General features: G+C 31.1%; 3 protein-coding genes across 5 annotated transcripts; 1 reads left to right on the top strand and 2 right to left on the bottom strand.

Moving 5' to 3' along the window:
* Window positions 1-8,523: 8,523 nt before the first annotated feature.
* LOC129223356 (cytochrome c oxidase subunit 4 isoform 2, mitochondrial-like) lies at window positions 8,524-29,901 on the bottom strand. Of its 2 annotated transcripts, none has more exons than XM_054857930.1 (4): window positions 29,763-29,901; window positions 17,600-17,887; window positions 17,031-17,162; window positions 8,524-8,829 (listed from the first exon to the last, which is right to left on the bottom strand). In XM_054857930.1, the coding sequence occupies exons 2-4, from the start codon at window positions 17,874-17,876 to the stop codon at window positions 8,693-8,695; spliced, it is 546 nt and encodes a 181-aa protein (XP_054713905.1). In that variant the 5' UTR covers window positions 17,877-17,887; window positions 29,763-29,901; the 3' UTR covers window positions 8,524-8,692. The 2 variants fall into 2 exon arrangements, with proteins under 2 accessions (XP_054713905.1, XP_054713906.1); XM_054857931.1 differs by lacking the exon at window positions 29,763-29,901 and adding an exon at window positions 29,354-29,536.
* A 110-nt stretch (window positions 29,902-30,011) lies between these two features.
* Window positions 30,012-54,120, top strand: LOC129223355 (regulation of nuclear pre-mRNA domain-containing protein 1B-like). 2 transcript variants are annotated; one of them, XM_054857929.1, is made up of 9 exons: window positions 30,012-30,164; window positions 30,472-30,635; window positions 33,801-33,897; window positions 37,606-37,802; window positions 39,217-39,302; window positions 43,723-43,849; window positions 45,140-45,315; window positions 46,886-47,048; window positions 53,410-54,120. In XM_054857929.1, the coding sequence occupies exons 2-8, from the start codon at window positions 30,485-30,487 to the stop codon at window positions 47,027-47,029; spliced, it is 978 nt and encodes a 325-aa protein (XP_054713904.1). In that variant the 5' UTR covers window positions 30,012-30,164; window positions 30,472-30,484; the 3' UTR covers window positions 47,030-47,048; window positions 53,410-54,120. The 2 variants fall into 2 exon arrangements, with proteins under 2 accessions (XP_054713904.1, XP_054713903.1); XM_054857928.1 differs by having other exon boundaries at window positions 30,013-30,164; window positions 33,765-33,897; window positions 53,410-54,119.
* A 6,054-nt stretch (window positions 54,121-60,174) lies between these two features.
* LOC129222883 (methylated-DNA--protein-cysteine methyltransferase-like) lies at window positions 60,175-64,909 on the bottom strand. The gene is made up of 2 exons (XM_054857448.1): window positions 64,783-64,909; window positions 60,175-60,589 (listed from the first exon to the last, which is right to left on the bottom strand). Exons 1-2 carry the CDS (start codon window positions 64,823-64,825, stop codon window positions 60,330-60,332), a joined length of 303 nt encoding a protein of 100 aa, XP_054713423.1. The 5' UTR covers window positions 64,826-64,909; the 3' UTR covers window positions 60,175-60,329.
* Between the last annotated feature and the right edge of the window lie 865 nt (window positions 64,910-65,774).

The following is a 65,774-nucleotide window of genomic DNA, read 5'->3' as shown; positions in this document are numbered from 1 at the left end:
AAAAGGGGAAAACGTTCGAAAAATGTTTCAGTTGAATCTGCCCCAAGCATATTTTCCAAACATTCAATTATTCTTTTTTAAGTAAAAACTGAAAGTTATCGAATTTCTTTCCGTCCCGACCTCCGTCTCGGAAATTTGTCCAAGACGGAAATCCGTCCTGAGACGGAAGGTCTTGCACCCATGCTCGTGCTCCAGTTATCGAGATATCAAGTTTAAAAATCTGTCGAAATTTTAAGAACTGCGCCAAATTTAAAGACTTATGCCTGTATGCCTGTAAGAGGATATCCACTTGTAAAGCACATGAAAGATGAATTCCATTACTCACTGCATTTGGTGATTTTGCTTAAAATTTTGGCTGACTTCTATTTCAATAGTGGAGACACAAGAGAAAATAATGAATCTCTAGAAACATGTTTTACTATACTCTTTTAATTGATGTTTTTTTTTTGTTTGCTTTTTTCATTATTACACTATTGTATGGAGTCCTACCTAGTGCAATGTTTGTGGTTCTTTTTCAGTAGAACTGCAAAATTATCTGAATCAAGGACCTGACCCCATTCGGATACTTTATTTTTTTCTGTAACAATTACCTTAAAATAAAAATAGCTTTTAATTGATTAAATGAACAGGCAGCACTTTTACATGTTAGCCATACTTACAAGAGCGGTACAGCGGGCATGTACCGAACTTTAAATGAAAGTCATTGCTTGCTGAATATCCCGGTCAAAGTAAACTTAAACTAGCTCCTGAAATTCTGAAAGTGATTCCGATAATTGGAGTTCTACACCACCTGAATTTTACTAATGCTTTGGTTTTATTTAAATACTGGCAGTACCGGCACTGTGATGACTGCGCGAAGAACTTAAAGGTCCCTTAAATAAATGAATAACTCTGCCCCAATCTGAAATAAAATGATCATTTTCTTTAACTAAAGTGTATACACAGATTTAAAAAATAACCTAATTAAGTCAATTTACAATTTAAAATAATTCACCATGAAATAATGCTAAAATTAGGATTTGAGCTATCAACACATTTTTTTTAACAGTTTATGCTTTGTTTATTTTTATTTTTAAAGCTAAATCAATTGTTTAGTCAGATATTCAAGCTTTTTGACTTTCTGAATTTTTCTTCTTCCAAAACAAATATTGTCAATTTTATTCTCTGTGTCACAAATTATCATTTGATGCATTGACACTAAAATTTCAATATAAAGTGTGCTGCCAAATTTATGTGGACACTCAAAAAATTCCACGATTTCCCATTGTACGCACATTTTGCGCGAGAATGTAATGAATTTTATTTCATTCCGTTGCCATTTTCATATGGGTTAACAAATAACATTTTAATAATTGTTTCAGTACGTAATGTTTTGGGTGTTATACAAATCCTGAAATAACTTTGTTCTTTAGAGGAAATTATTGGATGTTGCTGTATTTGTTACTGAACAGTTTGTTTTTATTTTAATGACAACCTCATTCTAAAAGTAATATTTTAGAAAGAATTTTCTTTTTCTAATGGTCTACAGCACACAGATTTTCAATCGATTTTATTTTAGGAAGGACAAAGATTTTGTATAATATTTTCCTTATTCAAGCTGGAGTCCATATTTTTATTACTTTTTTTATAGCCAAAGTTCTTAAATCTTCAGGAAATGAAAGTTATTTCTTCAGTTATATGATTATTTTAGAAAATGCTTTTTTCTGAATCTTATATAGTCTTTTTTTTTTTTTTTTTGATTTATTGTTTGCATTCATGTATTAGCATATCAAAGTAATTTTTTTCATTCTTTTGCAAATAGTAAATTGATAACCATTGTAAGACTGCCTGTGCTTGAAAAATAAATAAATAACTGGACCCATTCAGAAGAAATGAAGGAGTGTTGTCAAGACAACAGTGTTGCCATGACTCTTATCCAATAGTAAGAGACCTCCGTTGGTGCTCCTTCAGATTCAAAAACAAGCAAACAGTCCCATGCATGAGGAGAAAGATCAAATAAGCAAGGTTGTTAAATTGGATTTTTTTTTTTTTTTTTTTTGAGCCAAACTCAAGAAAGTTGGCTTTTTTTTTGGAATCGGCTTTCTTGAAAACAAATCATCTGGTTTCTTGACTTTTTTTTGGATTTCAAAGAGTTTTAAACAACCTTTTGATCAGAGGTGAAGTTTCTTAGACTAGGATTTGCTATAAGTTCCTAATTACTTTGTTAAAAAATGTATTTGGTCTTAGTCGTGCTTCAGCTTTGTGATGACCTATGTTTTTGTCTTCACGATGGCAAGAGGCGATGGCTTTCGGTCGCTAGAGTACTTATTGTTCCAAGATGGCCGACAGCTGTTTTCTATCACAGAATACTAATCTTTGATCTTAATATGCAGATGTTAACATAGGGTTTCCCACCCCCCAAAAGTGGTGGTGCACCTTCCGAATGAGAATTAAGTCCGCTAAAAATTTCAATTTCGGAGTCAGGCACTTCGGATAGGCACCCCCACCCCCTCTCGTTGTCACTCTTGCTTTAGCTATTATTATTAGAAATACATACCTAGAATATACCCTTTTAAAAACAACTCATTAAACATACTTTTTGATTCTGTAATTGAATATTTTGCTACTCATGAATGAAGAATGGAATTCATTAATAAATGAACTGTTAAGTGAAATGCAGTTATTTGTTTCTAAAATTTTTAAACATGGTGGTATTTTAGTAGCATTTTACAACGCTGCATATTTTTGAACCAGTTTCAGTAATTTGTTTTCTTAACGTGTTGCTTTATGCATTTCTAATGTATTTTTGTAATTAACCAGTACAGTGAAACTTCTATGAGCGACCAACTCTATATAGTGACCACCTCCATTAACAAGCACTTTTCTGAGGCACCAAATTTCCCCTGTATATAACTAATGTTAAAATACCTCTGAGAAAGACCATTGAAACCTCTCACAACGACCAGCAAATCGTAAACCTCAGCATTAAGAAAATGTTGGAATTTTTGTTAGAGAAAACTCAAAAAGAGAAACAACAAAAGAAAAGCACTAGAACATAGAGATCGTACACAGCATAGGCAAATTTATTCATATATTTTAAAGCTACAGTCGAACCTCCATATATCAAACTTCCACATATCGAAATTTTCTATATATCGAAATCCCAGCAAATTTCCATGTTCATTACATAGAAAAATTGTTTCTATATATCGAAAAAATTTCTATATATCGAAATATTTTCGAAACATTCGTAGATTTTTTTTTCCACTTTAGACTGTTTGTCTCATGAAAAATGAAGGTTAGATGAGAAAATTACGTTTACTAAAGGTTGCTACGGAACTCATAAAAAACCTGGGTTTGAGGGCTATGTAGTTAGTCGTTGTTCCGTTCTGAAGTTCTTAAATTCCCTCAAGTTTATTTCAAATCTTAGCTGTAACCAGTAACACTGTAAAATCAGTGTAATCAGTTTCAAATTATCCCTTTTGTTTGTTGATTATCATTTCTAGTCTACTTATCTTTAGTAAAAATCATTCAAGTTAAGTAGATTGACTTTTTACTTTTCTCTCGATCACATTGTTAAAACGAAATTCCCCTAATGTTGCGATCAAGTTGAACTGCCGAAGAATATGAAGATGAATGGTTGGCGTAAAAATGTAATTTCTGTTAATTTTTTAATCATTAACTTTAATTTAATACGATACTCGTATAAATTATAAAATGGGTTTCATACACGAAAATTAGCTTTAATTTTAATGTTTTAGGATACCTTTATGATAAAATAAGATCATTTCCATATATCGAAATTTCTATATATCGAATTTTTTTCCGGCAATTTGCTACTTCGATATATGGAGATCCGACTGTATTAGTTTTTAAATAGAAAAATCTTGTAAAAAGTATATTTTACATTTAAAATTTAAAAAAGAAGTTATATTTAAATACATTCTTATCATAATGTTTTTGATTAATATACTGCAGAAAGAAAGTAAATAACAACTATGGTGCTATATTTGCATGTTCGCAAAATAACTTTAAGAGCGACCAACCTCCATTAACAACCTCTTTTATCAAAAACGGAGAGTGGTTGCTCCAAAGAAGTTTCACTCTATTATGTATTACATATTTGTGTTTGCTGCATAAAAAAAAATTCTGTTCAACAATACAGTTACCAGAATTAACATGCTTTACTCAGAAAACACATAGACACTACAAACAAATATTATAAAGCATAAGTAATAATATGGAGACAATTGGACAGTATAGCTGCCCCACATGCCTGTTATGTTATGTTATGAATAAAGTATCTTGTAGAATGCCTAATGTTCCTGCACCATGATTCACTGTTATTATACTTTGATTACAATGATTGCTTTTATTTCATTGTTTTTTAACGATATCATACCTGCCAACAACTACTGCAAAAAAATTCAGTGGATAATTCAGACACAAAGCAATATCATTTTTCATTGGTTTTTAGGTAAAAGTTGTTAGGTTAATATCCATCAAAGTACAATTAAATGCAAGTTCCTTACATTACATGCACCATCTAGAGAAATGCTCAAAATGAATGAACTTTTCGGAAAAACCAGTAGATTTGGCAAGTATGCAATATTTTTTATTTCATATGATGTAAAACTTCAAAAATTAAACTACTGTAAAATTTCAAATCCAAGTGCTTTCTTTTGTAAATTCTTAATCACCTTTCTAACAATTTGTGAGATGATGATAATTTTTGTTTCAGCTGTATAGTTTTTAAAGTATTAGCACTTAATTGATTTTCCATATTTATGAACAATTACCATTATATATTCAGCAAATTACCAACCATTAGCCAGGGCTAAAGCAGAAATACATGAAATTCACCGCCAGCTCAGTCACTTTCCTATGCCGGGCTGATGAGTGCTAATAAGCACAAAACAGCAGTCCTCAGCTGGAAATGACTGAGCTGGCATGTATTTCATGAATTACAATTATAGTTTTTTTCTGTCGACTGTCAGGGTTGTGTGGTTTTATACCCAGTGGTTTTTTCAATAAAATGTTTTTTTTTTTTTGAAAAACTGAATCGTTTTCCCCCAAATGTTTCCATGAATGCAAAGCTCTAGAGATAAAATTATATATTAATAAATTTGCAATTTTTTTTTTTAATGGTAATGCACATTTGCTAAATAAATTTTGTATTGATTTAAGAAAGAAGAATTTCTTTCTTAAATCAATGCAACTTTTCTTTTTGGGTACATGGCAGACCTACTATGTTTTTCTAAAATTAGATAGGGAAAAAATCCTAATCTTTGTCTATTCATTTATTTTTCTTCCATTTCTCTTTTATATTTCAAAGTAGCCCGAAAAGCATATTTCAGCCAAAATTTAATGTTACTACTTAATTTGCTTAATTACTTAAGAATTATAAAGATAAATCATGAATCATTGAGGCAATCTGTAGTGTATATAAATCTAAACTCTGTAGAATATTTAAATGAGAAGAAAAAAAAAATTGCACACTTTTTGACATCCACAATAGATGACAAGCAAGAAGAAAGAAAGATGTAAAAAATTTTGAAAGCAGAAAGTATTTAAGTAACTCTGCTCTCATAACAAACTTGAATGTTTTTTCACCGTTTAGAAACATTTTAAATCCCAATATAATAAAAGGATGATGTATGAATAGTAGAATAAATTAAAATTAATTTTTAATAGTAAAATGTCTTCATTATTGAAGTGTGCTAAAAGTCTAGTTTCATTATTTGAATTTGTACTGAAAAACAATACAGAATAAAGTAGGACTGGAAATTTTTTTTTCAGAACTTTTTTTATTTGAGGGTTTTAGTTAAAATTATTTTGTTTTAAAGAAATTGAATTCTTAAATGCATTAAACCAGGAGAAATATTGTCTGCAATGAAAAACATAAAGAGTTTCTTAAAGTCTATGTGTCCTATTTGAATGTCCTTTCAATGATACATTTACATAAATTATTACATGACATGTAACTTTTTTTTAATCTTTAAACAAAATATGTGTTAATCTTTGATTTTTACATTCTTCTGTATCTATGGAAGAAAATATTGATTTCGAGCAAATTTTTGAAAAGTGTCTGTGTGTGTGTGTCCGTGTGCCTTCCATGTGTGTGACCGTTTTTTTGTGGCGGCTGTACAGCAAAAACTACTACATGAAATCGAACGAAATTCGGCAAACACGTGCCCCTATCATGGGCGCCCATATGCAAAATTGAAAAGGGGGGGGGGGCTCAAATATTTTCATTATGGTTTAGCTGGATATTTTCTACGAGGAAACCGATTTCAGGGCAGATTAGAGTCATTAAAATTTGAAATTTTTAATAACTTATTCATTAATGGCTGGAAAAACAATGTTTTTACATTTTCGTAAAGAAAACGTTATAATTTCAAAAGGGGAGTTGGCTTGAGCCCCCCCTTGCCCCCTGTATGGGTGCCCTTGGCCCCTATGTGAACTTCTGCCCATTAGTTTCTGGCGCAAATTCCTCTAGGTGAAGGGGGTGGGGGGTGGGGAGTGGAGCAATAGAATGCCTTTTGAGTTATGCGTGCCTTCTATTCCCTAGGAAGTAACAGGCAGAATCAAAAAAACCCCTAACATGTACAGGTGCTGATTCAATTTTAGTGTCAGTAGCTCAAACGGGGGATGAGTTATCGAACGTTTTTTGTCATCACTTGTGTGTGACTGATATATTTCAAGAAATAATGAACGGAATCGAACAAAAATGTACCGACAAGTTAGCCTTAGAGAGTACAAGAGCTGATTCGAATTTTGGCATCAATAGCTGAAAACCTATTTTGGAGCTCTAAAGCGTAATTGTTATAAAATTCCTATCCCTGCAAAAGAAAATTGGTTATCGTCCATATTCTTATGCACTAAAATCGAGTTCTGCATTCCCCTGGCACCTGGCATTGGTGGATAACTAGAAATGGGCGCCATCTATTGAGAAGAAAGTGAAACTTTTTGATGAGTGACTGAAAAAACTGCAAAAACAGGAGAAAATGGTAAAAATGGGAAATCGGAAGATGGATGTGAAAAACAGGAGTTGTCAGACAGTCGAGTTGGCAAGTATGAGAAAATGTTTTATAAGTGGATGCAATTGGGGTGCGTTCATAAATTGTAACAAAACTCACTAGCTTAACGAACGATAACTCTTCGGTTTTCTGTTACCTGCGTTCACTTTTTGAAGGATCAGTTAAAAATTAAGATGTCGGACAGGTTAGCAGACGACGCAGATCATTGCTTTTTCGGAGGATGTGTTTTTTGAAGTTAGTGATTAAAAAAAAATGACTAGAAGATTATTCTTTTGAATAAAATAAAAAAACAAATTCCAAGATTCCTTTCAATTAAATTCTATCTTAATTATGATAATTTTTTAGATTCAATCATTGTTTCTTAGCGCAAAACAACAAATAGTACATTTTCTTAAAACAAATAAAAAATATGTTCACACATTCTGTTTTCAGCCCCACTGTGCAAATACTGTTAATTTCTAAAAAATCTGAATAAAATGTATAGAAAACACTCTCTTGTTTACTCTTAAATTGGTGTATTTCCTGGTATATGCGGAAAATAAGCAACGCCGATGCTTTTTGGATAGAAAACAGTTCACTATAAATCTACTAACTTTTATGAGATCAGATATGACCTGACTTAAACAAGGTATTTTGAATTATTTCTTGATGATTTACAGGAAAATGCAAAATGTGTTTTTAATTTAAAATATCCAACACATCCCCCCCCCCCCCCCGTTAAGAAATAGTAGGCAAAGGTGTGTTTAAATTATTTGACTAAAAGTAAAGTACAATGCATTTGTAAAGGCTATTAAAATTCAAAATGTATTATTATTATTATTATTATGTTTATTGTCAGTTGTCTAGAACAAATAAATAATTAAAGTGTGAAGTATTTATTTCGATTTTTTTAATTGAAATTTTCTCAATCCTGCAAAAACCCTGATGTTTTTTCCAAACAAGATTTCATATGCTCAACAATAAACTCATTATGAGCTGCACATATATCACATTTGAAACATAAACGTTGCATGCACTGGGAGCCGCTATGTTTTCTGAGCAAACCACCATTTTCCTTCGTGAATTTCGTTAAGAATTTCGTTTCACGAAACTAAGAGTTACACTTTCTGAATGACCAGTTAGCTAATGCGTTCGACGTTATGAACGCACCCTTGGATTTTAAAACATAAAAAAATAGAACTGACATAAAAAAGTAAGCTATGAAAGACATAAGTTTTACATCCAGTCAGTAAAATTTAGTACTTATGAATATTCTAGGACTCAAAATTCATGACCAATTGCCAGTTTCCATGAATTTAGAACATTTTTTTTTGCTGAAAATCATGATTTTTCATGACTAGAATTATTTTATTGCATGGATACCATGTGCAATGCATGTAAATTCATAACAAATAAATAAAATGAGCTAACACAATTAACTGTATTATACTTGAACATCAATTTATATACTACCATTGTTCTGTCTTTTATGAGTGTTTTGTTTTTGGATGTTTAAAAAGATTAATAGTAATAATCTTCCGACTTTTATTTCAAAAATTTTTGTAAATACATTTACAGAACATGAACAATTTGAACCCAGAAAAAATGTTTACTGAAGCATTCATGTTACATATACATTTCTCATTATTTAAATCTATTAAGATACATGAATAATATTAATAAATGTGTGAAACCTAATTTTTCCATCGATTGTTTTCATAGTCATAGGTAGATGTAAGTCCATCAATAGGATCAACACGAAGTTGAATCATTGTTTCCAACATCTTAGCTTGATGCTCTGGAGTCATAGAATAAGGAGGAGGTGGGTATACTGAAAGGAAATCACCATGTGAATGGTATCATCAAAAAATAAATTAATAATATGCCAGTGGTTAAGGAGTGAAAAAAGGTCGAATACGGAAGTAATAGGTGGAAAATCAACATCAATTCAAAGGAAATCAACATAAATTATTACAAATTCAAAGTTTTAAAGAAATGAGCATTAAAAACAATAACTTAGTATTTACAAAAATACATATTGTATTATTGCAACAAGAATTTAAAGTACAAATGGCAATCAAATGGACTTCAAAAAAGTTATTTTTCTATTAACAAAACAGAGTAAAATAGCAAATATTAAAACAAAAAGCTAAAAGTTAATATAAGCAGCAACTTTGAGTAGTTTTCTTTATATAGCTAATAAGCTTTAAATACTATCAGCCTCGCTTAAGAGACGTTGTCTGTAAGGATCAGGCAGGTTGTGATTGTTGACATTTTTAATTTTCTTTAGTTTTGCATATGTTGTTCCTTATCGTGAATGTAATGTAAATCCAAAATATGAGTTTTGTATGACTTACTGTTTTTGAGAAATTAAATTTTTAAATTTAGGGGGCGTGGCACATTTTTGTGTGTTTTTCAAATTTGCAGATTTTTAAAGTTCTTGTTGCTTCAAGCACCCTTATAATGATATGGATTTTCAAATTCCATACTATTATGTGGTCATGTTAGATACTATTACAGTTGTCAAATCGGTGTCACTATGAGGGCGACGCCCACAAAATCTGTTTAAAAATGACCGAAAATGAAATTTTTTACTATATTCAAGGCCAATTTTCTCAAAGCGCCTTCATGATGACACCAACATTTTTACATCAATTTGTAGCTACACTTGCATATTTCAAAAATATGTAATAAAATTGGTGTCACTATAAGAGCGCCAAAAGATATTGGAACTTTTAATTGATAAATTTCACAAAAACGCAAATGATTAATCTAACTACCACTCTCACCCTCATAGCAGAGATCTGAAACTAATTAAGTTTGATAACCAACATGTTTGTCTAACATTTCAACTAAAAAAATTTCAAATTCGAATGGATGGCTAAAATAATGCGTTTCTAATATTTTTTGTGAAAAAGCTCTTTAAAAAGTTAGAAACACAGTAAATCGATATAGGTACGATAAAAAAAAAAATGATCACATCAAACATCAGCTAAAACATCAGCTATCCAACGATCTAACGCACTCCTATTACTTTCGGAAATATAATCGTTTGAAATTAGTATGTTATGGCGTTATTTAAAGAGACTTTCAAATTCGAATGCCTTTTCGCACCGTTTGTTTTAAACTTTATTGTAAAATTACAGTAATGATGGCTAAAATAATGCGTTTCTAATATTTTTTGTGAAAAAGCTCTTTAAAAAGCATTAGAAACACAGTAAATCGATATAGGTACAGATGGACATATTGTGTAATGTGCATTATAGGCTAAAATAGTCATAGTAATGTTCATATTTTTTCAATCATATTAATTTTTATCTGTTATTTATATTAAAAATGCAACTATTTATTTTTACCCAAACTAAATAAACATAATGTATTGCATAGTTATGAACATAATGCATTACATAGCGAATATTCAGAATCTGAAACAAAATTTGAGGATGACGTAGACAAAGAAGACATAAAAAATCAAATTAACCAACTTCAGAAAGACGGTCATCTCTTATTGAAATCTGGTAATTTTGTAGCACTAAAGCTTGGGAAAACACGGTATCCCGGAGAAAAAGTGGTAGTTGACCATTTGCTAATCTAACTACAACTAGCCCCCTCATAGCACAGATCTGAAACTAATTAAGTTTGATGACCAACATGTTTTTCTAACATTTGGCCTGATAAAATTGATGTCACTCCTATTACTTTTGGAAATATAATCATTCCAAGTTAGTAAGTTGTGGCAGTTTTGTTCCATTTATTTATTTATTTTTTAAATTTATTTTATTTGTTTATCATTTTTTTCTTTTAATTTTTTCACATCCAGATAGTTTTTGTTTTTTTACAAAGAAGCATAACTTTTAACATAAACAGCTATGGGCAGTAAGAGCGTCTTTATCTTGAACGGAAAATGCTCCTTTTGATATAGGTACAGGTCTATTGTGCATAATATAGCTAGATTAACATACCAATACTCGCCCTGTTTTCCGGAAAAACAAATTTATTTATTCCAACCCTTCTTACCATGCATTTGACCTTTATGTGCAAATGGTCAACTTCTACTATTTCTCCGGGATACCCTGTTTTCCCATCCTTTAGTGCTACAAAATTACCAGATTTCAATAAGAGAGGACCGTCTTTCTGAAACTGGTTGATTTGATGCTTTCCATTTTCTTTGTTTTAATCTACGTCATCCTCAAATAATGTTTCAGATTCTGAATGCTTGCTATATTAGTGTTCCCGCTAGGCTATTCTTGAAGGGAGCAGCGCCCTGCCCTTTTTCATATCAGCAGAATGCGCCCTGCCCTTTTCAAAAATAAAGAATTGCTTTCTGTGTTTTTAAAAAGATATCACAAGTTTCTTATCGAACCCCATTATATCCAGCAATTTCATTTGCCCAGCGATCAGTCACAAAAAGGTCCTAGTATTGTCATTGTCCCCAAAATTTCACACTAAAAACAGTCCCACAAATAAAAGGGGAAGAAAACACCTAGGCAAAGAGAGTAAATGAGATTCTCAGAATTCAGACAGGCTTATCAATTGGGCACAAAAGCAAGTTCTTCTTTCTTCCCAGGGAACTTAAAAGGGTGTTAGAAGGGGTTCGGTCATCTGCGAAGGGGAGAGGGAAAGATTGTTTTATTCAAGCCCCATCTTTGATCTTCTGAGAATCAACAATGAGAGTAAACATTTCATAGTATTTTCTGCTGTAGGATCAGGGGATGTTTGTTCCAGGAGAAGTAGAAGGGGTACTTGAAAAAAGAACGCAAACGACACTTGCCTTCTGCTAAAAGGAAATTTAAAGAGTTGGAAGAAAAGAATATAGATGCCAGCAGATAAAATACGAAGATTAGTGATGGTTCAGGCTTTTTTTCTTCTGCAAAATAGAACAGGGTTGGTATGCTCTTGATGAAACTTGAAAAGGGCTTAGGAAAAAACTTCATTTTTAAGTGATTGAAAAAGTTATGAAAGCTTATCTAGTGCTTGAATTCCTTTGGCATTCATTGAATTGTGCATGTATTTGTGTTTTTTTTTTTTCTTTTTGAACGTTTTATCAGTGCAATTTTTGATTTTGTTAAAATGTGTCAGTATACTTAACACGTGCATCGCAGAAAATCGTCCACCGCGCTTGAGATGTCAATCCTATTGCATCTTGAAAATATTTTAATATTTTTGACAGTCGGAAATTATTTTGACACATGCTGATTTATATTAGAGTATTTTGTTTTATTTTTAAAAAATACTTTGTTTTTGAAACCATGGCAACATTGAATTCGCATTTGGTGGAAACTCGCTTCTCATCTTTCAGATTTCAATCCTTTTGCATCTTGTAAATATTGTAATATATTTGACAATTGGAAGTTGTTTTGACATAGGCAACTCAAGATTAGCTTATTTTATGTTTTATTTCAATAAATCACAACAGTATTTTTGGGATGTTCCGCGAAAAATTAATTCCAGTGTTTGAAATTTCAATCTATTGCATCTTGTAAGTATTTCAATTTTTTTAACAATTGGAATGTATATTTTAACATGTGCGACTTTAATTAGCATATATGTACTGTTTTTCATTTTAAATACTAAAAAAATAATTGTTTTTGTTTTTAGTCTTGTCTATTAATTATTGCAAATAGGATTTTAATCATTATTTCCTCATTGGTTATCACTGATTTTTTTGCAAAAAATACTAAACTTATGAGTTCATGGTATTTTAATTCAATGTTTGGATTGAAATGCAATAGTTTTTAAACAGTTTAATTTACACTCATCATGGTCTTGATGTCTACTAAAATATTTCATGATGTAACACAGATTTTTCTTTTTTTTTTTTATCTGGGAAGGAGGGATTTGTAATTAAATACTGTTCTTCATACATTGCAATTCAAAGGATTTTAAAATGCCTAGAGTTTTTACTGTTACAGAATAAGTAGTCAAATTTATAACCCAAAATAATGTTGAAAAACACCCAAAAGCCAAATTTCAGCATTAGCTAAATGCTCCTTAGGGAGTGGGGAAAATGTGCTTAGTTCGTCAAGCGAAGCCTTTTCTAAAGACAATTGACTGGAAAATACCACTATATTTAATACTGAAGTCAGTGGTGGCCATTGAACGGGGGGGGGGGGGGGGTACTCATGGTGCAGACTACACTGTTTGAATTTTTACAAGATGTTTTAAACTGTTATTTCTCCTTTTTTTTGGGGGGGGGGGAGGCGCTAAGTACTTTTTGAGTGGGCGCGTCATTGCTCTTTGGTGGTGGGGGGGTGGGGGGAGGGTGCATTGAATAGTGCCCTTTTTATGATAACAATGCCCCTTTCAAAGACCAGCACCCTGCCATTTTTTCCTCTAGAATGAACACTAGCTATATAATATATTATGTTCATAACTATATAAGACTATATAGTAAGACGGAACAACGTTAGAAGAAGCACAAATTTGCAAATAACAGCCGACACGTGTTTCGGCGTTACAGGGAACGCCTTTTTCAATGCAAAAAATAATGAGCTTATGGATGAAAAGACATCCGATAAAAGACATCCTTTTGTCGGATGTCTTTTCATCCATAAGCTCATTATTTCTTTGCACTGAAAAAGGCGTTCCCTGTAACGCCGAAACACATGTCTGCTGTTATTTGCAAATTTGTGCTTCTTCTAACGTTGTTCTGTCTTACTTTATTGTTCAGCACAAAGGTATTTATTTATCTTATATAAGACTATGTTTATTTAATTTAAGTAAAAATAAATAGTTGCATTCTTAATGTAAATATTTGAAAAAATATGTATATTAGTATTAGTATTTTAGCCAGACAAAAAATTAGTACTATATTTGAAAAAATATGTATATTAGTATTAGTATTTTAGCCTATAATGCCCATTACACAATACGTCATCTGTACCTATATTGATTTAACTGTGTTTGTAATGCTTTTTATAAAGTTTTAAAAAAAAAAAAAAACATTAAAAACACAACATTTTATTTTAGTCGTCACTACTGTAATTTTACAATAAAGTTGAAAACAAACGGTGCGAAAAGCCATTCGAATTTGAAAAATCTTTTTTTAAATAACCCCATAACATACTAATTTTGAACGATTATATTTCTGAAAGTAATCGGAGTGACACCGATTTTTTTAGTTGAAATGTTAGACAAACAAGTTGGTTATCAAACTTAGTTTCAGATCTCTGCTATGAGGTGGTAGTTAGGTTTTCTGCAAACATTTGCGTTTTTGTGAAATTTATAAAATAAAAGTTCTAATATCTTCTGGCGCTCGTATAGTGACACCAATTTTATAACATATTTTTGAAGTATGCAAGTGTAGCTACAAATTGATGTAAAAATATTGGTGTCATCATGAAGACGCTTTGAGAAAATTGGCCTTGAATATAGTAAAAAATGTCATTTTCGGTCATTTTTAAACGGACTTTATGGGCGTTGTCCTCGTAGTGACACAGATTTGACAGCTGTAATATTATCTAACATGACCACATAATAGTATGGAATTTAAAAATCCATGTCATTATAAGGGCGCTTGAAGCAACAAGAACTTTAAAAATCTGCAAATTTGAAAAACACGCAAAAATGTGCCACGTCTCCTAAATTTAAAAATTAAATTTCCCAAAAACGGTAAGTCATACAAAGCTCATATTTTGGATTTACATTACATTCACGATAAAGAACAACATATGCAAAAATAAAGAAAACTAAAAATGTCAACAATCACAAATGCCCTAAACTGCCTGATTCTTACAGACAGTGGCTCTTAATCGGGTAATGGATAAACAAATACAGTAAAACCTGTAAAGTTGACCACCTTTGTAAGTTGATCACCTGTCTATGTTGACCGCTTTTGTCAGGAACGGAATTAGTCCTATCTCGTATAATGAAGGAAAACCTCTGTAACTTGACCACCTTTCTATCTTGACCACCTGTCTATCTTGATCACTAATGTACCCCAAATTTGGTTTGGAGTATTGTAAAAAACCCTTTGTAAGTTGACCACTTGGGTTGTTTTTTAAAACTTAATTTAGCAAATTATTTTATTATTATTTTTTTATAGCTTTCCAAGAATATTTTTGATGCCAGACCAGCATTTTACCAACTAAATAAAACAGCAGCATAACTAAAGCTCCTTGTAAGTTTAACCCACATTGGAAAAATACTAAGAACCCTTTTATTCTCCAAACTTGTTTTTCTTTTGTTGTTCTATTTGAGATTACCTTTTGTACTCTCTGTTCAATGAAAACATGTGTCAGTAGAAAAGTACAAAGTATTTTTTTCCAGTCGCAATATTTTGTGGCAGCACTGGAATTGTGCTAGAGTAAACGTTGCTTGCATTGCAGTATTTCTGGTGCAAGGGATTAAGAACTAGGACATTTTCATTTTCAACTGCCTTTTAGAACTATTAGAGTTCAGCTTTATGCTGTTTGTGTTATAGTTTTACATAAAATGGCTTCAAAAAGAAAGTTAGTTGAACTTGAGATTGATAAAAAGTATGAAGTATTAAAATTAATTGAAAAGGGATAAATCCAGAGAAAATTAGCTGACACATATGGAATTTCCAAAACTACAAACTTCAATAGGGAGTTATTTTGTTGAAAAGTAGATCATCATGGTTATAAATGTATTAAATGTATATGAGAAAAAAAATAATAAGCGAAAAGTTTATTATTTTTGATTAGCAATAAATTTTTAGGAACTATTAATACCAAATAACTGTTTATAAACAATGATTTATTTTTATTTATTTATTTATTATTTTTTTTTTTTGATCAATTAACTGAAATTTTAAATTTACATGACACATTGTACGTCATTCTGAGAAAATAACCTCTAAAAATATTTGAATAGCATTTGAAATTATTTTTTCCAAGTAATGTTAAACAATGAAAGTGAGTTGAGCGGAAAGAGTAAGTGTCAATTAGTCAAAAAAAAAAAAAAAAGAATACATGGTGCAAGAAATGACAAAAAAAAAAAAAAAAAAAAATCATTACCCCCCCCCCCCCCCTTTATAAGTTGACCACCAAAGTACTGCATTGCAAGTGGTCAACTTACACAGGTTTCACTGTACCCTGTTTATATGAATAAAAACCTCCCAGAACCGAATCAATGTTAAAGATCCCCCCCTAGATATTCGAATATTGATCAGCTTTAGAAAAAAAAAAAAAAAAAAAATAGAAATAAATTAAGTGAGAAAAATTATTGATGTAAAAATGCAAAGTAATAGTTTTTTTCGGCAACAAGCAAGTAAAATCACATGCATATTCCTTCAAAACATTTCCACTATTCTATCAAATTTCTTCCGTCTTTGCCATTACAAAAGAAAAAACAATAGATAGTGCAGTCAAGAAATAAATTAAATAACACACAGAAATATGCACATTTTAGACAATAAATTAATGAAAATGAAATGTTAATGTAAAACATAGTAAACGAGGAGGGGAAAAAGAGTCAAAAAATGCGTTCCCAAAAGACCTTGAACAAGCTATCCACTATTATGAACATTTTCAAAAAATAGTGTAATGAAAAAAGATGGAAAAATAAAAATTTCATAGCTCAAGTTGCAAATTACTTTGAATAGTTTTCATATGTACTCGAAATTAATTAGGAAAACTATTTTGTCCTTTATTTTATTTCAAAAAGTTTTACCTATATCATTAATTATTCCCTCTATATAGTTATGATTTATTATTATTGCGTTTTAAGACAAATGTTGTCAATTTGAAAGGTAAATAAAATTTCTCCGCTTAATCAAATAATATTTCTTAGAACCGACGATATTCGATTAAGCAGGGCCGACAGTATTTCAACACATAAAACCATTAACTAAAGAATTTGCAAAAATTACTATAAAAAAATTAGTTTAGAAATGCAAAAATCGTTTTTAAAAGTTTGGGTAGACGATTTATAGCAGCGGACATAGGATATATGTTCTTCACCTTCCCCACATCATGTAAAAAGTTAAAATGATTATTATCATTGTTTCAATGGCAAAAAGCACATTGCAACATACAAAAGGACAAAAAAAAAAAAAAAAAAAAATCTTACCATAAAGTCTTATGAAATAATATGACCAAAGTGTAAGACTCATAAAGATGCAAACACCACCTATTATATATTTCCAATCTCCAGTTGGAGCACGTTGCTCAGCAAAAGTTGCACAAAAGCTGTGCCTATATACTAAAATAAAAGAAGAGATTAATATTAGTTCTTTTTGTTTTAAAATAAAAAGTAACTGCAGACAAAAATATTTTACTTGCACTATTATCTTAGCAATTAGTGCTGATGAACTAAACAATCAATATACTTCTTTAATTAACAGATTAATAATACAGCACTACACTACTATTTTTTTAGATAATCATAGGGCTTTTTGCAGAGTATGATATAGAAAAACAAAAGCACTCACAAATGACATGTTTGACAAATTTATCTAAAAAAAGTCATGTAAATGGAAATGTATTTTTCTCATTATATAACAAATGTTACTGAATACAGAATGCCTCTACATGTCATAATGTGGCCTTTGTTCACAAAATTGCCCTTAATCTGTTTTTGTGTGTGTGTGTGTTCTTAGAGATATTTCAACATTTAGATTCATTTTATTTAATACTTACAGGCTTTTTTCTCATCTAATGTCAATTTTTTCCAATCTCCTTTTTCTTTTTCTCGAAGAGATTTAGATTCAGATGTATTTTCTCGAAATCGAATTGCAGGCATTGGGTAATCTACTCGATCAATGTATGAATATTCTCCATTGACTCCAAATCCTACAACATCTCTATTGCCAATACGAGCTCGACCATGTATTGCAGCTAAATGTTTCAGCATAAGTGGGCTACTCATAAGTTTTAAAATTTGCTTGTGAGACACAGTACGCATCAAGAATGCCATTTTGGAATTTTCTGTATAAAAAAAAAAAGAAAACACATTGAAATTAAAATACCAGATTATCTGAAAAGCACTTTATTGCACTCATATTTTACTATGAATACCTTTTCAAATGCAATGAATAAGCAAATAAGTTTCTGAAATGAAAGGAAAATTCAAAACATTCATTTCTAAGTAGTATGAAAAGATACATAGATAGATACACAAATCTGAATTCATCCTCAAAAAAATCCCTTCAAAGATGAAAGATATTAAACTACAGCATTGTTGCCAACCTGGAAAAATCTCAATGCACCTTATGGGGTTTTAATTAAAAATATACAAAATTTCAAATCAAGAATCATAATTCTACCAACTGCATGTGCATCCTACCAACATACTTATATGCTCAGTTTTCAATAAACTCTTTTGTTTTCAAGTTGTATAGCACAATTATTTTATTGCAACCTTTTTTTTTTTACAATTATTTTAGTGCAAAACATTTTCTGAGCTCATGGATCGTTCCATGTTTTATTTGTTGGGTCCTTATTTTGTGAAAAGCAAAAATTTTTTGTTATTTTCTTTATTTTTGAGAAAAAGAAATTATTGTCAATTTCTTTTATTTCATGGACAAAATTTATATCAAGTATAACTTTAAACGTATTTAACAGTTAAAAATCTAAATGCATACAATGTTTTTTTTTTTCTTTTTTTTTTGTTGAAAATTCCGACTATCCATTACCAAATTCAATTATAATTGAAACACATGATTTCCCATGACTTTCTAGGTCAGGGTTCGTACGCTCCGGGAATTCCGGGAAAACCAGGAATTGTCAGGGAAAATGACACTGCCAAAAATGTCAGGGAAAAGTCAGGGAGTTTTCAAATTTTGTCCTCCAAAATTTTTGTTTCCATTTTTTTCCCAAGGAATTAAGTACTATGAGATCTAGTCTTCGTTTTTATTGTGATTTCACGAAAAAAATTGTAAATTTTTATCTAAACCGACGCTGGCACTTAAAAACTACAATCGAAAAATGAACGTTTTTTTTTCACAACGAAAAATGCGCCAAAAGAGCGAAGATTTTCTTACATGGAGTCAGTGAGGGGAACGCATTTCTTTCTACTGCCTTAAATTTTAGATGGGTTGCCACAACATTCTGTTCGGTTCAGGATTCGTACGCTCCGGGAAAACTTGGAATTATCAGGGAAAATGACTTAATCAAAAATGTCAAGGAATTTTCCAAATGTGCCCCCAAAATTTTTCTTTTCCCAATTTTTTCCCAGGGAATTTCGTTTTATAAGATCTAATCTTCATTTTTATCGATGTATTTAAAAAAATTGTAACAATTTTAAAGCAATGAAAAAAGTGGCGACCCAAAAAATCTTCAGCAGCCGCCATTTTTGACTCTCAGTAGTTCCCAAGGGAAAAAAAATCAGGTGAACAGCAATTATGCACAAACTCAACAGGAGAGAAGACAATTTACTGCTTCGGAAGCACAACCTGTAGATGGGAGGGTCGATCGGGGAAAATGTTTTTTTTTTTTTTTTGTTGATCGGAAAATCATTTCAGCTACGTGTTAAACATAGTCGCCATCTTTGGTCATTCACAAGATGGAAGTAGATACGATCCAAAAATGCCTAAGTTTCTAAAAACAAAGCAGAATTGGATGTTTTCTTTAATTGAAAACTGATGAAAACAACAAAAAATGGTCTGCAAATTGTTTTTGTATTATTATTTGAAATAATTTCCTTGAGAAATGAAAAATTTTGTTCTTAAAACTTAATCTTATCCTCACTGCCTCGGACGCAAATGTGATAAAAACTTTTCAATGAATTGTAGTATCATGAAGATTTATTTTTTAACTGTCTTCATGCAACAAATTAAAAAAAAGTTATTTCTTATTTTTGGGCATAGCCGCCATATTTGGTCATTCCCAAGATGGAAGTACACAAGCCTTTTTCAAGTGCCTAAGTTCCCGAAAACGGCATTGGATGTTAATTGCAATGCAAACTATTGAAAACAACACAAATTGTGCCCTTTTTTTCCGGATGATTTGTAATTATTTTCTGGAAAAATGCAAAATTTAATCTTCATAACATTTTTTTTGTTTTAATTGATTTAGACTCTTATGTGCTAAATACTGACTATTTTGCTTTTATTGTAGTTTTTTAAGGATTATTAATTATTTATTACTACTTTTATACTACAAATCCAAAAATCTACTTATTATTTTAAATTTTTCACTTTGTCGCCATATTTGATCGTTTGCACAATGGAAGTAGACTTAAACTTCCAGAAACAGAATTGGACGTTTATATCAATGTGTAATATTGAAAATAACATTAAATGTGCAAAAAGTTATGAATTTTTGAAAATTAACTATTACTTTCTGGAAAAGAAAGTTTGAAATTTTAATGTAAGCGTCCTTTAATATGTGAAAAAAAAAAAAAAGATTATTGGCATTGGCCTATGATTGGCGGATGTTGATTTTTGTTACTATGCATTACATGGTACGCCGATTGATGCAACAAGTTAATCATATTTATACTGAAATTTAGCTTTGCATTTTGCTCAATATGTTTCGTTTAACCTACTTATAAGAAAATAAAATGTATTGTAAACCAAAAGCGGATGCTAAAAGGTTGCTGCAGGACTACAGCAAAATGCTATAATATTACGCGTGACATCAAAGAAACGCTAAAATAAGTTGAAAGTACTCTGTTTTCAACAAATAGTAAACAAATTAAAACAATTTTGAACAAAATGTTTAAAAAAAACTTAAAATTTTGACAGAGAAAACAAACGAAAAAAAAACCAAGTTTTTTTTTTTTTTAATCTAAGGAGAGAAGTTTCAGTTCTTCTGCATCGCTACTTTAAACAATTTTAATTATTTTGAAAATATTACTATTTAAACTTAAATTTTGAATGAAGCGAGTAACCTGGAATTTTCTAAAAAACAACCTGGAAAACCTGGAAAAGTCAGGGAACTTTTTTTAACCAAAAGTGTATGAACCCTGTAGGTGGAAGGACACTCTTTAAAATATATATTTAATTTAGAAGTATATATTTGGTCATGAAAAGCAAAACGTGAAAAATTTAAAGTAATTAATTTTTGAATTTGTTGCATAAAAGTAATAATTAAAAAGCCTCAAAAAAATTACAATTTAGATGAAATAGTCCATTTTTAGCAGATTATTGTCTGAAGCAATGAGGATAAAATAATATTCAAAAGGTAAAATTTGAATTATAAAAATTTGGATTTTTCAATAAACTAAGAGTTATCCAAAAAAGAAAAAGGGGCAAATTTTGTGTTATTTTTAATAGTTCACACAGCAATAAACTTCTAATTCCATTTTAGAAAACGACAGCACTTAAAGAATCTTGTCTACTTCCATCTTGAGAATGGCGAAAGAAGGTGATTAAACCAAACAGTAAGATCTAGATCTTAACTAGTAGCACAAAAAAAGAAAAATAATAATAATTTGAACTTTGACATTCTTAATTCAAATTATGTTTTTCGCAATCACGAGTGTGTGTGTATATAGGCGTGTTTGTTTATGTGTGTGTGGGGGGGTGGAGTATCTGTGTTTGTGTGTAGGGGGTATGTGTATGTGTGTATAGTCATGTATTTGTGTCTGTGTGCAGGTATGAGTGTGTAGGTATCTGTATGCATGTGTACGTGTCTGTATGTATGTGTGTGTATGTGTGTAGGCGTATGTATATGTTTGTGTGTGTGTGTACATGCGTGTATGTATGCGTGTAAGTGTAGGATATGGACGCAACCTAGAGACGGTATTTGCTAGAGGAGCAGCATCGTGAGGCAGCCGGTTGATGGTGGTGCTGCAGAGGGTGCTGGTGGGAAAACAAAATCATAGGAACGTCAAAAACAGTCAAATGAAAGCAATAAGCAATCGTGATTGCCAGTCTTGCATAATATAGACGAATGTGCGAACGGCGTTCGCAGAAAATTTTTGGCTCTGCAGAAATTTTTTTTCAAACTGCTAACGTTGATATAAAAAAGAAGAAAAAAAAAACAATTTTTTTTAAAGGGATTTTTTAAGAAAATCCTAGAGTTTCTTTCTGTTAAAGCCTTTCTCCAAAAGAGCCTTTTAAAGCACATGTGTAAAAAAAAATGGTTTTGGTAGTTTTCTTCAGTTGGTGAGAAATAAGCAAACTACAGTCGAGCCTCCATATATCGAACTTCCACATATCGAAATTTTCTATATATCGAAATCCCAGCAAATTTCTATGTTCATTACATAGAAAAATTGTTTCTATATATCGAAAAAATCTCTATATATCAAAAAAAAATTTCGAGACATTCGTAGATTTTTTTTTCCACTTTAGATTGTTTGTCTCATTGAAAAATGAAGGTTACGGGAGAAAATTATGTTTACTAAAGGTTGCTAAGAAACTCATAAGAAATCATGGTTTGAGGGGTGTGTAGATAGATCGTTGTTCCGTTCTGGAGTTCTTAAATTCCCTCAAGTTTATTTCAAATCTAAGTTGTAACCAATAACACTGTAAAATCAGTTTCAAGTTATCCTTTTTGTCTGTTGATCATCTTTCTTAGTCTGTTTAGCTTCAGTAAAATCATTCAAGTTAAGTAGATTGATTTTTTAGTTTTCTCTCGATTACATTTTCAAAACGAAAATCCTCTCATGTTGCGAATCAAGTGGAACTGCCGAAGAATGAAGATGTATGAAAGCACAAAAATGTAATTTCTGTTAATTTTCCAGTTATTAACTTTCGTTTAATCCGATGCTCGTATAAATTAGAAATTGGGTTTCATGCACGAAAATTAGCATTAATTTTAATGTTTTAAGAGATTTTTATGATAAAATAAGATTGTTTCTATTTATCGGAATTTCTATATATCGAATTTTTTTTCCGGAAATTTGCTACTTCGATATATGGAGGTCCGACTGAAAATGTTATTGCAAAAAAAAAAAATAATAATAATAATAAAATAAATGATTTAAAGCCTTTTTTTTGTCTCTTTCATATTTGAATATAAATTTAATTTTTTATTCAAGGGTGAGTTAGGCGAAATAATTATTTGCAGAAAATTTTCCAGTTAGGATTTGTGTTCGCAGAAAGCTTTTCATTTTATCTAAGTCTGGTGATTGCTCAATAAAAAATCCTCATGAAACCACAATTTAGTTGAAATACTATGGTTTTTAGCACATTAGCATCCAAAACAATGAGGATAAAATGAATTTTAAATGAAAAATATTACTTCTTCAAGAAAACTATTTAAAATAATCCCCCCCCAACCCCCCCCCCCCCCCCCCCCGCACATTTTACATTATTTTCATTAGTTTGCAGTTAAATAAACATTTAATTCTGCTTTGCTCTTATAAACTTAGGCATTTAAGCATCTTGTCTGATTCCCTCTTGTGAATAACTAAATATGGCGACTATGTTAATCCCCAATCCCTATTGACCCTTTGTTAAATTATTTATTTTATGATGTGAAAATTTGTGAAAGAGCCGCTTTTATGGTGAGGAATTTTGTGAATGGAGCCGCTTTTACAATGTGGAGTTTTGTGAATGGGGCTACTTTTACAATGTGAAATTTTGCAAATGGGGTTGCTTTACAATGCGGAACTTCATGAGAGGGTCGCAAAGCGGACCCAATTCTGGACTGGATCGTTCCTCCCGGGAGCTATACTATTATCAATATATTTGCATATTTCACAGTTGCAATAACCAGGGTATCTGCCACATTTCAAGGTTTGAAATCCATGACTTTTCCTGACTTTCCATCACTTACAGAATGCAATTTTTCCAGAAAAAAAAAATTTCATAAGAATATCTGAATTAATGTTTTGTGAAAATTGAATTGCTACGATCTGATCAATGCTTTGGACAAACGTTTATAAAAATTCTGATTAAAGTGAAATGTAACTAGCTTAGCTACCATTTGAACTAAAAAAAAATTTCTACCAAGGACATACATTTATAAATCTAAAGCTTTTGAAAAATATTTTTTGACTATCACTAAAAATATTGAAAAAAATAAGTTTTAACTCCAAAATGATTTTTCAAAATAAGAGAAGCTTTAAACATGCAGCAATAATGATGAGAAACTACTGATGAACAGCTAAAAAAAAAAGAGCTTGATTTTTATTTATTTTTTCTTTTGCAATTTTCCAAATGAATAATGAATCTAATTTTTTTCTTTGCTGGTATTCTAAAAAATCTATCTCTAGCAATAATTTCGTAATTACTACAATTTAAGTTTGCAATAAATGATCAGAAAACAATATGTTAAAGTACCAAGGTTGTTTGGTTTAAACGGTGGTTTAAAAAAAAATGTTTTTTTTTTCTTCAAAAGTTTGATTGTTTTCCCCCAAATGTTTTCACAAATTTTACATATTTTTGCAAAGAGTAAAACCTAATTAATGCAAAGTAACTAGCAAAGCTTTAAAGATAAATTAGATTTTATAAATTTAGAAACTTATATCTTTTAAGGTAATGCAACTTTTGTAAATAGTTTTCATTTATTTATTTTTTTCTTTTCTTTTTTTTTTAAATCTATGCAGCTTTTCTATTATGTAGATAAATATACAAAGCAGACCAACTAAGTTTTTCTAAAACTACATGAAAAAAACAAAGTAGATCTTTTATAACATTTTAATTGTCATTATTTTTTAGTCTTTTGCATTTCAAAATAGTCCAAAAAGCGTATTTCAATCAAAACTTCATATACTACCTAATTTGCTTCATTACTTAAGATTTATTGAGATAGATTATGTACCATTGAAGAGATGTATAGTGTAAAAATAGGTTAACACTAGAATACTTAAATGACAAGAGAAAAAAAAAAAACTAAGTCCAAGAATACTTAGAGTAGGCAGAAAATTAAGTTTATACCTGCGCACTTTTTGCATCCCTGATAGACCATGCAGTCAGAGCAAGAAAAGAAAATATATAAAATTATGAAAACAGAAAATATTCATGTAACTCTGTGCTCTTATAAAAAAAAGTCTAATGCCAAATTTTCAAGAATTTCCAAGAACTTTCTTGATCCCAATAAAAAACCAGCTGATGCGTGCGTCACATGACTTCCTTTTACTCCAATTTAACGATAATAGTGCCTCGGAGTAAACAAAGAAACACTATAAATACTTTCACCTCAAGTTTGTTGTGAATCGAAGCCAAAGAAAACGTTTTATACAGATAAATTTTCCAAAGGTTGGCAGTTTTAATATGATTCAATGGTTAACTCTCGAAATATGGCCAAATTAAAACCAGATTAAAATAACAAAAAAAAAAAAAAAACGCTAAATTTGTCGTCAAGTTGGTGACAAAACTTGGCGACCAAAAGACTGGCGATATATCGCCAACTGTCCGCCAAATTATAACACCACTTGAGCATACATCGAAATTAGCAATGATTTTTCCCCCAAAAAGGGGCAAAAGACCCCTTTAGAAACACCCGAATGCAACCAAAAGGGGAGGTGCACAACTAGACCACACTAGGAGTCTACGTACCAAATTTCAACTTTTTAGGACATACCGTTCTTGACATACATACTACACATACATATAATTTGGTACAAAATTAGTTGTAGCATGATGGTGTGAACCTCAAAGCATTTTTTCGAGAATTCGGTTTTGTTCTTTTTTATCCAGTTTTAAGCCACCATAGATGGAATTAATTCCTCTGCAGGAATACCGAGCGAATCACCATAACATGGACGAGCAAACTCATCATCCATTAGCTATTTGCAAATATACAGGCGAACCAAATGAACTTTCAATTTTCTACTACAGGAAAAGTTGTGCGGTTACCGCTAGTAACATGTAATATTGGATTGTTTCCCATTTCTCAAAAATATTCTTTTCTGAAAGAGTATGGTCGAAAACATGGGGCGAGTTACTTTTTCTTCATTTGGATTTATTTATCTTGTAAAAAAAAAAAAATCTTAAAAGACGTTTATTCGTAGTTTTCATTTTTCCTGCTGGGGTAATCATAACTGATCGATAGTTTTTTACATAACTAAGTCTTGCAAGTGCATTATTGGAAAATAATTTTACAATAATAATCACAAAACACTAAGGCAAAATTAACCAATTTAGTTTTTTTCATGATTTTTTTAAATCACTATGTGGATAGTTTTTTCCCCCCAAGTATAAATATTTTTATATTATTCATTTATACGCTCAGATTTTCTGTTTAAAGTTTAAGGGACTCATTTTTCCCAGCAAAGGACCCGAATCTATTTCATTATTAGGTCCCTGGGACCCATGTTATGAATAGTTGAGCGTGAACTAACACTGCATACGCACGTCACGAGAAAACCCATTGTAAATAACTTGGGGATCATCAAAATGGATACTTCGTGTGTCCATTCATTCCAGTAGCAGATTTTAGGGGGGCACAGGGGGCACGTGCCCCCCCCCAAAGGATTAATTAATTTCACTATTTTATTTATTACTTTTTAACTGACCTTTCCTTTGCACTTTTTTACATAGCCTAATTAAAAAGAACACAAAACACACACACACAGCATGTTTTGAATAAAAGCATTTTTGTTTGCTGAAGAAGTATTACTGGAGTCAGAGGCCCAGAGTTGCAGAATACATTTAACTCATTGGCTTCAAATTCAAGAGACCGCATTATCGCGATTCGTCCATTAATTTTTCTTTGATGGAATCAATAATTAATATTTTTTTGAAAATGTGCAGGCGCACCTAAAAGAGTCATTTTGATCTAGAAACCTATTTGCGAAGTAATACATTTCTTTTTTAGCTAATAAAAGATAAATGAAAGAAATCATGTGGTAGTTTCTTAGAAAAACCATGATTTTTAATAGAAACGGAATGTAGTATCAATATGTTATCTCAACTGTATCATGGCTTTAAGAACGAATCAGCAATTGTTGTGAAATTCACACAGAAATAGTTTCTGAATTCGTCAGTGAAACTTATATATGTTATGAAGTTATGATTGAATTAATTTTAAAAAACTCAAGAGAGGTATGGGTTTATTTAATAACCTTGCCCTCGTGTTATAATCATTATGACAATGTTCCTAGGTAAAGCCGCTCATTGTCTAGCATCTTGGTGGCATTATATTGGATTTAGTATTTAAATGGCTTGAAACGTTAAAGATGTATTCCGTCCACATTCAAAGTATATTAGTGCATAATGTTCATGTAGTACTTAGAAGTAAATTCATTGACCTTAAGGAATCCTTAAAAAAAATTAATGAATAAATAAATAAAAAACACGCATATTTAAAAATAAAATCGTCAAAACTTTGTTTTGGGGACGAGCCAAATGGAAATTAAGGCTGATTTTTTAGTCAAATTTTTTTTGCGAATACAATACTTCCTTTTACAAAAAAGGAAGTATTGTATTCACAAAAAAAATTTCACTCAAAAATCAACCTTAATTTCTATTTTGCTCACCCCAAATGAACGTTGAGTTTTTTCCGACCTGACCGCACGTACATATATACCTAAAAACGTATAGACACCGGAAAACCTATTTTGACTATTCCCGAGTTAATTACAACAAGTTTTCTTGTGACGTCTGTATGTACGTACACGTATGTATGTCGCATAACTCAAGAACGGTATGTCCTAGAAAGTTGAAATTCGGTACGTCGACTCCTAGTGGGGTCTTTAGTTGTGCACCTCCTCTTTTGATTACATTCAGGTGTTTCTAAAGGGGTCTTTAGCACCTTTTTGGGGGGAAATCATTGTTAATTTCAATGCAAACTTAAGTGGTGTTATAATTTGGCAGGCAGTTGGCAATATATTGCCATCTTTTGGTCGCCAACTTGGCGATTTTTTTTTTTTAAATTTGGTTTCAATTTGGCAACTGTTGGTGATATTTAAAGAGTTAACTGCTGAATCACATTAAAATTGCCGATAATAGGGAATAACATTACATTGGTGTAAAAGGAAGTTGTGTGATGCACACATCAATTCATTCATAAAAGGAAGTAAAAAGAAGTCTCATGTATGAATGATGGAATAATCAATAAACATTAATTTTGATGACAGTCTTCATTATTAAAATATGTTAAAAGAGCATTTTCATTTAAGTTTGTACTGAGACTTTTAATTAAAATGAGTTTTTTGTCTATGATTTAAAATAAATATATGCATTAAACCAGGAGAAATAAAGTCTATAATGGGAAAGCATAATAATTTTCTTAAAACCTGCTAGTCCTGTTTATATAATTGTTTTTACTGATACATTAAGGGGAAAAATTACATGATTTGAAACTTTTTTTAAAATCTTTAAACAAAATATGTGTTGATCTTTTGATTTTTAAAGTTGTATAACAGACTTATGATTCATTTGTAGATACTGCAGAATACTATTCTATGTTTAAGCTATGTTTACTATTCTATGTTTACGCATGCATGATTTTAATTTTATTATTATTATTTTTAACTTATAGTAGATAGCTGCAATTATGAGGAAATTAATTTGCAAGAATTTATTCTTGGCCATTTGTAATTAATGATGTCTGAACTATCACAGTAAATTATTTCTTTGATTATTTAAACCAAGACTCATTTACATATTGTATTTTTCATAATAGTTGAGATTTTCAAACAATATTCTCCTATAGAAATTTTGACATATGAGGAAATGAAATTACAATATTTTACTCTTAATTATTTAATTACAAAGAAATTAGGTACAAATATAAATATTAAACATCCTTTAACTATTAATTTATAAAAACTTCATGATTTTCTTAAAATAAAATTGTTTTTCTTACAAATAGTTAAAAAAACCCAAACAAACATGGTTTAAACCAAAAAACGTTTTTTTGTTTTTTTTCAAAAAAAAAAAAAAAAAAAAAAAAAACGGTTTTTATACCAACCCTGTAAAGTGCTGAAAAATTAATTAACCAGACTTTTACCAGAAACATTACCGCCAAAGTTTTAAGCTACAAACTTTGAGTAATAAAAATTTCAAGTAAATAAAACCTTGCTTTGAACTTGTGACAATTGCATTTGTCATGAAAAGCATTTCTCATTTATTTTAATAGTTTAGTTCCTAGGATTCTTATTTTATCAAGAGAAAGTAGGAATATTTTCAATTTCTTTTTTCCTCTTGAAATAACATATGTAAAATATTTTTTGCTGTAGTTTGTATTCAGACACTTGTCCTAATATTGTAATTTACAAAAAATGAGTTTTCTTGTGTGCAGACACGGCATATTATCATTATTTCTAAATGAATGTGTATACTTTTTATCACCTCGGTTATATCCAGGTTTTTGATGCATTTTGTTTTTGTTGTCTTCTGACAAGAGCAGTATAACAAGATGTTGATATATTGACTTTGTATTTAAACAAAGCTTAAATTTGTAAAATACATGCCTCTTTGAATGAGACCCATGTCCTTTAACACTGAGTTTCTGTAATAGATTTTAAACATCTATTTTTGTAACTTTTGTGCCAAACCACTTGATATAATTTTAATAGAATATTTTTAAAGATTCGATAATGTTTTTGCTTACTTCGACTAGAAATTTTTTTCCTTACTATTGTTAATTGGTATCAAGTTCAAAATTATAAACTTATCAAGTTATCATAGATCAGCAGTCAAATCTTTCATTCAGCAAAAATGTTCCATTTGGTCTCAAATATAAGCAATGAATTAAAAAATAATCCAATTGATCACTAGGAACAATTATTAATACTACGTTTTAAATTTTAAATGTAATAATGCCCAGCTTTAGAGACATAATCAAACGCATACAAAAACAGCGCGAAGACCTTTTAACCTTCACATTAAGACTGCCTTTAAGGATGGCATACAATTTAACTTACATATTGGTACTACTTAGCAATGAAAATTATTACTTTTTTTTTCAAAAATAAATTAAAAGAACAAATAATATAACAAAATATTAATTTTTCACTAACTTTAGTCTACAGAGCCGTAGAAGTTGAAGAGATACAATACCGTCTGTTGCCAGGCTTAAGAAATCAAAATAATATGAAAAACTTATTTCGTAAAGTAAAAACTGTTTTTCATTAGATATTTTCATTCAAAAAATTTTAGCTGTTGAATTTCAAGCCATCAAAAGTTTTCAGCTTAAACACAATTATTTGTTTAATAAAATTAAAAAAGTGCACATGCCCTGGTTGCCACGAAAACGTCGGAACAAGAAAGTAAACAAACAATTTTTCATGTGTGAATTCAAGATTTTCCAATCCGGACGATTTTCGTAGTGTGACACAAAAAAGGAAGGAAACTGGAAAGTAGATAAATATATTTGCACGTTTGTTCAAGTAATATTACACGATAGTTGATTTATGATTACGGTTAGTATGTTTTTGATTTTCTAGAGTTAAAAGTATTCTGTTTGTTTCTAAGAATTTTAAAACGTCTCTAAATAAGGGTGGATGTGCAACATCTATATTTGCAGCCCTCATACGATTACATTTGGCTTGGTAAAACTTGTAGCTCATATTTAGAAGCCGAATAAATATTCACCTAACAATGAACAAATGTATTTGAAGTTATTGATTTGTTATAGTTAGAATATGAGAAGGACACTATGTTTCATTGAAATCAAATGAGCCCAATTGTGTGTGTATGTATTAATTTCTATTGTTTCTTTTCCTCTAGATTCTCAATAACTATGTCAAGTTTTACTGATTCAGCTCTGGAAAAAAAGCTAGCTGAACTGAATAATTCTCAGCAAAGTATACAGACCTTATCCTTATGGCTTATTCATCATCGAAAACATCATAAAACTATTGTTCAAGTTTGGTTACGTGAATTAAAAAAAGGTACTTCGGTTATGCCTTTTCTTTTGAACCAATTTATCTGAAATTGGGTCAAACATTCGTGTGTTGATCGCCAGATCTAATTAGGGTTGCTATTTTGTCCACTTTTTTGTTACAGCAGAAGAAAATGAAAATTCAAATTTTCCATTTGTGCATACAATTATTATGATCATGTAGTAGCATTATTACGTAATTTAATTATGTAATTCAAAAAGAAATTCCTTTAAATTAATCATAACATGATTGTATTTTAAACATAATCTAGTAAAAACAACAAAATAAAATGTTATTTACATTTTATTGCAACAACTTTTAAGTAATTTTTTGCAGTGAAAGTAATCAACTTTAACCAGGGTTGGCCGAATTGGACCAAATTGGTTTTTTTGAAAAAACCCATTTAAAAAAACCCATTATTTAGCCCACTTTTGGTTTTCTTAAATTTTCTGAGAAGTTTTTAAAAAAATTAATTAATTTAAATACTTTTACAATTTAAACTTCTTTTTTATTTGTTCTTCACCACAGACAATGAACATAAAAAATGAATTCTGAACTTTAATAGTATTTCGTAACTCTTAATGGCATGAAAAAAAATACTTCAAAGATTTTAAATAAATATATTTAACTTTTTCCTTTAACTGGTCAATAAATAAATCAAATTATCTTGACCAAGTCCTGTCACGTCTGATTTTCTCAATATTTGTAGATTGTACAGAGGAAACTAATCTAGTTAAAAGGCTTTCATGTGAATTATTTTCTGCTAACCAACACGTCACAAATCTCGAATAAACACAAGGTATATTTTTTAGAAATAAACACATTTTACAAACGTTCGACAGAAAACAGAACAGGTACAGTATTTTCATTATCTTACGAAAAGTTTAATATTTCTTACTCTGTACACAGAAATAGAACAACGGGCAATATAAAATTCAAAGAAATGTCTTAAGCTGGAATTCAGTTAAAAGGGATTTAAACTACTTGAGGTTCTACAGTAGTTTTGCATAACAAAATGAAATACAATAAAGTAAAATGCAAAAAAAAAAAAAAAATAGTAATTAAAAACGAAAAATAGATTTTATCACTCGAAAAGTAACTTTGCCTTAACTGTTGGTAATAATAAAAATTAAAAAATCTAAAACTTCACCATTCTTGGGTTTTTTCGTCTTGCATACTTTTCTTCAGAAAATGCTGAATTTTAACTAGTTTTCCAGCTTTTTTTTTACCCGAAGACAATTTTTGCACTTTGTCTATATACTTATGCTACAATATGCTACAAGTACCCCACATTTTCCCTAAAAAAAGACAAAAAAACCCACATTTCTTTTAAAAAACCCAACTTTAGTTGTTTTTTTTTTTGGGTTTTATTTAAAAAACCCTGGGTCCATGGGCTTTTTTAAAAAAACCCGGGTTTTTGCCAACCCTGACTTTAACAAAATGAAATAAGTTGTTAAATGTAACTTGCATTATCACATTGCTATTAGTTCAAAAAGCAAGGATTATTTTTATCATGGTAAAAATATTAAAAATTAAATAAATGTTTTAAAATATACTAATACCTGAAAGAAATTCCTTTGGTACAATTTTCTCCTCTGCTTTTCGACCAATTTGCTTCATTTTTTTCTTGTTCAGTAGCTATTGCCGACTTTTAGGGAAGCAATATTTTTTTTTTGTGAACAGATGCTAATTATGGAAGAGATTAATTAACTTATATATTTTCTTTCTAAATGGTTGTTTCTACGGAAATGGATAGTCCAATTAATTTCAGTTTGATGCAAGGTTAAAGGTGAGAGTTCAGTAACCTAAATTCACCTGAAAAAATTTATAAACATTTTTTTTATTTAGCAAAACTCAGAATTTTAAAATTTGACTCTTTTATATTGTTTAGGCGAGCTATAAGTGGTGTGAAACATTCAGTTTTAATTAATTTTCAAAATTGCTCTTTCTATACAAAAAATTCATTTTAGTGCTTTGAGCTTGGTATGGTTAGGATGCTCAGAAAAAAATCTACTAAGACATTTTCCGGATTTTTATTTTTTTATTTTTATTTTTTATTTTTATTTTTTTTGGGATTTGGCATGGTACACAAGGCTGGCTCACACTTTCAGGCGCAAGTTGGCGCGGGTTGCCGTTGTTCAATTTACATGAAACATTTTTTACAATTGTTTCGACCTAAAAAGCAGAATATTAGAAGGGGAGTGACTTGAAAAATTGACTTTCTTTTTTTGGGGGGGACACCCTAATGTATATCATTACACCCTAATGTATGACCTATTTCAAACAAATCTAAAGAAGTTCTTCTGCCCTTATATAGAAGTTGGGTAAGACCCCATTTGGAGTATGCTGTTCAGTTTTGGTCTCCTTATCTTAAGAAAGACATTAATGTATTGGAAAGGGTTCAAAGGCGGGCTACAAGGCTAATAAGTGGACTTTCCCACTTAGATTATGATTCCAGGCTTAGAAGGCTTAAAATGTACAGTCTTGAGCAAAGAAGAGACAGAGGGGACATGATTCAGCTGTTTAAATTTATTAAAACGAAAAATGTTACGAGGCTGAAGTTAAGCACTGAAAACAGGACAAGGGGTCATTGTTTTAAGCTATTTAAATCTCATGCTAACATGGATATTAGGAAAAATTATTATTTTAGCAGGGTAGTGGAACCTTGGAACAGCTTACCGGAAGAGGTGGTAATGAGCAAGGGAGTAGACAGTTTTAAGAGGGCCATTGATCTTCACTGGGGATTGTAAATTGACTAGGGCCAGTCTAGCTGGGCCCAGAGCCTGTTGCTGGTCGTCACTTTTGTATTTGTATATGTTATGTGTTTGAAGCTTGTATAAGTGAAAATATTCTGTCATAAAGTAGTCAGATATTTCTTTCAATCAAGGGAAGCAATGATCAATAGAAGAATTCACTGAATTACATTTATTGTTTCCACTTATAAACATGTTAAAACATTTTTGTTTTCCAAAGTGATTTATTTACCCGAGTGTAACTTAAGGGTCATTATCTGCATGTAACTCTTGTAAGGAGGGAAAAAATCCTATGATCCTATTATAAAAATGAAATATTTGTCACATACATTCTTGAATCTATGTTAATGAATATTAATCTTTATTGTTATAATTTTTTTTATAGCAAAAGAAAATAGAAAACTGACATTTATGTATTTAGCTAATGATGTCATTCAGAACAGTAAGAAAAAGGGTCCAGAATTTTCAAAGGAATTCAGTACTGTCCTTAGTGAGGCTTTTGCTCATGTATATGAATGGTATGTTTTTTCTTCTAAATTTAGCTTATTTTAAAGATAAATATTTATACATTGATTATCTGTGAGTTGAAAATGCAGATTGTATTAATAATAAAATAGTTAGCCTCTTTCATATATAAAGGCGAAAAGATTGATTTAAATTCATGCAGTACACCGACAGCCCGGTAAGGTGATCCAGAGACTGCTCTGGATGGCATAATTGGGCCGTCAGCATGTTGAACCTAGTTCTGCCTTAGCCCTGGCTTAAAGATGGTAACTTAATGCTTAGTGCACAAACTTTGGCTTCCATTGATGAGTTGAACTGCACCATTGCTGCGTACTCTCAATGGTGTGCTAAATTTACTTTAGCCACCAGTTTTGAGCACTATCAGCTTCGATGAGATGACGTCTGTCTCCAGCTTGGTTATTCTCTATTCCAGACTGACAATTCCATAACAAGGACAAAACTGCCATTTCTGAATGGCATAACCAGGCTGTCAGTATATTGCATGTAGTTCTCATAGGGTTGGTCCTTTTACCGGCTAAACAGTATTTTTGCTGGGACGGGGAAAAAACTTGGTAAAAATGGCAAAAAATGTGCTAAAAAAGCAGTATAATTTTGTACCTAATGCAATTGAGACTTAAATCGTAATTTTTACTAGAAATTTCACTAAAATTAATTTGATAATTAGACAAATTTTAAACAATTTTGGAACAAAAACTGAAAATAAATTGGGAACAACGTTTCAAAGCTGAATTTTGCTGTGCAATTTTGGAAAAAATAAATGGTGTTGAAAATTTGATTGAATTTGGTGAGAGTCAACTATTTTATAAAATTAATTTCATTATTAAAGTTAACCATAGTTCAATATGAGTTAAACTATTTTTAAGCTCATAGTACTAATTACATTCTAATTATAGTTTTTTGTCAAATTTCTATTATCCTGATTGCAATGCAAATCTGGCATTTCTTCTCTGTTGAAAGTTAAAGTAACATAAAAATTTGTTTCTAGTTAAGGTAATGAAGCTAAAATGCATCTTCTATGGAAGGGAGGGGGGGGGGATAATAACAGCAGGGCTCATAGTCCTCCTATATTTTCTCACTAACTCCTATATTATTTCCGTCAGATGTTAAATGCTACCCAAAAATACAAAAACTTTTGATCCTTTTTTTCTTCTTTCTCCACTGCTCTGTGCACTCTTACATCTTTAATGTTGGCATACATATTAAGCTTCTGTTTAATTATTTTTTTGAAATATACAAAATATAGATGATTTTACTTTTTACTTTTAACTCGTTTTCTATTATTTTTTTTTTCTTTTGATGGGTTTACTTTGTAGTTTTAATAGTATGTCATGTTCACTTTGAGTGTACAGCTGTAAAGATTTTGAAAGCTTTTAATTTTGACACATATAATCTTACCTGTGACTCAACTGAACCGTGGTAGCTCAAAAGATTGTTTTTGAAAATGCCATTTACAGATTTTTGTACCAATTCAACTTTGAATACTTCGAATGTTTGAAATCTTGTAGCTTGCTGAAAAATGTTATCTCAATGAACAAAGTGGCATTTTGTAAGATTTCGTCTGCTTTTTTTTTCAAATATGTACTTATTTTGTGTGTAGATTTTCCAAGAATTTCAGAAATCAATCTTAATCTCGGAATTTTTTTTTTTTTTGACTCATTTTTTTGTATTGCGATATTACAAATTGGACAGGATAATGGATAGTTCTATGCTACACTTGGGCTCTTCAAACACCCCCTTTCGTTTGGCAGATAAGGTCAATTTCACCTATTTTACATATGTTATGCACACTTTAACTGTAAGTTATGAATAATACCGTTACAGTGAGCGCCGAGTAATTGAATCAGTCACTTTAATGAATCAATTCCTCAAAAACAAAACAAAATCCAGTTTTAACATAAAAAAAATTGCTGAATATTTAACATGCTGCTTAAATGAATCAAGTATATGAGACTAACTTTAAAAACATTAAAAAATTGCTGAATTTTTGAATCAAACATGCCACTTAAATGAATCAAGCATATGAGACTGACCATTTCTCTCTCTGTCTCCCTGCTGACTTTAAAAACATTTAAAAATTGCTGAATTTTTGAATCAAACATGCTGCTTAAATGAATCAAGCATATGAGACTGACCATTTCGCTCTCTGTCTCCCGCAAACGTGATGCATTAGCTCTGTCTTATTTTCTTTGGCTTCATTTAATAAAATTAGTTTTTTCCCCCTGTAAATAGTAAATTGAAGGGGAGGCAGAGTGTTGCACACTTTTAGTGACGGTTTTCTCAAGAAAAGTCCAACAAAACCACCGAGACGGAGAGAGACATGGAGTCAGCCAGACTTCTGTGCTCTCAGTTTTTTCATTGTTAGTGTTAGCATTGAAGCAATGAGGTACCAACGCCGAGGATTAAGGTTAGATTTATGACATTGAAAAAAGAAATTCCAAATTAATTAATACCTAGTTTTAGCAATCAATAAGAGATACATTTTTCGAAGCACGAAAGTTAAAATCAGAATTTTGTAATTGCTTTTTCATACTGTTTTGGGATAAAATTCTTTAAATAATCAGCAAATGGATATTTTGAGTGAGTAATATACTTCTAATGATATCTCGTTTGACTACAAATTTAATTAAGTCCTCTTAAATTGTGTGTAGAATTCAAAGAAAAATGTAGAAAAAAAACTCCATAATTTTGCGTAATTGAATCAAAATTGTTTTAAACAAACATTTTATATAAGCGGCTGTGGGTATGAAAATTCATTTGCTCTCACATCTGTGGCTCTTCACATTGCTATGACTTCATGCATTATAGAATTGTATTGATAATAGCGCTGTTTTTTTTTTTTTTTTTTTTTTTGTACAGTGCTTCAAACATACTAGATCCTATACTTTTTCGAAAATTCCTATACGTTTTTCTACCAAACTCCTATATTTTTCCTTTCAAACTTCTATATATTTTGCTACCAAACTCCTATATTTTTCCTTTTAAACTCCTACATATTTTTCCCCACTTACTATGAACCCTGTAACACACCTAACATGCATATAAAATACTATATTTCTACTTGCAATATGTGTTAAACAGAAGTTTCTGGGGTCCATTCCCCAATTCTCCTTTGCTATGCCCCCGGTTATGAGTGTTGCTTAATAGTTAAAACCTTTAAACCAAAACCATTGAGATTTTATTCTTTTTTCCCTCCCCTTTGTTCTTTCATAGTATTCTCATAAAAAGCATTTTACTAAGAGAATACAAACTTAACATTTAGTTTCCTGTTTCAACAATACATTGACTATTCCAAGTTAAAAAAATATTTTAAAGTAAAAATTTTGTAATATCCCTGTAAAAGAAGCTCACTATTTTTGCCACTTTATACAAAAAGTTCTTTTACCAGAATGGTTTGTTGGGGTTTCCTCCAAGGGTTTTCCCACCTTTGGAAAAAAGTTCCAATCCTAAGTTCTCTTAACGTGCTTCAGCGATCTTCTCCCACTATCACAGCAGAGATGCTGATGTACTTTTCCCATTAGACAAATTACTGGAGCATGTGATCCTTCTTCTTATTAAATTGATTCTCTCATACCTCAAAACATTTTGAACCATCTCCTAGCTGTGTTAAAGGGAAGAACAGCATCCCAAACTTTTCATTTTAAGTGTAGTTTTTGGTTTTGATCATGAAACTTGTATGTTAATGATACATTTATATTTTACAGCGTTTCTGATCCTAAAACAAAAAGTGGACTGGATAGAATCATAAAGGTTTGGGCTGATCGCAACATTTATGATGGTACAGTAATTTCCTCACTTAGAGCTTCTATGCAGGACAAAAAATCACCTTCGTCAAAACCAAAAGTCATTGAAACTAAGAGTGCAAAAAAAAGAAAGTCAGAAAAAAAAGTTAAATCGTTTGGTATGTTTATTCACAATGATTGCTTACAAATTTTAATGAAATATTTAAAAAGAGAGAAGTTGAATGATTCTTTAAAAGTGTATGAAATGCATTTTAAACTTAAGACATGCTTGCAATTAAATGTGTGCGCTGAATTTCTTTTATTTCTTAATTGTATCAAAAGAAGTATTGATTTTGTGAAAAATTTTGAATTTTGTTACTTAAGCCATTTAAATATTGTGGTTCAGTCTGCCATAAATCCAGCCTCCTCTCCTCAAAAATCTAATCTCCTCTTTTTTTCCTTAGTTCAAATTTTTGCCGATTCTGTCAGTATTTATTTAAAATGTTAAACTTCTCTATAGTAAAACTAGGATGTAACGATCTCTTGGCTATAGCAAATGTTTTAAATGATTCCAACTGAAGCCCTATGAGGTTAACATATTTTCAAACCCTTGTAACAATTACCAAATGTTAGATAATCGGCTACAGTGGTCCAAAAATTTATAAAATTTCAACTTTTTCATAGCATTTGTCCCAGCTTTATTCCTTACCAGTTTTTCAATAGATTTCGTAATCCATCTCACAAATTGTTCCTCTAATAATATTATGAAATTCACACTAAGCTTGGCTAAATTTGACAAGCAAAAAGTTTTTCTGTAGTGGATTAAGTTAAATTTATTCTGAAATTTGAAAGCAGTTAGAGCCTATGCTCGATTTGTAAGGAATTTTTCATTTCTATATTCACTGTGGCCATCTGACAGAATTGTAATTCTGAGGCAGCTGTGAGGGAGAAAATCAATGAACTATTCGTAAAATCCAAAAGCTTGCTATCAACAATACCATATTTCTCACCAAATTTTTGTTTAAATATCCAGTTCCAGATCTGCGTACCCTCAGTGTGTGTGGGGGGGGGGGGCATGTCCTTAAGGGACCAAATGTGGTTATTGCCATTACGACAGCATTTTATTCAATTTGTAATGCTATCACAATCTTAAGTCTTTGTAGTTTTAATGATACATAAGGTTATAAAAGGTATGCAAAAAATAAGACTGCACCGTTGAATTCAGCGCCTTCAATTAAAAAACTACAATGCATCAATTTTTGTTTTCCTGGAAAAAAGATTGTCCCCATCCTTCATTAGTAAGGGTTACTTTTATTTTTTTTGGTCATATTTACTCTATCAGATTGCAATAACCTGGGAAGAATATGCATAGCATATGAGTATAATTTGTTATTTGATTAATAAGTAAATTATTTATTTAACAATGTTTAAAAAACTTATTTTTCTAGCCCTATTAGACTTTTTTTTTTTCCTTTTTTTTTTATTTTTTTGGAATAAAAGGTGCACACTTTTAATCCTTAAAATCAAAGTAAATAAATAAATAATCAATGCAAGTTTTTTATGCTTAGGGATAATTCTACTTTAATTTTATAGATGCAGAACCTGCTCCAAAGAAAAAGCCTGTGGTAAAAGATGACACAGAAATAAGTTCCACCTCTCCATCAACCACACCACCTGATGTAAGCTCTCTTTTGTAGGATTTTTTTCTGATGCAAACTGTTTTCCTTTTTTTAACCAACAAAAAAAACGGAGGAGGTTCTCAAATCATCCCGTATATATACATATATTTTTTATGTATGACCATGCATAACTGTTTACAGAACAGTCTGATTTTGATAATTCTTTTTTTTATTGGAAGTTGGTCCCATATAAATTTGGAAAAAAATTCCTACCCTAAGTGTGGGAAAAGGGGGGTGATTCGTTGTTCACTCACAGATTCTTTATATATGACCACACATAACTTTTTACTGAATAGTCCGATTTTGAATACTCTTTTTTTATTGGAAAGGGTATAGCCTGAAGTTGTTCCCATATAAATTTGAGGGGGAAAATCTTACCTTAAGAGTGAGAAAAGGGGGCTGATTAGTTGTTCACTGAAAGATTGTTTGATGCTGAGTTAGGTATTACAAAAAAAAAAAAAAAAAAAAACCTCAATGAATGAGCTTCAGACCTGTATGTCTCTCGTGCATATTGCGGTGGGCAGGTAAACGGCAGTATCCGCAGAAATGAGTTTTTGAGATATTTGAAGAAATGTGTGTTGGATTCAGTACTAACAATAGAAAAATGTTGGAGTTAGATATTTTTTTCAGCCGAAACCAAATAAGTTAATTTGTACAACAAAGCTAACCTACAATAGATGACAAACAGCAAAAAATATATATCTTACAGTTACTGCCCTTTACCTGCCCACGGCAGTGTAGACCTCTCAATTTCTGGTATTTGTGATTATGATTAGTTTCTTAGTGCCAATCGTTTAAAATTTTTTATACTCAGGATTTGTATGAAAAAATAGGGTGAAGTTTAGTGATGGTGACAATACTATTTTTGAAATAAATACATTTACACCAAAAAGAGAATGAAATAAAAATTTTTAAATAAAAAAAATAGAACTGACTTAAAAACTGCAGCTGGAAATTTGCTCTAAAAGAGTAAAAAATAATTTCATTCTTTTGAACAACCTTTATAGTACTTTTTTGAACATAGTTTTTGGAGTCGGTGCAAAAACAGTAGATAAAATCATATTTAAACATAATTCAATTACAAATGTAAATTTTAATTGACATATGTTCTTCAGTAGAATTCGCATACAACATTTTTAACCACATGTTTGTGTATCGATATAATTGTTTCGTTCAAATTTTGACTGATTTTATGAAAAATGTAAATAAGAAATGGCGACACATCATTTTTCCCTATCATTTTTTGCACCAACTTCAAAAATTATGTTCAAAAAGTCCTATAGATGTTGATTAAAGAATGAATTTATTTTTTAGTTTTTAGAGCAATTTCCAGTTGCAGTTTTTGAAGTTTGTTCTATTTTTTTATTTAAAATTTTTTATTTCATTCTTTTTAGTGTAAATGTATTTATTTCAAAAATAATATTGTCACCATCACTAAACTTCACCCTATTTTTCATACAAATCCTGAATATAATTTTTTGTATTTTTTCTTCTCTCCCCCCCCCCCCCCCCCCCCCGCCCCTTTCTGCTATTTTTTTTTTTGCTTTTTTTTTCGTTGCCATCTTGGATTTTCTGTCATGGTGTAAAAATGAAAGTTAATGGGAATAAGTATACTCTTTGTAAGTAAATATAATGTTGAAGAATATTTTTCAACTGCTGTATCAGTTTCGTCCAGTTGTATGATTCACTCTTTCTTGTCTGTCTTTAATTTTTTTTCAAAAGCAGAATATCTTTTGTAAGGTTAAAGAAATTTTTGAAGTCAGAACTGTTTTAATATTTCCTAAAAGTTCAATCCCACCAAAAACATTCTGTAAAAAACTAGCCAAGTCTCGATGGAGCTATTTGTTTATCTCTAAAAAGTAATGAAATCTAGACAAAGTCATGACAAGTCTAAGGTTCCTTACTGCGATTTCTTTATTATTATAGTTAATGTTGTGTGACTTGGCCGTTAAAGATTCTTTATACGTTAGTGGGTACAAGTCGATTTTGTTTACACATTTTCCAAGTGGCAATTTTCCATCGTCAATGGGTAGCGGTTCTGGCGACAGATTGGTGCAATGGTGTCATGGAGCACCTGGTTTTGTACCCTTGTGTATCCTTTAACGGCCAAGTCACACAACATTAACTATAATAATAAAGAAATTGCAGTAAGGAACCTTAGACTTGTCATGACTTTGTCTAGATTTCATTACTTTTTAGAGATAAACAAATAGCTCCATCGAGACTTGGCTAGTTTTTTTCAGAATGTTTTTGGTGGGATTTCACTTCTTTTTGTAGAAACATTTAATTTGTGTAATGTTCGAGTAGACTGAAGTTAGGCTAGATTAAATTAGAAGATGTCTCCCACTACGCTGGACTTTTGCAATGACAGTCGATTTTTTGATGTACCAATAGTAGAAGGGGGCTTTACCATATCTGTAATACAGCTGAGGGTTCTTCATTAGATACTTCAGATTTTCGATTTTTGACATCAAATGAAGCGGCCCACCAAGTTGAATATTTTTTGTACTGCGGTATTTCAATCTCTAATAGTTTGGTTGGGCTCTTGTGATTTCTAATCAGGGTCACTCCAGATCTTCGATTATCCTAGTTTTTATAGTTTTCCCTTTATGTAGTCATCAAACCCTAACTCTGTACCAAATTTCATCTCTCTGAGTTTATGGGAAGTACTAGTTCCATTTTGATGATCATGAGTGAGTGAGTGAGTGAGTGTCATAAATGCGAAACTTTGCTTTCGCTTAACTTCGGAACTAAATGACCTACAGACTTGAAATTTCGGATTTTAAGCATGTGATTATAGCTTACTGGATGACGAAAATTTCTGCGTTCTGGTCTCATCAGAAGGTTCTCAAATAGGGGCCTGAAAATGCGGCGAAATGGTTCCAGTAAATGATGGTACGGCAGTGTTTGCTTTGCACTCGACTTGGCGGGGGCACTGCCGTGCCCCCAGATTTTTTCATATTGAACTGCAAAAAATGTTCTCCTTTGTACAGAGCAAAGTAAAGAGCTGCTACCACTCTCAGGTCAACTAAGTAAAAGGAATGGCAATTACAAAATCATCTGTCAATGGCGATTGGTCATTTCTTTACCCATCTCTGAAATCAAGATGCAGTCTTTATGAGCTAACCAGTTCCACTTCTACCAAAAGTCAAGGCTAGAGGGCTGAGGGACATATAGGAGAGAATTTTGGGGAGGGGGAAGGCGGTAAAAAGGCTAAAAAATTTTAATACTGGAAAAGTATACTGCCGTGTTAAGCACAAAAGTTGGATCTACACCTTTTATTAACATTGAGTTATGGTCATCTGGTGGCTCTTTGTCACATATTTCACCTAAATAAAATGTTTCGTGTTCATTTGTCAATGGGAAATATTAAAAAAAAAAAAAAATACAGTGAAACCTGTGTAAGTTGACCACTTGCAGTGCATTAGCTTAGTGGTCATTTTTAACAAGTGGTGAACTTACAAAGGTTGATTTATATGATAAGGGCTAATTCTGTGCATGAAAAAAGCGGTCAACTTGGACAGGTGGTCAACTTCACAGGTTTTACTGTACTGAAAAAGGTGCATCTGAATCAAATATCGGTTATCAAAAGTGGGCTGTCTGGTATATTGCGTGCAGTTCTGTCTTAGCCCTGGCTTAGGGGGCGGTAGCTTACTGCTAAATGCCCAAGCTTTGCCTTCAATTCACAAGTCGAACTGCACAATGCTGCAGACACTCGCTGGTAAGGTAAATTTACTTTATGTACCAGTTTGTTGGCACTCTCAGCTTCAACGAGATGACATCTGCCTCCAGTTCAGTTATTCACTAATCCAGACTGACGAGTTCTAACTAAAACAAAACTACAGTCTGTGGATTGGAAATCCGGGCTGTCTGGTATATTGCATACCTTAGCCCTGGCTTGGTGGTGGTAACTTGCTGATAAACTACTGTATTACTTTAAAAAATAAATTTTATATACTAAACTTTATGAATTGTATGTTCTCACTTTATTAAACTCGTTCATTTAATAAAGACAAAATAAATATGAACCTCAAAATAACTTGGAACATGTTCACACTCTTTGATACTTTCCATTTAACCTAGTTTCTTAAAGAATATTTATTCTTTAAAATCCATTCATCTCTTCTTTAGGTTTTTTCTTAAGGTTTCTACTTTTTTATAAAATACAACGAAAAAGGTTGAACACAAAATTTTTTTTTGTGTTAGAAGAATTTTGTGTCAACAGATTTGTATTAAATTACACGTACTCTGGACTTCTATTTCTATTTGTGTTAACCAATTTTTCATGCTAAGCTTTTTCATTTAAAAAGTATTTCACTGTAATAGTAATTCAAAAAACTCTCATAGGCAGTTACTATTATTTATGAAAGAAATTGCAACATTTTTAAAGTAAATGACTAGCTCTGCTTCAATTATTTAGGCTGATGTTTTGATAAAGACTTTACTAGACTTGGAAAATTGTCCTTCTGCTGATGCTGTTGTACGTGAAAAAATTGCTAGTCTGCCTCCAGAAGTTTCTGATGCCTCATTGTTAGAAAAAGTTCAAAGTAAGTTGTTGAAAAACTAAACAATTTATGTCTTTTCCTATAAAAGATGTAGAAATAATGAGTTGTTTTGTGTGTGAAATCTTTACAATATAATTTTGGCTGAATTATTATTTTGTCTGAAGTTTGGAACGCCTTTTACAGTGAAATTAATTATTGCATTAAAAAAAGTTATTTATTTATTGGTCATTCATGCCTGTGTGGCATTCTCTTTGTTATCTTCTTAGCTAATTTTAGTTTTGTTATCTTCTTAATCCTGAATGCAAATAGGAAGGGTTTATAAGTTAAAAGTGTGTGTCTGTGGTGCTGTAACGCCTAAATCGATTTAAAAGATTATCATTATTTTTCTTGTTTGAAAAGCTATGGTCTCCGCCCCCTGCCACTCACCAACTTCTGGAGATTGCTTCTCAATCTTATTTGGTTCCCGAAGCTTTAAAGTATGTGTTACAATGAATTTAATTAAAATACATGTTATGATTCGAACAAAATAAGATACTAGTTCCCCTTCCTGTAGAAAATTGTTTCAGTAAAGAGCTCATTAAATTTCATAAAATATTAAAATTCTACTTAAACCTGAAAATCAAAAGAACTTGAAGAAAATTATGTGTAACAAAATATTTTTAAAGAAGCGCTTCAAAGAGCGCTCCTCCTCCAAGGTCTAAACTAGTACCAAATTTCACGGCTTAAGGGCCTTCTGAACATAGTCAAATGGCCAATTTGTACATTTGAAGAGTGGCTTTCAAATTTGTGGCTGCTAGTAATATTTAACTCCTTAGCTCTGGTCTTGAATTGAGTCAAGCATAAGATTTTTGCCGCAGTGGAAACCCCTATATTTGCTATTCTAACTAATTGAGAAAATTGGAACAAGCTTAATCTGATGCAGATAAAATAGCTCTTTCGAAAGACATAGGATGTTAAGGGGTATGGGAAAACTTCCCTTCCTTAAACAGGCAGATAAATTGAGATGTATACTTCATGTTAATCAAATAAGCATGAAAACAGCAATTCTTGGTTTATAATTTTCTTTCCTTTTCCATACTTACCCATGTTATGTGAAAGAAAAAATATTTAAATTTTGTGGCCTGTGATATTCATCTCAATATAAGGTGTGGCTTCAAGGTAAAAAACGTTGGAAAGTGTAATTTAGTATGAGTTCTTGTTTCATTGTGAATTCATAGCTTTCATTTGTTTTTTTTCATGAGTACTTTAATTAAAGAAGCTTTATAAAAGAGCTGTTTGAGAATTTTTGAATGTTGTTGTAATACTGATTAAATTAATTCATTTGATTTACAGCTAGGGAAGCTGGAGAAAAATTATCCAAACAAGTTGAAGAAGCGTGCACTATGTTAGCAGAATACAATAATCGCTTAACAGAAGAACTTGAAGAAAGAAAAGAAGTTTCCAAAATGTTGGGAGATTTCACTCGATTTCAACGAGAACAAGTTACAAAATCAGAGCAAAAAATTGAGGTTTATAATAATTTTATTAATAGTAAAAATTACTTCTTTATTATGATAAGAATTTCTTATAATTTTTAGAAAATTCAAACTTACTGTTTGATACATGAATCATTCCACTTTCATTTGTACATTTGATTTTCCAAGAGTCTTAACTTTTTCTTTTGAATTATCACTAAAATTGCATAATGAAGCAGTATAAAGTTTAAAGGTAAGTAAGTTTGTGTTAACACATGTTATTTATTTGTATAATATATTTTTTTTTAAACTTGAGACTGTAAAGCCGTTGGAAGATACAGATATAGTGAACTGTAACCTCTGGTTTGGGACAAAATGCTGCGATTAATTGACCTATAAAAACAAACAAAGAATGCTCCTAATCACTGTAAAAATGAAGAGCCAAAAGAAAGCTCCTGGCCCCTAGTTTTAATGGCTTGCCTTTGTCAGGTTCATACTGCTTGTAGGGGAACCCTTAACTTGGATCTTGGAGAGGGAAATTCTTAAACTACGGAATAAAACTCTGAATTTTACCAAATGCTGAAATAAGAGCATGAACATGTACCTGCATCCAAAAGAAATGACGCATTAGGCCCCCTTAAGAAAAAATACTGTTGCAATCAGTAGTATACATAGACTTGGGTCCCCAAGAAAAATTGCCACAATGGGACACAATTTTTTAAGGGTAAATAAAAGAATACAGAATCTCTTATTCATGTATGAAAGTATTTTTATCATACCCTTCCGTATTGAATAAGTGTTAGTGATAAAAAATTTTAGTTGGACCAGGCAAAATATTTTTTTCTATAGCTGTGGCCGCCTTGACTGAGATGCTAAAACATAGGAGGGAAATGAAATCTGAATTCAGGTTGCTATTTCAATATCAAATAAAATGTGTTTTGAGATTTTACAATGATCCCAAAAAAAAAAAAAAAAAAGGAAGAACAACTTATTCATCTGTGACTTGTACAGGGGCAGGGGGCGGGCAACTGCCTCCTCACTTTCAAAAGTACAGGGGCCTTGCCCCCTCACCTTTCAGAGTTAAAAATTAATGATTGATTGAAAAATGATTTTTTTATACGACAGATTTATTTCTCAAAAGTAAAAACTAAAAATTGCAAGTAAATGAACGTATCTCATCTTATTTCACAAGAATAGAACTTCAAAATGAAAGAAAAAAAACCTACGGTGGCCATCCGTCACAATTTTTGATGCCACCATATTTCACATTTTCAGAAGTTTTTAAATCAGTTATACAAAAAGCCAGTAATGCCCAATCTTACAAAAAAAAAAAAAAAAAAACTTCAGGGGCCAGGCTCTCTTACCCTTACACTTTTTTGACCCCCCCCCCCTCATTGTTTTGGTGCACCAGCCGCTTGTGAACTTATTAAATTCAGTTATTATGCTCACATAAAATCATTAAATTATTCTGTTGTTTTCTGTTTAGAACTACAGGTATAATGAATGTAAAATGTACAATATTTTTTTCCTCAAAGTAATCATTTCAGTTAAAGTTCGAAAATATTGCTAAAAAAGTCCTATGCTTTTCTTTGTCGACTGAAATTTGGTCACTCAATCTTTACAGGAATTCAAAGAAATACTGAAACGAGTATCACAGGTTCGAAATGATTTGAAATCTCACTTACAAAATCTTCCTGATTTGACACTTTTGCCAAGTGTAACTGGTGGTTTAGCGCCATTACCATCTGCTGGAGATCTATTTGGTTGATTTTTTACATAATACTAAGGTACGTATATTTTTAAATTTTGTGATAAGAATGTTTTTATTTTGAAGCATAATGGAAAGATTAAACATTCATAAGTAAATTTTCAGCTTGAAAGTGAAATTTGGGAGTAATCTTATGCAATTTTATAATCTTCACACATAATAATATAGGCAAAACTCACAATACATTAAAATTATGATGAAAATAAATGGAATATCCAATGATGATGAAATTAACGATTGTTGATGAAATCATCATGTTTTCAAAGGTAAGATGGTGAAACCATATTATCTTCATTGAAGAGGTGCATAATTAGTTTTGTCATTAATTATACAACCCTCAGTCCAGGGTAGTATATGAAACTGTATCAAGAAGTATTTGTATAAGATGTACCGGAAAAAGTAATGTAAAGATATAATGAAATTATAAAGTACTCTCCCCCCCACACACAAAGATTCAGAAATTCAAAAATATAATGAACAAATGTAAGCTTTTGTCCAAATAATGCATACACCAAAAATGCTTCCAAAAAAAGAAATAATGCAAACTTAAAATTAGTTTTTAAAAAGTTCTGATTCATCTTAGTCCTGTATAAATATTTTTTTAACAATATATGCAAAGAAAATCGAATGCTGCTCACTTCTCCAGTTTTAACGATGTTCTTGAAAAGATACATTGTAAACTGAAAACTATTAAAGTTGTTACTTGTAGTTTGAAATTATTTCACTTAAAAATCTCCAACAATCATATTAGATTTTTTTTTTTTTTTAAATTTCAGTTTTTTTGGTTTTGATGAAATGTTTGCAACTGAGAATCAAAGCATAATTTGAGCGATAATTATTATCCTTAAATACAAGTAAAAGAGAAAAAAAAAATCATTTGCAATTATTTCATTATCAGAAAATATTACCGATCAGCATATTTGAGCCTGAGTAAATTCTTTTGAGAAAGTTTGGGATCCATTTTATACCATTCATCTTCAACAGTAGATGTTAGCTGTATTGATGAAGTAAAATGTCTCCCATTTGCATAAACTTATCTTGCTAAGTCCCCCAATAAGATCTCGATTGGTTTGAGATCTGGCTGGCCTGAGATCTGACTTAGCTGGCTGTTTCAAAGCTTCACTGTTTACCTGGAACCAATTTTTTGTACTGTAACTTGAATGGATTGATGCATTGTCTTGCTGATATTTCTAATTTTTTCAGCAATAAACTCAGCATTTGATAAGAGATGCTTGCAAGGACATTTTGATATGTTTGTAAATTCATTTTATCTGGAACAAACGCAACTGAGCAAATTGCACGCATTGGAAGCAAAGCACCCCCCAAGTTATGACAAAGCCCCCAACTAATTGGCACTTTTAAAATATTTCTTTTAAATTTCATATATCATGCCAATAGTACTTTCCATCTGGTTCATCCAAATTCCACTTCTTTTCATCAGAAAAAACTATTTGTATCCATTGGTTATCCTAGGTCAGCGTTTCTTAAGTTGTGTTTAAGCTCTCTCAGGGGTTCCATGAGACTTGCATGTTTTCATTTCACATCTTTCAAATTTGACACTTAAAAAATCAATATAATCACTTTCCCAAAATTAAAAATAAATTTACTTTTACTTTCATATACTAATCTGAGCTTTATTACTCATCAGAGTTAGCCACTCTAGGAATAATTTTATTTGTCGCCTGAAATTGTGCCTTTAAGATTCAACTTCGAAATTTTTCGAAGATCAGTCATAAAGCACCTCTTTCTCACTTTTAAACACTTCAATTTCGAAAAAAATCCGAAAGAAGCTACTGACCCCCTAATATCACCAAAGAAGTTTAAAAGTGACTTCAATGTTGAAAAACTTATGGAAGGTCACCCCAAATTCCCTTTCCTGCATCATTACCAAATATTGCCAAAAATTAAGATTTTTGATGTAAATTTCAAATATTCTACTATTAATACTAGCCATTCTCCCAGTTTCTATGGCAGCAGTTAAAGGCACAGTTTTAACATTTAACGAGTAAGGACTAATTTAAGTCAACATAACATACAGTGACATCAAAGTCTCTAATTTATAAATAACTTGAAAAATTGTTGTAAAATAAGTAACATTTTAGTTTCTAAGTTTTAAAAACTTCTTCTTTGCAGATTTTAGTGAACTATTAACACTAATGTAGGCAAAACACATCAGTATATTTATTTTCCTAATTAAGAAAATATTTTAATCATATAACTCTTACATAAATTCTGAGATTATTTATCCCTTTTAAAAATACTCAGAATCGCAAATTAGCATAGGCGGCTCGTACCAGGGGTCAAGGGGAGCAAATGCCCTCTCACTTTCAAGAGTAAAGGGACTTTGCCTCTCCACTTTTCTAAGTTCAAAACTAAGGGTCGAATGGAAAATGATAGTGATGATCTATTCACATTTTAAAAGAAAGAACTGACTTAATGGGTGTTAGTTTTATGCTTTTTTCATGTTATTATTCCGTAAACATTAAAATGGAACTTTGATTTTGTAGGTGGGAATCTTTTCTGTGGCCATCTGGTCCCGCTTTTTGAGTCCGTTTCTCAAATTTTTGGAAGGTCAATTCATTAATAATGACATAAAAATTCAATTGCCCAATTTTTGAAGAAAAATTTAGCTTTAAGGGTGTGTCGTCCACCTAACCTACTCCCCCCCCACACTTCCTTTGACCCCCCACTCTTTTGGGGCATTAACCGCCTATGCAAATTGGAGTGTTTTGCTGTTTTATAATAATAAATAAAAATTAGCAGTTAGCAATAATTACTATGGTCTAAAATGAAGGCTATTTAATTATAAATTTAACGACAAATAGTTAATGTGATAGTCTCTTTGAGAAAAGAACCTGGGCTTCCTCTCAAACAGAACCTTGGCTACGCCTCTGCAAACTATTGACAAAAAACTAAGGGTTCCACGAAAAAAGTGAGCATTTAAAAGGTTTCCACTGATCAAAGATATTAAGAAACACTGTCCTAGGTCATGACTTTCTGGCTAAAGTTCAAATGCTCTATTTTGTGCCTATTCAACAACTGAGGCTTAGTTGATTTTGCTTCATAAATAAAACTTTCACACCTTGTAATTGTATTATGTATTGTCTTTTGACAAACGTTTAAGCCTGTCGTCTGAATAAGATTCCAGGTTGAGTACTTTCCACTTGATGTAAGTTTGCAATCTCTTATTTCATCACTTGAGGACAAAGCTCTAGGTCTTCCACAGGTGTTTTTATAATAATTTTCTTTCAATCTTAAAAAATATTGATTACTGTTCAATCTTCCTATTTTTTTCGCAATAGTACAGCTACTCATCCCTGTTGAAGAAAAAGCTTCAGTCTGCCCTTTTTCATAATCAGTTAACGTCTTATTTTTCGACATCTTCACAAAGAGCACCAAAACTTCGAAAAAATAATTGAAAAAATTACAAGTTAAAAGGGTTTTCACATTCTTATTAATTGCTGTGATATTTATTCCAGTATATGTACATTTAGTCTTTAAGAAATATTTGTGGCCTTAAAGTTGTTACTCAGGCTGAAATACTAACTTTGAATATACCATCTTTTTTTCTGGTAGCTGCATACTTCACAAAACCTGTCTATTGCGTTATTTCTTACAAATGAATATTAATAATTAATAATTCAATAATATTAAAATCCTTTCAATTTCATTTTCCTGTTTTCTCAAAAGTTTTTCACTGGCCTTAAAGCTTTTACTCAGGCTGTAATGTTGTACAAAAGACCTGAAAATTCAAATTTTTAAATAGTTGCCAATGGCCGGTAGGCACTTTTAGTTTAGCAGCCACTTTTATTAACTATTAGTAGGTACTTTATCTAAAGCTATTTTTTATGAAACAAATTGTACTGTAAAAGTTAAACTGTGGTGGAAAATATTGGCATATGATGTCTAACTGCAATTTCTTTCATTCCCCCCCCCCCAACTCAGACATGTGATTTTTCAGTATTTTTACTGAATTATGTATTTTTTGAGAGAGCAAAATACTGTGTGTAGAAAAGAAGAAGAGTCATTGGAAGCTAAATTCAACATGTTCCAGTTAATTTCAAGCTCTAGTTAATATAGTCTGCTTTACACATACTAAAATACATGGGAAGGCTTTCAGGTGTAGTAAAATATACTCAGGACCTGATTACTGCACAGGCCAACTTGGCATGGGCCTAGGTCCCCATCTTCCTAAGGGGCCTCGAATTTTTAAAAACTTATGCATAGTATTAAAAAATCATGTATTTTTGTGAAAATAATGAAAATTCCTCTTTTAAATAAATGTCAAACATTATTTTTCGTTGACTTACAAGTGATAGAATAGAGAGGGGGGGCCACCAAAGCAATGTGGGCCTTGGGCTTCACTTTTAGTTAGTCGGGCCCTGAATATACTAAGAGTGTTGTGTTTGTTCACAAAGCCATGTAATTTCAGTAGTTTTCATCCTGTTTGGGTCACATGTCTGCCAACTGCGTCCAAACTTTCGTATATGCCCATGAGTTTATGCCTGTTAGCTCTTGAGGATGTGCAGTGGAAGCAAGGGCAAATCCAGCTTCTAGTTTTGGAGGGTATTATTATCAGGTTGATCATTAGTGATGTTTAGACTATTTTACCTTTTTGACAATTTTTAAGTATCAGTTTTTGCATTTGATCCCACAATTGAAGACCCATGAACGTTTTTAAGGTGAAACTAATGTCACTTAAAAATCAACTAGTGTTTGGAATTCAAATGAAAATAACTAGTTTTGGATTATTAAGTCAGGGGAGTCCATCTTCTGCTAAGGATGATGGTTCCCCCCCCCCCAACCTAAACGAGATTTCAAACCTTCTACAATTATATCGTCTCCTAAAAATTTCAATAGCAAAGTCTGTGCCATGAACATATCCTTGTGAGCAACTCTTACTAAGAAACGAGCTGATGTGTGCCTCACATGACTTCCTTTTACTCCAATTTAATGTCATTTTCCCATCATTGATAATTTTAAGGTGATTCAATAGTTTACTCTCTAAATATCATCAACAATGGCCAAATTAAAACCAGATTTTAAAAAAAATCGCCAAATTTGTCGCCAAGTTGGCGAAAAACTTGGCGATCAAAAGACTGGCGACATATCGCCAAGTGTCCGCCAAATTGTAACACCACTTGAGTTTACATTGAAATTAACAATGATTTCCCCCCAAAAAGGGGCAAAAGACCCCCTTAGAAGCCCCAAATGCAACCAAAAGGGGGAGGTGCACAACTAGACCCCACTAGAAGTCTACATACCAAACTTCAACTTTCTTGGACATACCGTTCTTGAGTTATGCGACATACATACGTACATTCAGATGTCACGAAAAACTCGTAACTAACTCAGGAATGGTCAAAATGGGTATTTTGCGTGTCTATACGTTCTTAGGCACTTATCCACGTGTGGTCAAGTCGAGGAAAAAACTTAACATTCACTCGGGGGTGAGCAAAATGGAAATTAAGGTCGATTTTTGAGGGAAATTTTTTTCGCGAATACAATACTTTCTTTTTTGTAAAAGGGAGTAAAAATGATAAAATTGCAGTGAAAATATATTCTTTTCAGATTGTTGGAAGATAAGCAAGTCCTATTTTTCTTCTAACTAAATCTTCGAGTTTCGTACTGTTTCCTATTATTGATAGTAAATATTCAGTTCTGAGACAACTAGCTCCCCACCTTTTTTATGCTGCAGACTTCTGATCTGTATCATTGATTCATTTTTCAAATTATGCTGGTTGATTTTTAAAAACTTCAGTAATAACTTTAAAAGGTTATTGGGCATATCACACCCTGGCAAAGAAAGTGACACAACTCAAAAAAAAAAAAAAAAAAAAAGAAAGAAAGAAAAACAGTGGAGAAATTCAAAGTTTTACTCAAAGTAGTTTTAAGTGATTTAATCTCAAATATTACAATACGCAGAAACAATTACTAATGTGACGTTTACTGGTCAGTTTGTTGTGTAAATTAATAATGCATACTTAAAGCTCTAAAATTTTACTTATAAATTATGAAATTTTAATGATGTGTCACTATCGATGATATTGTTTTTATGCCTACATGCACCAGTTACGGCAGCTAACTTTGTGCAAGTTTTGTGATAAGAAAGAACACTGAATTTAGGCTTTAAATCAATAGCTAGTCCTTCCTGTCCTTGAAGATAGGCATATGTTACAAACAAAAAATAAAATTTTTAATTTGTGACATTTGCTCTTCTTTTAGGGACTTGTTCATTTGTACCAAAAATTCAGTTTTCAATTTTTTTTTTTTTTTAACACTTGTACCTTTTGCTTGTGGTAAAAGTGTTAATCTAATAAAATCTCTATTTTATTTTTTTTCTCATAAAATTAGTTAAATATTTATTTTTATTTATTTAGGTTTGATTCTGCCACATTTGAGAAAACCTGAAGTTTTTCTAAAAGCAAAGGAAATTAGGAAAAATTGAAAATTAAGAAAGATGGTACTATTGCAAAGAATACTTGTTGAGTTCATATTCTTTCTTACTTATTTTATTATCACTAGACCTATGTTGTACAGAAACTGATTTTCTTTGTTCATCTCTATGAAAATATTTTTTATTTTAAGATTGTTCTTATTTTATTTATGAAAAACATTTATTAGATAAAATATTGTTTTTTAATTCAAAAGTTTTGGATTCTTTCAAAACATTTTTTGATAAAAATCATTGTTTCCATACTTAAAATTGGAAAATGATGTGGTCTTTAGAAGAATTTGAAATTATTCAAAAAGATTTTCTAGACCTTTTCAATGACATGTGTTCATGTGTTGCAGTACAGCAACTTTTATTTGGGATTCAGAAAATTGGAAAACCAGAAAGCCAGGGCAAATTTGCTTGCTTTTCCACCGATTAAAAAACAAATGAGAATTTTTTTCCCCTTTACTAAGAATATCTTTAAAAAATATATGTACAGTCGGACCTCAATATAAGGTCATCCCTCGGGACTTTGAGAATGTGACCTTATAAGCGGAGTGACCTTACAACTGGTTTATAAACTTTTATCAAAAAAACAAATATAATGTTTTCAAAACAATATCACTTGATGAAGTTGTGATGTTTTCATCAAGTTGAGTCAATCAAAATTAATGCAAATTAATATTTTAATTCAGAAATTAATACAAGTGAAAAAACCTGTGATTTGCTGATCGAAAATGGAAATGTGCTTACGACGGACACGTAATACTATAGGAGACTGCCTTCCAAATTTGTATGAATTGCTAAAAGCCATCTTTATTGACCTTGACCCTTATCTAAAAGCTGTCGCCCTCAATCCACAAAGCCTGAATAGGGACCAACACAGCTAGGGGAAACAAAATGATTCTCTCTTCTTACCTGCATTAAGGGGGGGGGGTGAATGATCCCTCCTACTCACTCCACTCGCCTTCTCTCTGCAGCATTCCAGGGTCTCTACACGCCTTTTTCCTAGAATTTGAGGGGATAAAGGGTTCTGTGGAAAAGTTTTCCTTACATTCGTAGGGCAGATGGCATTTTGTCGATAAAAGAGCATGTACTAGGGAAAATTTGTGGAACTGAATCAGTGAAGCATTGAAATCACTCAAAGAAAGGTAGACAAAAATGACCTTATAAGCGATGGCGGTATTTCAGATCTGACCATATATCCGATAATCCATAACACAGAATCCCTATTCAATAACTCTGGAGTTTAAGAAAGTGTCCTTATATGCAGGGTGACCTTATATCTAGGTCTAACTGTATTCATGTACAATTAGATTAATTTGCTCTAAAAACAAGATTCAAAGTTAGAGGGTTTACTTTTACTATTTTACCAAATTACGGCAAATTTTATAAAAAAATTTCCTGAAAGAAATTTGAAAAGAAAACTCAAAAACATGACATTCTCTTATTTTATTCTAACTGAACATCAAGGAAATTAATACTGACAAATTAAAATGCTACTTTTTATTGTATGACCATTAATTTAAGCCTATTAGAGCAAAAGTCTATACAAAAAATGCAGATAATGCCTGCATCCCAGGTTCGCAAGTGTTCTAAATGATTGATCGCATGGAACCTAGATCTTGGATTATTTTTTTGTTCCCTCCCCCCCATATACAAATGACTCAGAAATTAAAAAGCAATAATTTATATAAATATTTATTCAGTGTAAAACAGTAATTTAAAAATTCGTAATTGTGAAAATCAACCCTTTGCAAAAACGAACTCTTTTCAAATACAGTCGGGCCTCCATATATCGAAGTAGCAAATTGCCGGAAAAAAATTCGATATATAAAAATTTCGATAAATAGAAACGATCTTATTTCATCATAAAAAAAATCTCCAAAAACATTAAAATTAAAGCTAATTTTCGTGTATGAAACCCAGTTCCTAATTTATACGAGCATCGGATTAAATGGATGTTAATAATTTAAAAATTAACAGAAATTACATTTTTGCGCCTTCATACATCTTCATTCTTCGGCAATTCAACTTGATCCACAACATTAGAGGGTTTTCCTTTTGACAATGTAATCGAGAGAAAACCAAAAAATCAATCTACTTAACTTGAATGATTTTTATTAAAGCTAAAATAAGACTAGGAATGATAATCAACAGACAAAAGGGATAACTTGAAACTGATTTTAGTGTTGCTTGTAACAACTAAGATTGGAAATAACATGAGGGAATTTAAGAACTCCAGAACGGAACAACGACTTATATACACACACCCCTCAATCCCAGATTCCTTATGAGTTTTGTAGCAACCTTCAGTGAACGTAGTTTTGTCCCCTAACCTTCATCTTTCATAAGACAAACAGTTTACAGTGGAAAAAAAATTACAGTTTACAGACAAAAAGGATAACTTGAAACTGATTTTACAGTGTTATTGGTTACAACTTAGATTTGAAATAAACTTGAGGGAATTTAAGAACTCCAGAACGGAACAACGATCTATCTACACACCCCTCAAACCATGATTTCTTATGAGTTTCTTAGCAACCTTTAGTAAACATAATTTTCTCCCGTAACCTTCATTTTTCAATGAGACAAACAATCTAAAGTGGAAAAAAAAATCTACGAATGTCTCGAAATTTTTTTTCGATATATAGAGATTTTTTCGATATATAGAAACAATTTTTCTATGTAATGAACATAGGAATTTGCTGGGATTTCGATGTATAGAAAATTTTGATATGTGGAAGTTGGATATATGGAGGTTCGACTGTACTAGAAATTAAAAAATCATTCGTTGCAACTTACAAACATACTTCTAATGCTTCATTTTTCTTCTTTTTGAAACGATTTTTACCTAAAACTGGAATGAAACGTTTTTTTAAAAAAATGTCTTATGAATCAAATTTTTAGGCTTTTAAATGTTCCTTTCTTTTAATGCTTCCAAAGTTTTAAGCATTTCTTTTTCTTTGTTCTTATTTTGAAATGCATTATATTGCATTGTTGTAATTTAAGTTTTATAAATAATCTAAACAATGCTTTTGTAGTGATTCAGATGATAAAGATGGTCCTGTGAGTATCCCAAATATTTGATTCTCTACTACTGTATTTTGCATTTCCTATCAACTTGAAGTTTTAATTATAAACAACTAACAATGGCTTCTGCTATTGCTTTGTTTAACTTCCTAATTTATTTCTTGAATTAAGGTGATTTACAAAAGATTAACTTGATATTCCAATCTTATGACATAAGGTCCCCCCCCCCTTTTTTTTTGATGGATTTTAATAATTTCAGTTTTATGAATGTAACAAAAGTCAGTCAATATTTGCATAAAAACCACACCTATGTTTTAGAAATGTGCCAAATTTTAATGAATAAACATAGACACATTTTAAGTTTCATTCATTTTTCACTTTTTAAATGGTAAAAATTCTAATAACTAAATTTAAAAAAAAAGAAAATGCATATGATGATAACTTTTTAAGCATAACTATAAAACAACTTTTATGCTCATTGATGCATTCTTGAGCATTCATGTTTTTCAGTCACACCTGCTTTGTAATTTAAAACAAAATTCTCTAACCTAAAAAAGAGTATCAAATTTTGTTGTTTCACATGATGTTAAACATTAGGCTAGAATTTTGAAACACAAAATACAAGTACAAAACTATTCATATCAGAAGTTCGAATTCCTGAAACAATATAAAACATTATATTACTGAGTTAGTTTTTTCAATAAGGTTGCACTAAGATACATTACATGAAGCATTTCATATTTCTGAATCTTAAGGTATGTAAGTTAGCTTGATAATGAATTGTTTGTCTCATTCTAACTTATTTTTTAATTGTATTGATTTTCCTTTTACCTGTGATATACTTGTATAATAAATCTTATTTGCTTTGAATAATTAATTTTATGAAGCTGATATGCGTGTGGCTTTTGCAAATTCAACATTAATAACAATGGATGGACTAAAAGCTAAGACTAATTTGCATACATACTTAGAATGTTTAAAATTTTAACTAAAAATTAATTTATTTTTAGCACATTTTTCGAAAATTAAAATGAGGAGCTTCCAGGAGTATTAGTGGAAGAATGCATTATTGAAAAATCCTTCTAGTTATACCTCTCATTTAAAGCTTTAATTATTTTATCTCCATGACTACAGATCAGCATGGTTTAGTCTTCAAAATCATGACCACTAGCTTAAAAAAAAAACCTATCTTGACCATGTAAATCAAAGTACTTTCTTACAGTGCTACTAAAGTTAAATGCAACTGGGGGGGGGGGATTGCATTATTGTGTTGCTCACTTAACATTTTATTTTTATCTGTGTACATCACTTAGTAATCCTCAGAATAGTGAAGGAAAAAAAGATGGATCAAATAATGATTATTAAAATACAATGCTTTTGATGTTATACTATTAAAACTGAATATTACTGTAAATAGAGAGTCTTTTGAAATATACATATTTATACAGGGTTCATTATGAAAGTAATGAGCATTTACTGGCAAAATATATTTATTGATTGTAATTTATACAAATGTTCCAATATTCTTCAAAATACATTCCTCCTGCATCAATAAACTTGCGGAGACGTGTTTGCTAGGCCTGAAAGGCACCTTGAAACTCTTCCAAGGGAATGCCTCTCAGGAACGTTGTAACATGGTGTTGGATGTTTCCCAAGGTTCCCCAATGTTTTCCTTTCTTCTCTCTCTCTCTCGAGTCACGGAAACAAAAAGAAGTCACATGAAGCTAAGTAGGGACTGTAAGGTGGTGTAGGATCACCGGGGGGGGGGGACATCCATAACGGGGGTTCGTCGGTGACCTCCTCCTGGCTCTCTTTGAATGCCTTGTGCCACTTCCCAGACTGTGATCTTGAAATGCAATCGTCCTTGAAGGTTTCTTGCAGTATCTGGAATGTTTCAGTTGCATTTTTTTCAAACCTCACGCAAAACTTTATGGCGTATCATTGTTCAAGCGAACGCTCCATTGCGTTATGTTACAAAAGTTCAAAACATACTTCAAGCGGAGGCACTTATCTCCGCTCACACTGCTCAAAAGCAACTGACGACTGGATGCATTGAAAGGGCATATCCCGCACCACATTTCCCAGCCGGTTTTACCGTGCTGCCATCTATCGTCGCGTCACAATAACATTATGCTCATTATTTTCATAATGGACCCTGTACAATTTAACGATACCCAATTTAACAATTTCCTAAATTTAATGATACATTTCACTGGTTCAGATTTAACTGCATTGAATGTGTGTTAGGGCAAAGTTAGGTTATGTGCTCTCTGAGGCATTCCACAAATGTATATGCTCCACGATTTAACGATATCCTTGATTTAATGATAACTTTTTCCAGCCCCTTGACAATCGTTAAATGGGGGTTATACTGCATATATATTTTTCTATTTTTCAATAATACATAGCCTGTTCCGAAAATAATTCTCAAATTCATAGTTATACTTAAAAGTACCTCTTTTGTAACAAAAAACTTCAAAAGGCTAAAAAATTGAAAAGGGCCAACATTTTTACTTCTTACATAGTAAAGAAAATATTGTGATCGTAAAAAATTTCCCCCTCAAATTTCGGACTAAATTCCATTTTACTCGCCTCTAAATGAATGTTGAAGTGTTTTTTTAGCCCATCCACACCTGCAAATGTACCTAAGAACATACAGACAGTTGAAATGATCATTTTGACCATCCCTGAGTTAATTATCATGACTTTTCTCAAGACGTATGTATGAATTTCACATAACTCAAAAACTGTATGCTCTAGAAAGTTAATCTTCACTGCTGTAGAAAGTTAAAACTTCAGATGTACACTCTGAGAGGATGTACACTCTATGACCAAAAATATTGGGAGACTTTCAAAAATTCACTAGAAATAAGAGACCGGTTGCTCTGTAATTTTTTCACATGAAAGTTATATTTTAGCTGTCATTTTCCAATAAAAATTAAACCTAATATTGATTTAGAAGACCAGCAACAAATTGTGAAAAAAATAAAGGTTTTTGACCATCCTTCATTGTAAAAAGCTGGGAATAAGCTACAAATTATGTAGAAATAAGTTTAAAAAACTATGTAGAATTTATTTTTATATTTTTACGTGAAAGTATCTCTTATACCCACGAAGATATAAGCATTCCTTTCAAAAAATACAAATTTTATTTGAAGGTTTTCAGCTCATAACACCCTTTTCCATCAAATGTTACTAAACATTCAGAATATTTGACAGCATACAAAAGAAACATTATAATCAAATTTGAAATCCAAAGATTGAAAGTCTGATGAAATATGAACGTTTGAAGCAATTAAATTTTCATGTGCAAAAGATAGCGATTTATAACCTTTATAATCTAAAGCCCTAGGTAAATCCTGCAACTCATAGTAAAATTTCAATTCAATATCCCTTAGTTATCAGCGATATCAATAAAAAAGTTATCGACGATCTAAAGATCCGAATTTCAATAATTCTTGGATAGGCGAAAAATCATAAGTGATCGTTCGCTAACCAGCAACACTTTTCTGTTATTGAGTGATTCATGATAGAAACGGATTATTTGCGAACAGTCCCTCAGAATTCATTGATTATTCAAGAATTATTGAAATTTGGCTCATTAGATCGCTGATACCTTTTTCAATTTACCATTTACCTTTGTTAATGTAATTAAAAAAAATGACTAGTCATAATCATATTTTATATCAAATTTTGAAAGCATAATACAAAATACTTTAATAATAATCTGAAACATTATACATATTGAGTCTGAAAAAATGATTTTTTTCAGACTCAATTTTTTAATAAATCCCTAACATTGATATTTCAGAATTTGAGTTCTTATAACTTCTATTCGACAAGGCTATTTTCATGATTAAGTAGCCATTCTTTAACATGAACACCACAAGAAAAATTACCGATGCTACCATCAGACTTCACAACTCTATGGCACGGAATGAGCAAAGGAATTGGATTATTCTTCATTGCAGATCCAACGGCTCTTGATGCAGCTCCATTGCCACAAAGCTTTGCTAATTCACCATAAGATAGTGTTTTGCCAATGGTCACATTTGACATTAAAGTTGTCCAAACCTTTTTTGTAAAAGTTCCTATAGAGAGTTATTAATGAAGAAATAAGTTTTAAAATTCAGTTATATTAAAGCAGCTAAACTTCAAAGTAAACTAAAAAGTTCTTTTTTCTTTAAAATATTCAATTATATCTCTAGTTATATATGATCTGATAATTTTAATATATTTAGATAAAAATAAATTAAATGTAATAATATGTTAGTGAGCATCTTTTTTTTAAAACTCTTTATGAGGATGATGAATCCTGGCTCGGCTTGATTATTTTATATCAAGGAGTTGAAATCTGAAAAATGAAATCTTTCACTATTAAAGTAAGAAAAAGATAATGGGAAGTACATTTTGCCAACTGTTATCAAATGGTACAAAATATTCACTTTGCCATAGAGATAAAGAAATTCCAGTATCATATCACTATCTTCTTTTTTCCAAATTTATAATTAAATGAAAAATCAAGTAATACATGTCATTTATCAATGAAATTTATTTATTGACAAAATCTACTCCACTTCAATCACTACATTAACACTGATCTGGTGATCCCAAAATTCCACTATCATATCACTATCTTCTTTTTTCCAAATTTATAATTAAATGAAAAATCAAGTAATACATGTCATTTATCAATGAAATTTATTTATTGACAAAATCTACTTTACTTCAATCACTATATTAACACTATACCATAAACTTTTTACTTTTTTTTTCATACTTGCTCTGCGGTTAAAAAATAATGCAGGCTGAATTAACAGTTCATTTTACATACTTATAGGTCTATGTTCACTCTTTACCGTTCTTCAGTTCATCAAATGCTTTACTTTACTTCTTTATGCAACATAAAGTGAAAATTTTCAAACAGCAATAGCAGATGAACTGTAACAAGGTCATTCTCCCAAAACAGCACCATTTGGTTAGGGCAGGTAATGGGGTTTGGTTAGGGGAAGTGGCAGGGGAATGACAGAGGAAACAATACATTTTTCTGAAGGTATTGTAATCCCTCTGGGAAAAGCAAATAGTATTTCAATGAAATTTAAAATGATACAATGTGGTGGTTTGCAAAAAGTAGTTATTGTGGTCACTTTTTTCCCTTACACGTGACAAAATTAACTATGAGAGACAGAGTAATGGGTCATTAAAAATTCTTAACAAGATTTAACTTGGGAACACTTGACTCTTTTTTATTTTTGCAAAAAGAACCAATTAAGATTATTTCTATGATGGGGCTACAGCTCAAATGCTAGATTATGGGCTAGTATAATTATTTCCAGTCCATTCTTTGACAGGGGAATGACAACAAAATCAAAGTCCCCCCCCCCCCCCCCAGAATAGTGCAAATCTTGAAAAGTCTATATTTTACAACATTGCATAATAGTTGTTAATAGATTAAGCAACAATTTCTTTATAAATGTATAGATGGCCCCTAAAGCCACCCCCTCTCATTTAAAAACAAACTAAAATTGCGTTTTTCAAACATTAGTTTCATACATACACTCATGCCTGCACACAGATTGCAGACTTCTTAGAACTAATTTTTCTTTCAGATAGAGGAATGAAATTTATCATGCAAAAAATTATTTAAATGAACAATAATAGAAAGTTTGTTTCATCATATCTTACAAACATCAAAACATGTTATAAAAGCATTTCAGCATCAAGTTAAATAAATACCTTTGTGCATAAAAACTTAAAAAAAAAAAAAAAGTCAAAAGCACAAATTGCAGATTACTGCAGACACGTGTTTCGGCATTACAAGGATCACCTTTTTCAATGAAAAGCCAAAAACCCATTGTCTCTTATGTCTTTTCATTCATAAGCTCATTTCTTTTGCATTGAAAAAGGCGTTCCTTGTTACGCCGAAACACTTGTCTGCAGTAATCTGCAATTTGCTTTTTGATGTTGTTTCTTATTTTACATTCTTGCATCAGTTTCATTTTTATATAAGTTAATTTGTCACATTTGGAGCAATGACAAGAGTACTGCAGGTCAGAGAAAATGACCAAACAATGATTTTTTTTATAATTCAATCTGATTGAAAATGAAGAAAAGTTCAATAACCTACTCTGTTGGGATAATTTACTTCTGATCAATTAATTGTAGAGACGTACCAAGTAGCACTTTGGCCGAGTACCGAGTACTCGGCCTTTCACTACTCGGCCGAGTACCGAGTTACCGAGTTTCAATTATGTTTTAAAAAGAACCATCGACACACGTGATGAATTTTGAACTTATTGGAATAGAAGTATAGACCTTCATGTCCATATAATAGTTTTTAAAACAAAATTCCAGCTGAAATTTAATTACGCATTATGTAAAAGATTTTGTTTGTGTCAAAAATTTTATAAAAAGGTGATTTTCAAAATAAAAAATAAACGAATAAATAATAAGTATGATTAATCAAGTTGGAATTAAAACAAATTATATCAATTTATTTTAGTTCTAGTCGGGGGTGTGCACAGAAATTTTGGGGCCCATCATAAATGACTTTTCCGGTGCCCCCTCCATATTATTTATCTCTATATTTCATGCCTAGTTAAAAAAATATTGGGCCGCCTACAGGCTTGGGCCAACAGGTGTCCCTTCTCCCCCCTCCTGTTCACGCCCCCCCTTCTAGTCCGCCACACGTAATAATATAAAAATTTCATATTTTTTACACTGCTCCATTTTCAATAAATAAATTTTATTAACTTTGCAAATATTGAAAAGATTTACTCCATTTAAGCATAACAAATTTCATTATTCTCAAAAATTAAATTTGACTTGTAAATTTGAATTGTAAATGATTGCAGTATATTATATGGTTGCACTCCTTTATTAATTTTAAAATCTGCCTTAACAATATTCCAATTTTTACAAATATTGGGTATTGGTCAGGTATCTGATCAAAATTTGGCCGAGTAGGCTGAGTACCGTGTAGTTACCGAGTACTCGGTACGTCTCTAATTAATTGTAATATATTTACATTTGTTATTTTAAATTATCTCCATAAAAAAGAAAAATGTTCATCGCAGTACAGTTTATTATAGCTTAATTTGCCCTTCAATTCACAACAAGGTACATATTCCATTTAATTTTTAAAAATATTTTCCCAGTATTCAAATAAAACCTCCAGTATAGTTTTTAGTATTTCCAGTATGTAAAAAAAAATCTTGTGCATTGCCAGTACTTCCAGTATTGATAGAAACCTTGATTGAACAATGGTTTGGAGAAGATATCTTGAAAGGGAAAACTTGAAATTAATATTGACTTGCCATAAACAATGAGTAAAGAGACCTTTGTCAGTATCAAATTGCCACCAAAAGGGGATATGCTTAAATAGAAGTGTACGGATCCTATATGCGAAATTTCAGCCTTCTATGAAGCTTTATATTTATGCAAGATACAAATACATAAGTACCGACGTCAATACAAAACTAGTCAAGAATTAGAGATTATAAAAATTAATTTTTTTTTTTTTTGGTTGCCTATTGTACATACGAAGATAGGTTTGAAAAAAGAAGTCAAAATAAATGCAGGAGTAACTAAATTGGAAATTTAGGTTTAAATTTCAGTGGGAGAATTTTCATGAACACGTCTTTTACTTTGTATAAGAAAGTAAAAAAGAGGAGACAAGTTAAAGAGCTATAAAACTATGAAAAACTGAAAAATTGTTTTGCTGTTTTGATCTTTTATTTTAACACATAAAATTTATTCTGTTTGAAAGTTTTCTCACCCACAAGAAGCATACATTAATTTCACTGAAGGAGAAAAAATATTTTGAAGAATATAAAAATAAACCTAATTTTTGTTTATGAAAATTAGTAGATTGTGAGAATAACTTGTTTATTTTGATTTCATAACTTTTAAATATATTGTAGGGTTGGTTGGGGAAAGTGGGTCATGGGGGTAAGTGGGTCACCCCCCTAAAACTAAAATATAAAGTTTTCAAACCTTTTTGCACTGATCATGTTAAATATCATCACAGTGATTGGTTTTGCACATATTTGGGATAATCTTTAAGATAAAATAAAACAATAAGATCAACTTTTTTTGTTTCAAAACTTTTGTATAAGGTTTCAAAAACTATTCTCAAAAGGGGTACCACTCACCCCAATCAACCCTATTTTTAATATACAAAAAAATGTATATAGCATAAAATTAACTCAATTAATGAAAAGATTCCAAATCATTTGTTGACTTAAATTTTAGTGAACATCAGAAATTTGAAATTGGTCATTACCCTTTCCTAAAAACACAGTAGGACATATAGGAGGTGAAGTCATTTTAAGGCAGTCCAGAGGTGCATTGAAATATGATTTCAACCAACTAACCACTGCATGTTTAGGCGCTCGCTCTTCTTCAGGCAAATCACTGCAAAGTAAGTACAATTCAATACAAATACAAAACAAACTACCAGCAACAAGTTTTTTAAACCAAACTAGTTGGATTGAATATCTTAGTCAAGATATTTAATCCGAATAGTGGTCAGGTGCCCTCTTCATACCATTGACCCATTACAAAATTACAACACAAGTTTCAACGTTAGTATGAGTTTTAGTTAGCAAAGAGTATGAGTTTTAAATAGCTTTAAAAAAATGTATTGTTTACACAGGTGGCTATTGGTACTGAAAAGTGGGGGTGCAAGAGCAATCAACAACTAAAAGCCATTGGATTTTTAGTGGCAGCAAAAAAAAAAAAAAATGAAAGAAAAAGGGGGGGGGAGTACAAAATTTTGCTAAAGCTGGTTTTGAGAGCATATGAGCGGTAATTGATGTAAATCTAACAGTTTAACTTACGTTTTTGTTAGAATTTGATAAATTATGTGAAGAATAACTTACCTCAAAGAAACACTTAGACATGAATTAGACTTACATTGTTTATCCCAAAGTATTTTGAGGTCTCAAACACTTGTTAATACAGTGAAGCACCGTTTATATATTTTTGAAAGGACTGTATGAAAAAAGCGTACAAATGAAAAACCATATAATAGGTGTTGGTTAATGTGTATTAGACTCTGCATGGACCAATTTAAAAAACGTAAAAATTATTAAAAAACATAGGGGGACCCGGGGTAAAATGGGTATAGTTGCGTTTTTCTTGTTTTTATTCTAAAAGACAAAATTTTTAGAAAAGAAAAAATTGTGTTGAAAATGTTTACATATCTGGAAACATTTTGAAATGAGAAAAAAATCTAGCAACTCATTTATACCAGGCTTAACAGACATTTTATTT

Source organism: Uloborus diversus, chromosome 5 (genome assembly GCF_026930045.1).
Source record: "Uloborus diversus isolate 005 chromosome 5, Udiv.v.3.1, whole genome shotgun sequence".
In the NCBI taxonomy this organism is placed as follows: Eukaryota; Metazoa; Arthropoda; class Arachnida; order Araneae; family Uloboridae; genus Uloborus; species Uloborus diversus.
The sequence above is the reverse complement of the archived record's forward strand: the minus strand, read 5'-3'. Positions and strand labels throughout refer to the sequence as shown.

Excerpts from the sequence above, each read along its gene's own strand:
- LOC129223355 (XM_054857928.1), top strand. The coding sequence starts at position 30,485 with ATGTCAAGTTTTACTGATTCAGCTCTGGAAAAAAAGCTAGCTGAACTG. Across the intron at positions 30,636-33,764 it reads GTTACGTGAATTAAAAAAAG|CAAAAGAAAATAGAAAACTG; the intron begins GTACTTCGGTTA and ends TTTTTTTTATAG. Across the intron at positions 39,303-43,722 it reads CATCAACCACACCACCTGAT|GCTGATGTTTTGATAAAGAC; the intron begins GTAAGCTCTCTT and ends TCAATTATTTAG.
- LOC129222883 (XM_054857448.1), bottom strand. The coding sequence starts at position 64,825 with ATGACTTCACCTCCTATATGTCCTACTGTGTTTTTAGGAAAGG. Across the intron at positions 60,590-64,782 it reads TACTGTGTTTTTAGGAAAGG|GAACTTTTACAAAAAAGGTT; the intron begins GTAATGACCAAT and ends AACTCTCTATAG.
- LOC129223356 (XM_054857930.1), bottom strand. The coding sequence starts at position 17,876 with ATGGCATTCTTGATGCGTACTGTGTCTCACAAGCAAATTTTAAAACTT. Across the intron at positions 17,163-17,599 it reads ATTAGATGAGAAAAAAGCCT|TATATAGGCACAGCTTTTGT; the intron begins GTAAGTATTAAA and ends CTTTTATTTTAG. Across the intron at positions 8,830-17,030 it reads TTATTTCATAAGACTTTATG|TATACCCACCTCCTCCTTAT; the intron begins GTAAGATTTTTT and ends ATTTCCTTTCAG.